Source organism: Neopsephotus bourkii, unplaced genomic scaffold (genome assembly GCF_033783945.1).
Source record: "Neopsephotus bourkii isolate Nb327-2 ecotype Australia unplaced genomic scaffold, CSIRO-AGI_Nbou_v1 NB_741, whole genome shotgun sequence".
Classification (NCBI taxonomy): domain Eukaryota; kingdom Metazoa; phylum Chordata; class Aves; order Psittaciformes; family Psittacidae; genus Neopsephotus; species Neopsephotus bourkii.
The window spans coordinates 2,147,071-2,202,572 of record NW_026901239.1 but is presented as its reverse complement, the minus strand read 5'-3'; the positions used below and the strand labels follow the sequence as shown (position 1 = coordinate 2,202,572).

Sequence of the window (55,502 nt, the reverse complement as noted above, 5' to 3'; positions counted from 1 at the left end):
CGAGTGGCACCCCTCAACACATTTCATAGAATGAGGATTGAAGAATGACTCCATGAGGGGTTACTAGTACAAGTTTATCAAGTTGTGGATGAGTCTGAAAGATGTTTGCAGCTGCTGTGTAGATACTGCTGACAGCAGCCTTTCTGAAAGGCACTGCGCTGCCAGGGTGACACGAGTAAGGCTGGGTCAGGCCTGAGAACAGGCTCTGGCTTGGTGCAGGAACATACAAGGCATTTGGGAAGACCCAAGATGATACTCATATTAACCTTCAGTTTATCTCACCTGTTAGTTTATCATCTTACTTGTTCAACTATTTCCCTAGAAAATTTTCTTAAACACAGTCAAGAACAAAATTTTACTCAAGGGAAAAAATACCACACTAGAGAATCTTTAAAATGCTTAGAAACTGGTGTTGGGTGGGAAAGGAAGGTAGGGAAAACAAATTTTACTGACAGTGACAAGAAATACATAGATAGAAACAAATGTAAAAGAACCAAGACAGATAATGCACAATTCCCTGAAACAACCTAGCATCATAGAGGAAAGAGCAGGACTTCCCTAATAAGCAGACCTCAAATTTTACTTGCCTCAGCAGGTTCCTTTCCAAATCCAGCTTGTGAGCCATATGCCAGCAGCCTCCTCTAGAAGCTAAACAGAAGTGAGAGGTGGTGGCTGGATGACCAGCTTCACTTGGCCACAGTCCCTTTTGTGGTTCGGACAGAAGTATCTGGTCAGTTTTTAGCTTCTTAGAGGGGTTAGGCAGAGGGGAGGGCAATCTTTTTCTTTCTTGTGTCCTCTGCCATAATTCTGCTGCCCCTTACCTTGACTATTGCGTGCTTGTGTCATCACTGCAGTTTGTATTTTGGCAAGTAACCGTTACACAAAAACTAGACCACAAGTTGAAACGAATACACCCGTAACTGAAAGGGAATCAGATTCCTTTTGTGCTTCAAGGAACAAACACACAAATAATGTTGCTCAAAAACTTACCTGCCATTTCGAGCTGGGTTTCACTTCCCAGCTAGAGCCTCTATTGAAGGGGTGATGGGATGAACAACTCGCACAAAACCTTCCAGGTGGGCTGTCTTGATTTCAGATGTGCATTATGCAAATGGGAAAAAAGGTGGTTGGTACTTACCTCCCTCTCTATCACACAGACGGTTGACTGATGACAGTCTCACTGCAACAGACATTTGGAGTTTCCAGACAATGTGTCCATGTTGCTTTGAAAAATCTTGGAAGTCTTTAAGCAGAATTACAGATTGCAGTTCATACAGGTACAGGTACCAAACTGAGAAAGCACTAGGAAAGAAGTGTGTACAACTGCAGGACAAATTAACTTTCTCTGTGGAAAGCAGAAATTGAGGTTGCATCCATTTTGCAGGCTCTACTGGAACAGCAGGTTTTCAGGAGGTGGCACCAACTCTAACCTCCACATGATGAACAACCTGGGTTTGTCCTCTAAAATGTTAATGGTGAAGATCCACTGTGACAGATGCATGAATTAGTCCAACAGAACAGCTTTTGTGAAGCACTGGGTAATCATTATCCACCAACTGAATTAGAAGTCCCAAACCAGAATTACACTCTTCACGTTTAAAAGGAAAGAACAAGAAACTACATTACTTCAAAATCAGCACCTATAAAATATTTATAATATATGCTGAAAGAGAAAACAGAGTTCAGCTCTCATTTTAGAATATTATTTATGAAGCTTCTCAACTAAGGAGGTGATCCTGCCCCTTTATTCTGCTCTCGTGAGACCTCACCTGGAGCACTGTGTGCAGTTCTGGTGTCCTCAACATAAAAAAGACATGGAACTGTTGGAACAAGTCCAGAGGAGGGCCACAAGGATGATCAGGGGAATGGAGCACCTCCCATATGAAGACAGGCTGAGAAAGTTGGGGCTGTTCAGCCTGGAGAAGAGAAGGCTGCATGGAGACCTCATAGCAGCCTTCCAGTATCCAAAGGGGGGCTATAGGGATGCTGGGGAGGGACTCTTCATTAGGGACTGTAGTGACAGGACAAGGGGTAATGGGTTAAAACTTAAACAGGGGAAGTTTAGATTGGATATAAAGAGGAAATTCTTTCCTGTTAGTGTGGTGAGGCACTGGAATAGGTTGCCCAGGGAGGTTGTGAATGCTCCATCCCTGGCAGTGTTCAAGGCCAGGTTGGACGAGGCCTTGGGTGATATGGTTTAGAGCGAGGTGTCCCTGCCCATGGCAGGGGGTTGGAACTTGATCTTAAGGTCCTTTCCAACCCTAACTATTGTATGATTCTATGATTCTAACTACCAAAGAAAAACATGCGGTGGAGGATTACCACATACTGGCATTTCTAGAATTTAAATACACTGTTTCAGGATGCACAGAAGCTGGATGACTTCACCAGCTTTGTGCTAACTGAAGTAACAGAGCACTCAAGTTCCCAGACAGACACACAGACAAGGAGAGCAGACCAACAGACAAACAAGGAACAACTGTAAAATAGTAATTAGCAAGAAAAGGCACAACTGAAGAAAGATATGGTCTGAACAGCATTTTATTTACAAACTTTTTCAAAGAGGCATAAAACCAAACTGAACCAAAATCTTAACACTGGAAGGTAAGGGAGGCATTTCGGAGCCACATTTAAGTCCTTTAAATGACATTTTGTGGTCTTCCAATCTTTATGCCTACGGATAGAGTATCTTGATCCACCCCCTTACCTAAATAAACTAGGAAATGTTTATTTAAACATTTAGATAAAACATTAAAAATGGTTTAGATTTAGATCTAATAATTTAAACATTAGAACTTAAAATCTAAGTTTTATAAGCCTTGCTATGCATTTGGACACCTCTTTGAAGGAGGGACATTCCACAGGCCTCCCGCCCAAGTTGAGGCACATGTCCTGTCTCACCCTCAGGGCAGAATGGTGGGTGGGCACTTGTTGGAAAGCAAAGGTCACATCTCCAGTGAAGGGTCTCTACTGTCTGTGCTATGCCTTCACTCAGAGCAGCTGCAATGCAGATCTCAGGTTGCAGAAGGTACCTCAAGCTTTCCTGTGGAGCAGAGAGAGGCCGGGAAATGAATTTAAACTGAAAGAGGGCAGATGTAGATTAGATATTATGAAAAAAAATCTTCACTATGAGGGTGATAAGGCCCTGGCACAGGTTGCCCACAGAAGCTGTGGCTGCCCCGTTCCTGGCGGTGTTCAAGGCCAGTTTGAATGGGGCTTGGAGCAACCTGGTCTAGTGGAAGGTGACCCTGCCCGTGGCACAGTTAGAACAAGATAGCTTTTAAGGTCTCTTCCAACCGTAATTGTTCTATGATGACTTCAGTGCTTCAATATGAAGTTTCTCCATCGATCTTCTTACCTCCAACATGGTGTGAAGAAACAATGCAGGTGTTTACATATCTTCCAACCCCTTCAGGGGAGCAGCATTTTTATTCTGTGTTGTTATGAGGCTGACCTGTAACTACAACCAACCAGATAGTTTTGTATGTAAGTTTTTCTTAAGATCAAGGTATCAATATATCTTCAATACAGAAGGTGTCATGAAGGAGAGGGAACAAGTACAGGTAAGTGGGCATTTGGGGAAAGTAGCAGAATTCACAACGCACTCCATAGATGACTACTGCTTTTGTTTTATTTGAGATCCCAAAGAATTCAAGATGATCAAAGATTAGGAAAAGTAGACTTTTCAATACATCTACATAGAATACACAAAGTTTAAACCTGTGCAAACATTAGCCTGTATGTTTCTTACTGAATTATTATTATTAATGATTACTATTACTAATAAGCTAAGATTATATATATAATACTGTTACATATATATAATAATTACTAGGATTACTATTAATAATAAGCTAAGATTTGTAGTCACTGAACTAACCACAATAAAAATTTAATTTCTAGACTCCCTAATAGTCCAGCTCTAGCCTACAATGGATTTAATTTTACAGGTAAGCTGGATACTGTAATGAGAATATGCAATTAAGTCAGAAAGTAGTCCTCAACTGACAGGTTCAGAATACAGAGAGGATCTGCCACTCTGAATCTCAGGAAGTACACACATGACAGTTTAGTCTTATGAGAGCTAAAAGAGAACAAACATCTTCTTTCTTCAGATCCAAAAGAGTGGACATGCTTTTAGCTGTACTCCTGGAGACCTCTTTTCCCAGGCTTTAGTGAGAACAGTGCTGGTATGTCTTTTCTGGGGTGGGTTCAGGGGAAGAGGAAGGAGCTTGGCACAGAAGCTTTTCCGTCATTACAGAGAAGCCTTGCCTGACAGCAGGCAGCAGTAACCTCTGCCAAGCCTGAAGAGGGCAAGGCAGTTCTGAAGACTGGTAGCAAGATCCAGACAACAATTTGGCTGCTAAACATCTTACAAATCTCTTTGTTACCTTTCAGAAGGAGACTGCTAAGGAATAGTTAATTATCAAGGTTTTCAGGAACAGCAAGATCTCTTCCTATATCACCAGCTGACCTTGTCATGACAGAGAACATCTACAGCCAGTAAAAGCAGCTTAAGTTATGACAGCTTGGCAGATACTCGCTGCTGTTAGGGAAAATTTGCCTTTTGTCCTAACTAGACAATTCGGATCTACCAAGTGTATTCTGTCTGCAGCACACATGGGATTTCCTTCCCTTAAAAGGCTGTAATTTGCAAATGAGTTTCCTAAGTCATTGTAAACAAAACAAAACAAACAACAAACCAGGAGGCAGGAAGACCACCTTTACTTAATAGGAGACCAACCTGAGTTACAAGTTTGCTTGGCAAATAAGTGAGCCCAGTGTACAACCCCCTTGTGGGATTTGCTTCAAGTATAGCTTGAATAGCATGGAAAAAGAATGCTGAATGTGGAAAAACCTACCAAATGTCCAGCAGAGGAAATACAGAATTATAGTAGTATTAGGTTTAGATAATTAAAGACCAAAGTTTCTCTCTGAGGAGAGGAACACTTTTCCTTCCAATATCCCTAATGTCTGGAAATACTGACCAGTATTGCTCAAAGCTGGAACAGAGTTGTAAGAGAACTGAAAAAAGAAGGCAGCAACAATTCAGCTCATTAAGTGATCACAGTGGTGCCACAAGGAGGATGTGGGCATATAAACAGCCCTAACAGACATGTCTTGTCTGAAGTTTTCAGAATTACTGAAACATGGACTAGGCATGTTCACTATGGCAGTGAGATACATAGAACATCCCCTTTCTTCTCCTGGCCTAGAAAAGGAACAAGTTTTTTCTATCCGGTCTGCACAATTTTTAGTATTTTTGACATTGCAAGATCTCTTGCAGTTACTGTAGGTAGCTGATGCTGAATGCAGTGAGGTGTACTCCTCCAACAATCTTTGGGGCCACAGCTACTGGAGACTACTAATAGCAATGCAGGTGCACAGACAAGATAATTCTGAAGTTTACATGATGTAGAAGGTACTCAAGGCTGCAATTTGATGAACACTGAACTTGTCAACCTGCAACTATTTCAAACTGTTTCCATGCACTCTTTGTGCAGCCACACAATTAATTAGACCATAGAACTTATCTGGCTGAAAAAAGCAGAAAATTCCCACAAAACAGCTATGCTGCCTCCCAATTTTTATAAAGGCAGTTCTGTAGCCATCAACCCAAGGCATGCTTTGCTTTATATCAGACTCCCAAGAGAGAAGTGTAGGGATCAGTGCAACATTTGCTCTTTAGCACGTGAAACCATCATTTGTGACTGCTGCAGTAAGTAAGCCTTGCTTGACGTAAGCAGGAGCTGGGTTATTTGTCAGAGGTTTTATTCCTCTTTGTTAATTTGTTCCCATTTCTGAAGATGGAAATGATCATACACCTTCATTCACACATTTTGAACCACAAAAGCTTAATTTGCATCAAATTTGTTTCCATAAACAAATTATACTGTCACTTAAGCATCCTGTCAGAAGGTGGCACTTAATTGAATATGCATCAGTTTTGTCATGATGCACCCAAAACACAAGCTTGTTGTTAAAACTGTATTAGTAAGAATGCACATAAATGATCACGTCTGCTTCAGGAATAATACAAAGTGGTCATTTTTGTAATATTCAGTGGGAAGATTTAAATGAACTTAGGTAACATGGTGTTTGTTTGTTAGTTCTGTACCTTTTGAGTTGCTGTAGCTGCCCTCTGTTCTGCCTGGTTTAGACGCCTTTGAAGCCGATTGATGTGTTCTCGATATTCCCTCATTAATTTTTTATCCTGTGGAATTGAAATATCTCATTACAAATGCAAAGTTCTTTTTATGGGATCCATACATACTGCAGTGAAAAAGCTTAGAACAAGAGTAACCTCATAAGTAGAACTGTTCACCACTTACAAGACTTAAGACATACAGCTGACACATTATATAAAGAATTTCTGGCCCAAGTATCATATCCTATGACTTTTCTAAACATAGTGATCTGCAGAGGAAGTTTTACTCACTCCATCATCTTGAAGTAAGATGCATAAAAGCTGACATTTTAATCCAGGTAATTTAGTTTACAGTATCTTAAAATGTGTTTTATTTAGCTATACTTCAACTATACTCAAACGGACAAAGACTACACTAGGTAATATGAACGAGATAATAAACTTGCTACAGATCTGTTCTCTTCAGCAAAGGGTCTGTATAAAGTCTTTCAGAACTATATTTTACTTACAAAAATCTATCCTTGCATCAGCCCCATTTTTCTTCTCTAAATAATCTAGCATTACAAAAAACAACACTGGAGGACTTACCCTGATTAGAACTACATGTTATCCTGGATTTATGAGGCTGACAGGATAGCTGTTTTCTAAAGTGGCCATTATTTATTGAACAATGCAATTCCAAAACAACCTTGCCATTAATCTTTAATGGATACTGCTACATACATATAAGCATATACAGTGTAAATTCTCCTATACACATAGTATGCTGAGAATGTGGTATCTCTTCATATACTACATTATCCACAAAACGGTGCCTTCTCCTTTGTAGAGGTATGTGTGCATAGACAGGCACAAGTGACTTTGGAGATATTTCCTGTACTGTCTAAAATTGCCAGATTATGAACCTTGAAAGATGATCTCTCTTTATCTTTCCTTGTAATTTGAGAGTGAAGGTCATTTGCCCTGCCATTTCAACATGTCAGCAGAAACAGTGGGGTTTTCCTGTTATGACTACTTCTGTCAAAAAATCCTTAGTTTTTAACAAGCCATCAACATACCTCACCTCAATAGGTTTCTGTTATTTATCCTAATGTACATGCACCAGCTTGCAACTGAAAGTAGTTGTCATATCAGTCAATCTTACCTCGGTTGCCTTTTCATTTGCAACTTCCAGTTGAGAAATGAGCTCCTGGTTACAAATTTTTTGTTGACTTAGCTCTCTTCTATTAATCAAAAGTAAAGATGGTGATTAACAAACATTAGTGCATCAGTTATTGGAATATAATTTCATATGTTACTTTCTTGCAGTTTAGGGCTTATGGTGTATTTTTAATTACAACATTCCTCTTAAAACATTGATTTCAAAAGCAGTACACAGTTAGAACTGTTTTATGATGTGATTCAAAACTATAATGCCAGAGGAATAGGATGTACCCAACACGACTTTGTCAAGAGCATTTGACACTTTACTTTTTCTTTACTGAATCTTATTTTGCAAGAACATTACCAAATATATTGTAAATATAAGGTATGTTAACAGAGTGCATCCAATATTTAGAACAACATGTTAATTAATGTCCTATAAGTAGACTTCAGTATGGACATTATTGAAGGTGGCCTGCCTGCCTGCCTCACACTGAACACATAAAAGAAACCAGTTTAACCGTGTCCACGTAAGGAAGTGTGATGGCTACTGAGCCAGTTGATTCATTCTGATTGTTAACCCTCCCCCAGTCATGAGACTTTAAAACTGAGCAGTAACCCCAACTGCTGAATAATCACATCAGGCCCTACTCCATATTGTCTTTATTATGTGAGTAGGAAACAAAAGGTAAGCTTTAGCATTTTGGCAGACAGGTGATAAATCCGCCAGCTGTATCAAGCACGTTCTGCAAAGCTTTCATATAACATATATGACATGTGCCAGCTGTTTTTTCAGTTGAATTATACTATGCTTCAGTTACTCTTAGTAATTACGAATTTTGTATACTGCCAGTACCTGCAGCTGTCTCTCATCCTGTTATTTTTTTGCTTTAAACGAGCATCTTGAAATAAGCAGCTATAGCTGCCAAACATTACAGAAGTATAGCCAAGAATAATGTTTTAGAAATGGAAGAAACTTCATCTCAAGATGCTGTGCAACTCAGTGTACTGTACAGGATGTTGGGACGAGGAGAAGGCAGTGCTGGCCAGCACTTCATGCACAGGCACCAAAAAAGGTCATCCTTCAGAGGCAAATTCTTTTCAATTATGGAAGAGATAAAACTGAGAACTCCAAAACCCACACACGGCTACTGCTGAGTCAGGGACTAAATGTGACACAGAAATGTTTCACAAGCAGAAACTGGAACAAAAACACCCTAAATAGCTGCAAAGATGACTTAAGCTAAGCAAAAGATGCAGTATGGCAAGGATTCCCTTTTTTTAAGTACTGACAATCATAATTTAAGTGAAAATAAAAAGAACCCCAAAGCCGTTCAGTATAGTTGGTTCAAACGTAATGGATTCATGTTACAAGAAATATTTTGAATTTCCCCCCCCAAAAATAGTTGTATCTTATTGCTAGGGAACAGTGGCACATGGATAAAATTGTTACTTTACTGACTGATTCATACCACGTACTAGTACCCAATTTTATTACTTTTTTATTAAAGAGTTAAGATTTCAGAAGCTCCTCAAATGCTTTGTTACATGGAATTAACTTCTACTTAGTCTCTTTCTCATTTAAACCTACATTTATAAATTCTCTTGGGTACTGTTTGTTTTGTAGATTTAGTTTCTATTTCTAAAAAGAGAACAGACTTCTGTATACCTATTACTACTCCTACTCAGGCTAAAATGTACGTTAGTTGAGCAACCACCCACAGGTCTAACAGACCAAAGTAATATTCGTAGCAGTTGACAGAACTGTCAATTTCCTGTAAAGTTTTCAAGTTTCAAGGATCTACCTTTTTCCCATCTGCAGTTTTCCAGATCTACTCCACCCAAGAGCATTTTGTGGATAATTCACTTATCTGATTGAATACAAGACTTGGCTTATCCATGTGAATCTGGTTCTGATCCCTGGTACAACCAGAATTATGTTCAACAAAAAATGCTCTTGGTGTTGGCTACAGGTGAAGAGTTTGGTAAGGGCTTAATGTATAACCAGTGGTTACCTGCAAAATCCTCTCTCAATTGCCCCAGTTCTTACCTTCATTCTCAGGATTAAAACAGAGAGATATACGAAAAATACTAATATGCCAATTCAAAAGGATTAACCATCTATTACCACCCGTATTACAACTTCTTTTCTGTTTAGTTGTTTAACCTGCTTACGTACAGATGAGTCAAAGTGGACTTTACAGAATGAATGATTTGCCCTTATTTTTAAACCTGCATAGAGTCTTTTACATTTTCTTTTAGTAAATGCTGGCTGATGCAATTACCCTGTTTTTTGCTTAAATAGTGTTGTCAGAACTCTCTCACCCCTTCTCAATCTATCCTGTATTCTTTTGCTACTGAAGTTTGTTTCCTTTCAATGTAAAAATTTCCTAAATGCTCCTCTGGTTTTGCTGATTTCAGTTTCTCTCTATGCTCTCATTTACTCAGCTGAAGTCTGAAGAACTATACTGCTTTATACATGATTCTGTAAAGGTAACAAGAACAGTCCTACACAGTCTCTTCCTCCCAGATATAGCCATAGGAATAAATTTTCTAGATTACAGTACGTGAGTGAAAGCAAGAGCCTTTAAAAGTATGTGCATGTATTTCTCAATTATTTAAAAAGTGAATTCTTGCCAATGACAAGAAAATAAGCTGCAAACAGTCAGTACTGATTTTTTTTTAATTTTTTTTACCACGGCTGTCAAAGGCAGATCACCTACATCCTTTGCAGTTTTAGGACATTCAAAATGACAGTGATCTGAGAGCTTACAACTTCACAACTGGAAGCTTTACAACCTGTAAATCAGCACCAAAAATGTGGATGGCATGTATCTCGTCAAATTCACACAAATTTGTGAGGAAGTGACACTGAAGATCAAAATAACTTATTCAACATTAAATCTAATTCTGATTTGGTTATTTAGATAACCTCAATAACGTTCCAGATAGAGGGGGAGAAAAAGAAATGGAAACTCAAGTATGTGTCAGTTACTAATTCATGAACTATATGTAGTAGTTAAAATATTCACCAAGATTTAAAAGCTCTTTTTGTGTTATGAAAAAAAATTACCCTGAGAAATTTACTAAATTTATAGGATTTCTGTACTTCTCTCCTTACTGTTTTCCATTTAAACCCTTAAACGAATGTGAAAGATTATTTTTTGTGTCTCAGAAGCTCACTTCATTCTACTTATTATTCCTAGTCAGAACTGAACTGGTGGTTCAATCTCAGACCCTTGCAGAGATACAGCTATTAAAATATAAGCCTGTTGAAACACAGCAAGTAACCAAACCAATTCAACTAAAATTAAATGTTAATATGCAGTTCTGTCTCCGAATCCACATTTCTGTCCTTTGGTATTGAGGTGAATTGACCCAGATGGCAGGTGAGCCCTCACCCCCTCACTCACTCTCTCCCCCACCAGAGGACAGGGGGACAGAACTGGAATGGTACCTGTGAGAAAATTACTCATGGGCCATGAGAATGACAGTAAGTAAAGGGGAAAAAAAAAGGACGCAAAAGCAATCACTCCTCACCAGCAGAGCAATAGCAAGCCAGTGTGAACACAACAGCTACCTTGGAAGCACTTCCACCCAGTTTTACTGGTGAACATGACATCATATGGTGTGGGATATCACTTTGGTCAGCTGGGGTCAGCTATCTCACTATGTCCCCTCCCAGCATCTTGCCTACCACTACTCTCCTTCCTGGGGGAGCACAGTGAGAAACAGAAAAGGGCTTGACCCTGTATTAGGACTGTTCAGCCGCAGCTAAAACATCACTGTTATTGACACTACTTTGGTCACAGACCTAAACCATGGCATGCACTACAGAGGTTGCTATAAAGAAAATGAACTCCATCCCAGTCAAACCCCACATAGGTCTTTAAGAAGTATTAAATTCACCTTGATTTAAAATACAAAATTCCCCCAAAATTAATCTGACAGTAATAATTTCTATATGTGTTCATAAACACATATAACCAGTTCTAGATTTTTTTACATATATGCACTCTTAGAGAGAGAAACAGCCTAAATTCAGTAGAAAAGCCTTGGGGCAACCCATCTTTAAATAAGAGTGCTACACTACTTTTTTTACAACCTTTAACAGCAATCACTCATTTAAATAACTATTTTATAATTGTAAATATTTGCTATCTCAGTTCACTTCAGTAAATGTTATTAGAACTCAAAGTACATCTAAAATGGATGCAACCAAAAGCAAGAACAGCTTTGTTTCATACTCTACCAGACCAGATATTTTGCAGGAATAAACAATAAACACTAGTCAGGAGGTGTTAGCCTGGCTGCCAAGAGCAACATTTTTCTTTGGAATGAGTATCTATGTTGCAAGAAGCTCTGACCTTCTTAGTTACCTTCAAGGTTGACTTTCAGCACAAGTATGTTGAAGCAAAATTGGTTCCTTGCCCTTTTGCAAGGTGAGAGTGAGGTCTACTACCAATAAATCCTTCTAAAAGTGTACAGCATCTCAAGACGCTTAGAGAGAAGAAACCTCTTCTCATAAATGAAGACTGCAACGTATTTTTTATGAAGAAAATGGTGGAATTTAGTCTACAAGTATTCAATGCATTGCCAAGCCTTATTTTTTGATTTCAAGTTCAGTCTTACAGGCAATGATTGTGATTGATTTGAACTGTGACCTAGAGATCCAAGAAAGCACAGAATAATTTTCAGTGAAGCCTAAAAGGATCATTTTATTTTTCAACATTATCTACAGGTTTTTCTCTGATCTACTACATTCTTGTATTATTAAAAGAAATAAGAAAATCATCACGCTGCAGCTACAGGTTGCAAAATTTGCTTTTCCTTCTTATGTCTTCTTCCTTTTTTAATTTTTAATTGAAAAAAATCACCTAACACTCCCTGATGTTGCTTCAGTACTTAGAATTATTATTTAATGCCTCCTTTATGCATATGGATTACACCTCACAAAGCAACACACTGCAGACTTAAAAGATGACAAAAGAGCAGCACAGAATATGTGAAAGTTAGCTGCTGTTGCTGGGAAGTTCATAAAGAAGCCAAAAGGTTTCAGACACCTTCACCTGGAAAAAGAAAGTAATGAGGATAGAAGTGAAAACCAGGAAGAGATCATGACTTCAAGCCAAAAAAATAGGAAACACCTACAGTAACAAACAGGACACTGACTCAATGCTTATGAGAGCGGCACTTACTGCAAAATTCTGGTGAAACGCAATATAAAATGCTTTTTTTATGTAAACTACCACCCCAGTATACCCATATATGACTTTTTTTGGAAGTTTATGATCTCCTGAAAAACCTTCACTTATAAAGCGCATTACTATGCCAACCACTTCCAGATAAGGAACAAAATTGCACTGACTCTAGCTTTCTGATCCTGGCTTCTGTAGTTTCAGTAATTTTGTTTGCTTCTTCTTTCCATTGATTTGTTGCTTTTTTCTGGGCTAATAACAGACACGTAAGTTCAGCAGTAGACTTCTGATTGCTGTCTTCCATTTCCTTAAGTCGAGCTTCATATCCATGTTTTTTCACATCATGCTCATGTTCCATTGTGCTTATCTAGAAAAAATACAATTCGGGTACAATCAAGTCTCTAACTTTTTTCCTCCCAATACTTAAGTTCAATTTATAAACATTTGTTGAAAGCATGTAACAGAATAATTAAACATGTAATTATATGCTCAAAGGCATATAAGCTCCCAAGGCCAATTTAAGCAAATACTATAACTGACAATGAATGATAATGAGCTGTGTATGCTTATTTGGGAAACAATCTTTAACCTTCTCTCTTGAGTTTTCTTCAAAGAAACGCATTCTTTCTTTTTCATCTAGCTAAAATGTATCAGGAATTTCTTAACTGGATCTAAAATCCTTGTATGTCACAGGAAAATGAAAACAATAAATCTTGTCTATGACTATAATGGAAGCCTGTCTTGATTATAAAAAGAGAAAGACAAAGATCTGGTATATGTTTTATAACTGCCACAAGTTAAAACTATAACTATTACAAGACTGATTCTTTGCTTTTAAACTGCATTTGACTAAAGGGTTCTGGAGCTGTAGCAAGATTTCCTATTTAATTTGTCTGCTTCCTTTATCTTGTGGTGCAAAGTGGAAACCAGACTTGAGATGATCCCCACTCATAACTTGTAAAACTGCTTACCGAAGTCTTCTTAATTGCTGCAGGTTCTTACATCCCTCTGCAATATCTTTACGCTTATGCAGTTAAGAGCAGAGGGGAAAGTACCAGCTTTGTATGACTAGAAAGCACACCAAGGTTTGAAGCTGTTATTTGCTCTAGAAGCTAAAGGTACAATGAGTCTGCTGAGGTTACTATTAATTCATTCTAGCACCATCAGTCTGTTCAGGTACATTTAATGGAACACATTCAAAAAGAAAAATCTTTCAGCTTATTATCTTGTTTGCAACTATTCGTAAAGAAGAATGTTCTCTGTTCAGAAAATACAGGGTCAATGTTTGACAACCACGGTATTAAATTATTTATTAGCTGCACACTGCACTGACAACATGGTGGACATAGAACTAGAGGAACACTCTACACTGAAAGTTATACAGAGATTTGTAACACATTACAGACAGATAAATGAAGATCTGGAATTGATATAAATGAAATCACTTGAAGGGTTATTATTTAATTATTATATTATTTAATCTTATCATCTTAAACAAAGTACATTTGGGATTGTCCTGGGTTTAGCAGTGGCAGTCGTTTTTCTTGGTAGCTGGTGCAGGCTGTGTTTTGACTTCGCTGGGAACAAGCTGAAAAAAATGATGTTTTGTTTGGCCACTGTGAGCCTCATGCTCTGCCAGGGAGGAGGGAAGCCGGAGGAACAGGACAGGACACCTGACCCAAACTGACCAAAGAGTATTCCATACCACAGCACGTCATGCCCAGGAGGAACTGGGAGTACCCGGAAGGCGGGCTGCAGGGTTGAGGAGGTATCGGTCTGCGGGCGGGCAAGTTACTCCCTGGTGATGGGGTGTTGTATCTCTTCCCTTGTTATTTCCTTATCATTACTACTATTGGTGGTAGCAGTAGAAACCAACAAACCACCAACCCAACACCACCCCCCCCCCCCAAAACAAAAAAAACAACCCACCCCACACACAAACACCACCCCCCCCCCCCCACCCCCCCCCCCCCCACCAACCAAACCCAACCCCACCAACAACCAACAACACCCAACCCCACAAAAGCCAAGGCCCGTGGAGAAGCCGAGCCCCGTGGCCAAGCCCAGCCCCATGACGGCCGAGAGCATTCCCCGGAAGCCGCCCGCCAAGCCCCAGGAGGATGCAGGAGACCCCGCAGCATTTCCCAGCAAGGCAGAGGAGGAAGATCTGGACTCAGAAAAGGAGAAGCTGGTGGTGGGAGAGCCGGCAAGCACAGCAGCTACACCAGCCCCAGTGACAAGTACAGCAGCATTGTTTGAGAGTTCTGAAGGTTTTGAATGGCCTTTGGGTATCCTTGGGACCTGCCTGCTGACTGTGATGGGGATCAGCATGTTGGCATACACACAGAGTGTGTTTTACCCACCACCATTTTGTCTGATCTCAAAAGTTAAGCAGAGTCGGGTTTGGGTCTTGTCTGGGGTTAGACGACGATATGGGAGGACCAAGAGGTTTCCCCAAAGGCCGGACAGCCATGAGTGGCTGGGTGTGTGGGACAGTATGGGCAAGTATCTAGTCCACTGGGCCCCTCCAGTGCTTTGGAAGCGCTGGAGATGGAAGGCAGCTGTGTGGAGTCCCCAGCTACAAGCTGCAGAAACTGCTGAAGGGGACAGTGAATTATTTTGAGCCTGGTGGGCCCATGACCCTTAAGGTCATCAGAGCAGAGATGCAACATAGAGATGGACTCATGATCGAGGGGTGGACTTAGCAATGGATAATATTGCCCAGGTTATTCATGTGTGTGAACACTGCACACAGCCTCTCCTGCTCTGAAAGACCGTTACAAGAGATGGAGCCTGACATCATGGACCAGATGGACTCAGCAGCTTTATAGGGACTAGTCCAGGCACTAAGATAGAAGTGCACTGAGATCAGAGTGATGGTATATTGAAAATGTGGGATCTGAGCATGATGTGAATGGTATGGAATAAGGGGTGGATAATGTCCTGGGTTTAGCAGTGGCAGTCGTTTTTCTTGGTAGCTGGTGCAGTGCTGTGTTTTGACTTTTGGGCTGGGAACAGAGCTGGAAAAAATGATGTTTTGGTTTGGCCAAGGACTCTGTGAGCCTCATGCTCTGCCAGGGAGGAGGGAAGCGGGAGGAAGCAGAGACAGGACACCTGACCCAAACTGACCAAAGAGGTATTCCATACCACAGCACGTCATGCCCAGCAGGTAACGGAGAGGGCTAAGTGGACTGCAGGGTTGGAGGAGGTATCGGTTGGTGCTTGGTGCTGGGGGGGGTGAGTTATCGGCCACCTGGTGATGAGGTCTTGTATTCTCTTCCCTTGTTATTTCCTTTATCATTACTATTATTGGTGGCAGCAGTAGTGATTTGTGTTACACCTTAGTTACTAAACTGTTCTTATCTCAACCCCTGGGAGTTGCATTCTTTCTGATTCTCCTCTCCGTCCCTCCAGGAGTAGGGGGAGGGCAAGAAGGTGGGGAGTGGGTGAACAAGCTGTCTGGCTGGGGTTAAACCACGACAGGGATCTTCTTATACATATTAAACCAAAATTTAATTGGCAGAGATTGAGTTACCTAATAGATTCTGAGGAAACAATGCTACAATTAAATTGATTTTAAGCAGAAACCAGGAAGCATTCTTGAAACTTTCTTCCTTAAGGTAAACTTTAAATGATTTTCTCTTAGAACTGCTGCCTTATCAAGTAATTATCAGTCAGGTTAAAGTAAAACTAACATATAAACCATACCTTTATGTTAGCTTTTCGTTGAGCCTCTATGACCTGTTTTCTCAAGTCCTCCATTTCTTTTTGCAACTGTTCATTCTCTTGCTGAAGCTTTAGACTTTGTTCACTGATAGAGACACTCTTTTCTCTTTCTGATTTCAAAGTGCTTTGCAAATTACAGACAACTTCCTGGGAACTGGATTTCTCCTCCTCAAAGCTGAAACAGAAGAAATGTCTTGTTTGAACTCAAGAATTGAGCAACCACCACACAAGAGGAAAAAAAAAATAAAAAAAAAAAATCTGGGACATATCTTAGGTCTGATCCAGTACAGCTGTTCCTGTTTCTTCCTGAAAGTTGGTATCAGCTCAGCATGTTTAACGGTTGACAGCTAGAACTATACACAGGTCAGCAAAGAATTTTATCCTGATGGAATTCATAAAACCAATCTAATGGTGTAACAATCTTAGTAAAATGATGTCAAACAAAAGATTTTAATTTTTACCACATTTCCTGATTCCCAGCTGAGGATTACTCTGGTAAAGGGGCCTACAAGGGTGCTGGAGAGGGACTCTTCAACAGGGACTGTAGTGACAGGACAAGTGGAAATGGGTTCAAACAGCAGAAGCTTAGGTTACACATAAGGAGGAAGGTCTTTACTGTGAGGGTGGTGAGGTACTGAACAGGTTGCCCAAGGAAGTGGTAAATGCTCCATCTCTGGCAGTGTTCAAGGACAGGCTGATTAGAGCCTTGAGCGACATGGTTTAGAGTAAGGCATCCCTGCCCATGGCAGGGGGGCTGGAACTAGATGATCTAAAGGTCCTGTCCAACCTTGACTATTCTATGATTCTATGATTGAGGATGATCAGAGTACAGAAATGACTAAAGCGTCTAGAGAATCATGTATTTTCATGCTGAAAACTACAACCTCTTCTAAAAATGTGTAATGTTAGCTCTGAACACATACCTGAAACTCAGTATGCTATGTAAACAGTGTTCTGCATGTACTAGGAGATACCTCACTGTAGATGAATTTATTATAAGTTATTCCTGAGTATTTCATACTTTTCCTACAAACAGTATTTAAAAACAGTGAGAGTCCAAATAATATACTATTTTCTTTTTTATTTTGGGGGGGGGAGTGTGTGTAAAAAAATTGCTTACAATTCTTATCTCATAAAGATCTTTCATTCTATAGAACATTATCACCTTTAATTCTTTTACAGCGATTCATAATTGCCCTTGCTTCAGAATTGTGGTATCTGGATACTATTCCTGTCACTGGTTAAAAAGATGTAACAAAAACCTAACACATAATAACACTTAAAATACTCAAGACATAATTTCCATTGTTTTCCATGCTGATTTCTGTTACATCTGTTACTTACTTCATTTCCAGCTGTTTCAGTTTATTTTGTGTTGTCTGAAGAGTGAGCTGAAGGTCATCTATTGTAGTCTCTGCACGTAAGTACTTCTGATGCAGCTGCTCTAGTTTTCTGTTGTCAGATTCATATCCTTCGTCTTCCCTGTAAATCTGAAGAATAAGCTTATATGTAACATCATTTTTACCTTGCACTGGTGACTGGCAGTGTAATACTGTGGTACAGCATAGTATTGTAGTGATAGGATAAGAGGTTCAAACTTAAACAGGGGAAGTTCAGGTTGAATAAAAGGAAGAAATTCTTAACTGTGCAGGTGGTGAGGCACTGAAAAGGTTGCCCAAAGAAGTGGCAAATGCTCCTTCCCTGGCAGTGTTTGAGGCCAGGCTGGTCAGAGCCTTGGGCGACATGGTCTAGAGGGGCAGGGGGTTGGACCTAGATGATCTTAAGGTCCTTTCCAACCCTGACTATTCTATGATTCTATGATACTGACAAGAAGGCTATTTATTCCTCATTGCATCTTACTTTCCAGTCACTTAAAACAAAACTGAATTTAAGTTTTGAACAAAATTTATTATTGCTGCTACTTGGGAAAAGAAGTTTCCAAAGGTCTGGCATCCATTAATTTTTCTGTCTATTAAGCTTAATTGGAATATGTGCCAACATTCTTTCAGATTATGTCAAACATCTCTTCTTTCACTTTTTATCCTTTCCAAAAAACCCTCTTTTTCAGTTTAGTATTACAGCTTTAAAATGCTTTCTGGATTACATAAAATCCTGAACTTAAAATGACTGCATGAAAATTTACAATTAAGAAAATCTACTCCAAGAATCAAGTAAGAAAATTAAGGAAAAACAAGCCATGAGAAATGGGAAAAAATTATGTATCTTTTCCTTCTGAAAAGTGATCTTAAATGTGATGTAAAAAAGCATGCAGCTGCCTTACCTTTTCAAGTTCTGCTTCTACTGCTCTCTTTTCTCTAACAGCTCGTTCAATTTGACACTGTTTTTCTCCACATTCCTGTTTTTCAAAAGTCATTTTAAGATAAATCTAATAAAAAAAATCCTCTAAAAATTCAAGAAGTGTCAAAGCTTAAAACCAGCCATTGTAAATGTAATTCTTTCTGCTGATATGAATGCATTAGATTATAATTACCTGCTCATTATTTTCTCTATAGGATCAGCCTCATTCATAATACAGACCAAGACATGTAAAATGAAAGCTTTTTAAAAGAAATTTAACCCATACATTGTGCATATGCACTGAGCTCTTTCTGTCTCCCATACGATTTGTTACAAGTGCTTGGTTCATTCAAGAATGTGATGACTGTAATGCATAGATTTTCTCTTAGCATGTTTATCAGCTTTCATATACTTCATTTCTACATACCCAACTACAGATATGATATGGTAGAGATACTCAGCTTTCCATGCTTTATCCATGAAACAAACAGGAATACCTAAGAAATGCCATCACATGGGAAATATTTTCTAGAGCACAGAAACTCACTGACTTGATGCTTGTGAACTAAACCTACATCAAGAACACAAAGAAATGGGTGGATCTGCAGAACTGCATAATTTTATGCACAGACAGTCAAATTTTCAGGGAAGGTAAGGTACGCATAAGGCATATATGGGTATATGCAGGTATATGCATAAGGCAAATCTGTACATTAAAAATGAAGTTTCAAACCAAATACGCTTTATACCTAAATATGAATCTCTGCACCAACTACTACGAGACTGCACACAACCACTTTTGTCAAGTAATGTGATAGGCACTCTGTATATAATATCTGGAGTTATGAAGGATATACAGTAATAAAACACAGACCTAGACAATTACCCATTATTCATATTTTAGTTGACTGCATTTTAACCAGAATTTAGCATTCTACTTCATCAACAAAAACTAGAAATCACAAACATTTTGCTATCAAAAATACTTTCATCAGACAACACCATACCATCTGAAGAGCTGAAAGTTCTTCTTCTAGTCGAGAAATCTGCACCTTATACTGCTTCTTTGCCATGTCTACCTGTGATCAAAGCCGAAGTAGCACACAAACCCATGAAATATTTTTCCATCTTGTTTTTTTAATATATATATAAATATACATATTTATATATATATTCTATATGTGCTGCATATATATAAAAATATCTTGGATTGCAATAACTGACAAATCTTATACAAATGTTAGAAGAATGTTTATTATAAACCCATACTTGTTAAAAAAAAAAAAAATGGCAGAAAGGAAGACATCACAACAAGGCCTTATAGAAAGAACACTAATTCTATCAAGAAAGCTGCTATTAGGCGCAAGATATTTGCAATTTGTGTAACAAGACATTTTTAGATCACATAAAATAAGTACTTGTTAATACCTGGAGAAACATGACAACTCATGGTTTAAAATTTTACTTTCTGTGCTTTTGATAGATTCACTTTTACTGAGACAATTTCAAAATAAGAAATAGGACATTTCTAAGCTTCTAAATTCTATTCAGTAAAGTACTGTCATAACTAAAGTGGTTATCCTAGTTGCTCTTTAGCTCTTGTACTTCCTCCGAACCACTTATGAAAGTTTTAAGTAAGCCATGCAATTTTTCTGACATTTCAGGTAACCATAAATGGAAAGCACAAACTTTATCGTCATAGGATCTGAAAATTTAGGTAGTATGTTCCTGACACCTCTTGAAATTAAAGGATTGGAAAGAAAAATAATCCTTTCATCCCTATACAGTACACAGGCACATTGCATCATAGAGACAAAAGTGAAAGGAGTCAAAATTAATTACACCACTGAAAACTTAAAAAAATGAAATAATTGCTTTACAGTGCTTTTCACCTGCAACAAAAGACATTGCCAACACATGCTTTTATTTCCTCTGGAGCTTGTCTTAAAATAAAGTAAGTCTCTCTGACATGCAGGTATATTACTGAGAACTTCCAGGTAGATTAGTCAGCATTTTAACTGCAGACAGGATGCAACATAGAGAAAATTAATTTTATGACTAGTCTTTCATCAGAAGAGCTTCAATATTTCAGCTGCTTATAACAACAAAAATCATAAAGAGACTACAACATCTTTTTTAGACATTTCTCTACCAAATTCTAGTTTGTGACATTGAGACTTCTGGTTGTTAGCTTTACTGGGTAGAAGAATCTTACTTGCCTAAATAGGGGAATATTTTTAAGTACTGAGATGCCACAAAACTGGCAGCATAACTTTCAACAGGTCCTATGGCAAGCATCCATCAGCAACTTCTCAAATGAGGCCATGTGTCATTAATTAAGTAACTTGGATAGCAATGCAAGTGTGTTGACGTGCCACTGAACACAGTCTCTGAAATAAAGTGCCATTCTTTACATCTTCACAATGCAGCCTTCTCTACACCACTGTCTGCACAAACATCAACACTTATTTCCTGAGAAATTTCAGAATATCATTTAGTTTGGAAGAATTTATGTCTAGATAACAAACCTGAAAAGTACAGTAGTGTCGGCATGCTGCCTTGCTATCTGTATTACCCAAACACTTATAAGAAAACTGCTCATGATCATGCACCACCTACAGCTTTTCATGGTGAGGAAAACCAAAAAAACTTTCCATTCCTTCTAAACATCATAACTTACTGCCTTTCTAATTCTTGCAGCATTATCTTCTGCGAATCGAGACATTTCATATTTCGTTTTTTTCATTTCCTCTTCCTTTTTTTTCTCCCTAGAGAGTGCCTAGAAAAAAACAAAAAAAATCACAACTTGAAATACTACTGGCATTTCAGTGGTGACAAAGCATCTAGCACTGAGAGAAGAAATCACAAAGTCACTGTTCAAAACACCTTTCTTCCTTTTTGCTTTGGAGTAGCTTGGCACTAAGACCCAACTAGAGAACAAGAACACTGAGCATTTTGCATTAAACGCACCTTCTTGTACATCAGTACCACACAAAAAGCTAGCATCAGTAGATGCCTTTTTCTCTTGAGACTTATTATTGGGACCTCCAGATTTTTGCTGGGTGTAGAATTACACAGAAGAAAGCATAGGAACTCAGAGCTACTTTCCCATGTTCTCATTTAGGGGCAGATCTGTAATAAAAAATACCAATGATGATGCATAGGAGGCTCTCTGTTAGGAAACAAATAAGATAAACAAAGCTATGGGGAAATTATGAGAAGGAAAAGATGACACCAAAGGATTTCCTAAATAACTATAAATACATGAGAAGACTGTAACAAGATGATAACCCCTTTTTGTATAGCAAGAACAATCACAGAAGTTTAACTACAATAAAATTCAGAACCCTAAGCTTTGTAAATACTTTATTCTGGAAGCAGGCTAGAAGGTAGCAGGATTTCCTTCAAGAAGCTAGTTCCCTTTTCTGTCAGGAAAAAAGGAGGCAGGTCTGCCTCCTTTGTCACAGAATAGAAATCAGCAAGGGCAACACTAACTTTAATATTTAAAAAGTTGAAGTAAAAATCTAGTTCAGACACTCAGGAGGCTCCTCAAGTTTTAAAAGCAACTTCAGACTAAAAGGGAGCATTTCTGTCCTTAACTGCTCAACGGTTCAACACGTTAGCTCAAATAAAGTAAATTTTAAGATTCTCCCATTTATTCCCATGGATTTTGACTACACTGGGTTTCACTTACTGATGGCTACAGTCATCAGATAGGTGTTAAAGTTATGTCCTGACAGCAAACACAATTCATTACAGTTCTAAAAGTCTGACTGAAACTGAAGCCTAGCATTAAACAAGAAGCCCATATTAGACAGAAGTTTTCCAAGCCCTGTGATCTGTCCCCAAAAGGGGCGAAGAACAGACTTCTGTAAAATTCAGAACTGGGAAAAAAAGGATTTTTTTTTTTTTTTTTTAATCAACAGACACATCAAGACTTGCTGGATTAGACCCTGTTCTTTAGGAAGTGTTGGTGGATTGTCCTGTCCTGAATTTGACCATTTTCGTATCTACATACTTTTGGCATACCCTTCATGCTATGACAGTTTAATCACAAATTGTACACAAAAAAAAAAAAAAAAAGGTCTAATTTTCTTTGTTGACTTCTACACTTCCTTGTTTCTCCTATGCCTTCCTGAAATGGATTGATCAAAACTGCACATGAAGGTGGCACTATGTTTAAAGACATCTTTATTCACTCTGCATTCACTCTACACATTCTATTCATCATATTGAGCACCACAGAGGATTGTGCAAGTATATTCTTTAGCGACATCCACACTATCTCCTAAACCATTTTTTTCTGGTAAGACTAAATTCAACAACCAGTATGGCATATCTGGATTTCTTCTGGCATTTTATAATACATGACTAAACACCTTGGCAAATTCTTCCTGACTGCACACTTCACCCACTGATTGCTCAGACACATTTTTAGATTTCTTCTGCATCATTAAGATCCGAACACAGAACTCGCTCTCTTGCTCACCTATGCCCATTGTGTAACAAAAAAATTCCTTTTAGTTTTAGCTCTTCTTTCCTAAGTTAGAAATTCGTTAACAACCTTTTTATTCTGGCAGTCCAATTTGTTTATAAGAAACAAGAAACATCTGTTGACAAGAAACTCTGTAAAAAATTTTTGACAATTCAAGTTCAGGTACAGTATTATCACTTAGGTCACCTTTATCCAGACACTCAACATATTCGTTGAAACTTGTACTGTAGAACAAGTCTAACTAATGTATGGTCGTATCACACTATGCACTTGTAGTAATTTTAGTACAACAGACATGCAACTTGGTTGTGTATGCACCTCACAACTGTAAGTAATTAAAGTATTCTAATAACTAAGAAATATCTTCAACATTTGCCTTACCCAACTTTTTTGTAGGTTAGCTTCTTGTAAGAGGTGTACGTAATCTTGGGTTTTTGCAACAGCATCATGCTTCTCCCTTACTAGTTTAGCAATCTTTTTCTGAAGTGCCACGTTTTGTTTCTCCCAGGCTGCTCTTTCTTTTCTCTGCTGTTGAGCATCTTGGACAGTAATGCTTAATCTACAAGACAGTAATAATTTTACTAATTTAACAATAAGATGGTTAATTAATACACCAATACTTGCAAGCTAAACTAATAAGATGCATTCATAAGTTGCCAAAACTGCATTCCTGGTTTTCTGCTTGTTTTTGGACAGAGTCTTCGAGCTTAATATTCATCAAGTCCTAGAAACAAACAGAACTAAAAGAATTAACTCAGTTACCTAATCTCAGAAGATCCTTAGAAGAATGGTGCTATCCTGGGATACATCACTGCAAATGTTCTATATTAAAACAGAATATAACAGCCCCAGAAGGAATACAGTTTACCTCTGTGGAAGAAATGGAATAACTGGATGTGAGCAATGAAGTTGCAGCTATACCATTAGAACAAGAAACCACTGGTAATTTTACAACAGCTTGGAAAATCTTGTTTAATTGTGATTGTCAGTAGTGGTAAGCATGAAAAAGAGCAAGAAAGCCTCAGAGGTATCCTCAAAAAATCTCAAAGTTCCACAAGTACTGCTGGCTCAATGAAGTTCATGGTTCTAAATATCCATTGAGAGCACTTCAAAAAACAGAGACAACCATCAGGTTTTTGTAGAACCAAAGCCCAATTTTTGCAAGACCAAAAACTTACAGAAAACAGTAAAATGAGCTAATTGCTTCAGATATTCTAAAATAAACTTAAGATCCTACAAAATGCTAAGGCCAGCCAAATTCATCAAGTAGAGATGGCCTCACTAGCCTGTGCAACAACTTGAGACAGTACTTGACCACACATTTACAAGGTTGGTTCCCTAGTAATTATTTGGGTTCTAGAGTTATTGAAGAGTCATGCTTGCAAGGCTGGCCAAGAATGGAAGATGAACAGTCACACAATTATTTCAGTAAGAAATTTACATATTCTTAATTATCAGCTCTTTTGACTAATGCTAATAATTCAACAACTGGAATTAACTTCAAGTTTATGATACTTGAATCAAAAATCACTGTGCTCAGCCAAGTGTCTTACCCTTGAAAATGAAGGGGAAAAAAATCCACATAAAAGCACCCAAGTCTTACATCTTCCAGTAGACAGTGCTGGACTTTAAGTTCTAGTCCTTAGCTCAAACTTATTCAATCTGCTTTTGTAATTAGCATTTATTGTTAAGAAGTGAGCTTTAACAATGTCATTATCTTTTTCTGTGTAAATATTGCTGAACTAACACCTCAAAACAAATCCTATCTAACACGGGGGGGGGGGGAGGGAATCACTTCAAAACCTTTTAGTTTACATAAACGTTTTCGAATTTCAGTACCAATGGTTTTCTTTAGAGTTCCACCCAAAGCTAACAAGAGTTGAGTAACTAGAATTTATGTACTAGAATGAAACATATATGCCTCATTTTTTCTCCATTACAGTCAATAAAATCAGGTGGCCTGTTTATCATTTTAAAACCACTGAAATCAGAAGCTGTTCTGAAAGGTGAGAGCAGCCAAGCATAAGACACCTGTATTTTGAGAAAACATTGCTGCTCAGAAACACAAAACCCAGAGGCTGAAAAAACCCACAGTATTTAAACTTACTTGCATGTATTGTGTGATTAAAACCCAAGGAGTGATTGTTACCTTGTTTCTAGTTGTTTTATCCTCTCCTGCATTTGATTCAAGTGTCTGCCAAATGCTGCTTCTCTTTGCTGGTCAAATAGCATGTTTTCTTCCTAGAAAGAATGTATGCATTATCTAGACATCATCTGACCTTCCCTGAACAAAATAAGTATGTACTAACATAAAACAAGTTAGAGAACAATTTGGGATTAATTTTATGTCAGCATTCAGGTAACTGACTAGCCATTCAATTGCAATAGAAAATTATTCCTTTCTCTAAAGTACCTTTCTCTCCAATTGGCTTTGAAGCATTTTTGTTGATTTGGTCATTTCATCAACCTTAACTTTTGCTGCCTGCTCATCTTTTCTGGCTTGCCTGTATAAAGAAAATAGTTTATGAATCACATTTCAATTATTACAGGGAAAAAAAAACCCAACAACAGATCAATTACAACTTTATTGAAATAGCTGTGAAGTGCAGTCAAATTTCGTAACACTGCTCCTACAGGGCAGAAAACTTTCCCCCTTCTCCTTCTTACTGTGTGGCATAGTGAAAGAGGAAAAACAGATTCACTAAACAACTGTTCTGTGAAAATGACTTCTTTAAGACCTCTAACAGAAAGGTGTATGTGTTGATTACATATTTGAGAGGACAAGGCAAACAAGAACTTCAAGTCAAAGTCAGCTTAAATATAACTGGCCACAGATACCTCATAGAAAAATCATTTACAGTATTAGATTTCACTTTTTATAGCAATTTGACTAGAAATTAAAAAAAAAAATCATTAACCACTTCCAAAGAATTTAACTGATGTGCTTTGTAACTTGAATAGGTTTTACATGAGGATTAGTTAATGAATCAGACTTCCTCCTAAGTAGAAAAGCTTATTGAAATGGGCAACCCTCCTTGCTCTAACTTGACAGCAGAAAGACTGAGTCCTTCACCTGGGGTGTACCCCAATTATTCAGGCTGTATATTAGGCTAAATTTAAAGACCAATGATAGCACGTATGATACGGTTAAAAAAAGAGCAAACATATTAGATAAGGTAATGCAAACTGGAGCACCAATAGTAACAAATAAAGCTAGAAAATATTTAAATAATCAATATGAAGCAAAACAATCCTTATAGTGACTTTGATTTAATGACACAAAAAACAAGAACCTATTATACCTACATGAATATCTTAAACAAGCTATACATGATCCCAGCAATTCCACAGCAAATACTTAATTTCAGCTTAATTAATCAGAAAAGCTAATTTTGTTACAGCTTCTTTTAAAAGCAAAAAAAAAAAAAAAAAAGAGTTAAAAACATTATTTCCAGACATATGGTCCTCATTGCAGGTCCAGAAGTTTGATTTTACTCCATCTGAATTATGCACCTTTCTCCTACAAAAAGTACTATTAAATCTATGAGGACATTAAGTTGCTTTCCCCCAGATATTTAAAATGTGCTGTAAACCAAAACAAAACCTTAAAACCCAGCATAAGGAGAAGCAAACAAAAAAAAAGTCATAAAAATCAGAAAAGCTTAAATATAGAAAATGAATTTTAAGGAATTCAGATTCAGATAAAATTCAGAGGTGTGTGTTTAACAGGCAACAAATTAATTCTAAAGATGCAGATTTTATTCTTCACTGTGCAATAAATCTTCAACATAACCTTGGCAAGTTCCCTGTTTAAAAGCATTAAGATTCTGAAATGCAGATACAGACCCCAGCAATGCCAGTTTTCTTATTTATATATTTTACCTACCAATCTTTAAAAATATTTCATTAGCATTTAGATTAAAACATTTTTAATACCCTCAGTAAAACTCAACAGTTCAAGCCACCAGAAAAGACCATTAGGTCACTGCCTGTTAAGCATCCACTCTCCAGAGACAGCTGCTAGTAGTTACTTCAACAGAACAGCAACACAGTGAATAAACGATTAGCTGTATACAACAGAGCTTTGAAACACTAAAGCACAAATAAATGTTTCAGTAAAAATTCTAGCATGAAAGTGAAATCTATTCAAACCTCAATTCTCTACAGAAATACATAAAAAATTACAATGTCTCTAAGAGTGGCAGATTATGGCCCTTCAATAGCTAGCATAATAGTACATAAATAGTACAATGTAGTACATTTTAAATTCAGTTTATGTTAATATTGATGAGAAGCAATTATTTAGGACTTAAGCGCTTCTTAAGGAGTTTTTTTCCAAATTTCAGTTTTTTATTTTGGGTAAGGTCTGATCAAAAGAATAAAAGCTAACATCAAGCTGAAAATAACTTCCAGCGGAATTCTTCATTTTGTCTTCTTTTTCCCAGATTACTTGCCAAATCTTAATCTAACAGTATTCCTTTAGGCACATGTACTGGAAATAGAGCACGACAATATGTCAGGAGCACGTTTAAAGTGGTTCATGGCTACATGTCAGATTGCATACTTTGACATAATTAATTTTAAAGTATCTAAAATTTATCAAAACACATTTATAAATTTAGCAGTATCAGAATCTCCAAAATTACATTCAATCTAGGCCAGAAAGCCTAAATCAAACCTAAATTCTCTTATACACAAGTTTGGTTTTTTGGATCTACTTTTCCTCTCCTGACTTTTTACTCTACCATCATAAATCAATGTTTATCTATTAAAAACAATGTAAAGGATTGGAATTGTATGTAATATATGCTATATAATCCATGCAAACTACATCTATGTAACTTCACGTTAAGAGAAACAAGTTACGAAATACACCAGACTTTTTGAAAAAAATCACTGCAGCACTTTTAGAGCTATACAGAGCTGCTGTCGTTAGCTTTACAAATATAACAGCACCACTTTCAGGGTTACAAGAACTAGCTGCTCTGAGAGGACACAATTGCAGTCAGAGCCCACAATTAAAGGCAAAAATCCTCCAAGATCCTCTTTTCCCAAAACTGAGAATGCTATAAGGGAGTGTAACAATGACAAAGGTTGCTCATGATCACTGCCAGCCAGATTAAATAGTTCCAGAAAGACTTCTAAAACAGCAGCTTGAAAGGAAACATTAAATCTCATGACTGTGGGTGAGAGACCTTAGAGAGAATTTAGACATTTACTGAATATCTAAAATAGGTTCAGTTTATGCTAATTGCTTTCAGCCCCACTTATTACATGAGTCACTGTAAGCATGTCAATGCAAGAGCAAAGATTTACAGATGAATGAGAGATCAAAACAGTAATTCAGTACTAATACCCTCTGCAAAGAAGTTCCAAAAAAAGTAGGGATATGAAAATGTTATTTCCCTTCTAAGAACAGTAGCACAAGCAAATTGTAAGTGATGACTAGTTTAGAAATATTTTGGCAAATACCCCATACCAAGGCAAGTACCATGTTAATCTTTGATTGCTTGTCATAACACTTGTTGTCCAAAACATGATTTATGAAAACAATTTTTCCAAATAAAAATCTTGACTAATAAAAATGAGAGGTCCTAACAAGTCCCTCTCAAAAACACATTTTCAGTAATTGAGCTAACCTGGCATTTGTAAGCAGGTTCTGGTCCTACATTTATTGTACAAAAGGAAATGTAAAATTAAATATTGTTTAAAACAAAATTATTCTAGTAAGTAAACAACACTGTACCAATCGGGGTGAAAGCTTAATAGTGGAGGCAGCTAATTTTTATTGCTCTAACAGCAAGAAAGCTTGGATGCATCCAATCTTAAAAAAACAAACAAACCCAACTTTTAAATTGGTTAATAAATATTCAACCATGACCAATATTCAACACTAATGAAACTATTCATTCACCCTCAACCTGTACCTTTAAATGTGGGTTTTGTGACACAGTAACGTTAATATCTATGAATAGTACAACTAGACTCATTAAACAGATGCTGAAATTCATGGAATACCCAGTCTTTACAGTGACAACCACTCAGCACTACAACAGATAGCAGCAGCTTTTCATGTAATTTTTTGGATGGGTTCAGAAGAGAGGCGAGAGAAGGACTGATGCAGTCAACCTAGGTTTCTCAATACCAGAACTGCTTGCAAAAACTGCATACAAAATTGAGTGAATGCACACAGAGAGCCATCTTTAACTGTTTACATAAAAATAGGAGTGATTTTTACCATTTTGGGGGTGATGTTCTTTAAAAATAAAAATAGAAAACCACCTAACAAAATCACAGCAGTCCAACTATATTAAATACTTTAATCACAGTACTGAAGGAAATTACAGTGTCTAAAAATCAAAGGAAAATTTAACTCCAAATTTAGGCACATTATAAATTTTATGCTTAGAAATATGTTTATTTTGAAGAGCTTATTTAAAGTTTTAGGGTAATGCTACAAAAGAAAAAAAATCATCACTGGTTGATAACGAGTCCATTTCCTTTTTATTGTCATTCGACAAATCCACTGGTTACTGAAATTTTAGTTTTACCTCAACCATCACTAATTAGAAGGTTTAACAGACACAGTAAACTGGCACTGAACAGACTCTGGCTGTAAACACAAATAATCATGAAATTGCGTCACGGCTATTTTCCTCATTTTCCTTGATATACTTCAGGAATATAGTTAGTACTCCTCTTACCTGTAATTTACACAGAGCCCACATTTTATCGCTCTTTATTGAGAAACAGTAAACGGAAATTTTATTAACACCATTCAAATTTAAAACTACTTTGAACATTCAAATTTCAGGATGTTAATGAGTAATTATGTTACTGGATTTTGAGCAAATTGTCTTCTACTGAAAACTTATCTCCAGAGTAAATTTCACTGTGATATTGACACTTTGCTCTTTTTAAACCAACAGTCAAATGTTGAATATTTCAGGAAACAGCTGAGACAACGCTAATTGGAAATATGCTACCCTAACACTAACGATGCACACAGTTCTAACAAACTTAAGAGGCTTTAACTGGAACCATTGTAACTATCATTATCAAGGCAGTTTACAGTATAAACAAGGCCCATGATATAGCAGCAGGTTAGAAAAAGCTATAGAACAGATAATTTTTTAATAGCCTGGTTTATACCTCAGTTGTTTTTGTTGGTTCTGTAGTTCCACATTTTGTTCTGCTACAAGTTGCAGAAGCTGTTGATTAGTCTGCAAAATAAGAAGATACATGTAACATGCTCCTTATGGTATTGAAAATAGATGTTTAGAATTGTGACAGGGCACTTCTACAGAATATAATACCATTAAAATAGCCAGCAAGGTCTATTTAACACTGTGGCTCATCTCCAAGTTTTAGATAAGAGTATTTTAGAAGGGCAAACACAGAAGTGATTTTACTTAATCCTCCCCATATTTTGGTAGCATAGAAACTTGCTGAGATGAGAACTGTAATACCTCAGACCAACTGTTTGCATTTGCATCTAGTTTAGGTGCCTGGAATACCTTATGACAATGAACAGAATAGTAGAACACATGGAAAGTAGAGACAACAAACAATGAGCAATTGCTACTCCTTCATTTTTTCTATGCCACCAAGAGCTGCCATTCTCCTTCAACTGCCTTATCATTTAAGAATCATTTCCTATTTTTGTTACACTACTAGCCTTTTCTGGATCTTACATATACCTTACATTGAGATATTAGAGATAACCACAGCTGCAGGCAGCATTCAAGATGCATTTCGGACTTAAACACAATATATTCCTTACCCCATCTCCTAATAATTGCTAACATTCTTTTTGCTTTTTTCACTGTTGCTAAGAATTGTTTTCAGACACTTCCTACATCTAAAATACCTGTTCTGAGTGGTAACAGTTGATTTCAAGACCATCACAGAGTAGGCAAAATGAAAGCTCCCTCTTGCCCACATGCATTATTTTGTTTTTAATATCAATGCCAGATAAAATTCACTCAGATACTCAAGATCATGAGATCTTTCTGCAAATTTCTGTTTACTTTAGTTTTCACTACCCTAAGAAGCTTGACATCAGCAGTTAACACTTGCCTCAATACTGAATCTCATATCATTTATAAATATGCTGAACATCTCTAATCTGAGCACATCTAGGAAATACAGCTGTTCAACCACAATAAAAAAAGAATCTGACTTTATTTCCTATTTTTCAGTTTGTTAGTTCAAGAAAGGGCATGCTTCTTTATTTCTGGATAAGAGTATAGATTACCACACACCTATCCTTTGGAACGGACAAATGTATTACCTTTATGTTAACATCATCTGTTTCATCTCTTTCCATGAGTTCATGTATTTTACTCTCTCTCCTCTCCATATCATCTCTTTCCAATTTTATGATTTTAAGCATTCAGTGATTGTTTTTTTAGGTACCTACTACTGACGTCGTAGTAGCAGATTAAACAGCCTGTAACCGCAAAATCCTCAGCAAAACTGCTTCAAAAGCTCATAATTGTATTTGCCTGAGATTTTTTTTTTAGACAGCTACCTCCCAATAACTCTGAAGAACCTATCTTTACAGAATAGTGAATTTCGAAATGACATAATACACAAGTTCCTCTCAGACTGTTATTTTGCTTTTATTAACAGGACAACTACTTGCAAGATACAGTTCTGTAGTAATCTGAAATATACTACACAACATTGGTAAGGGCTCAATTGGAATATTGTACTGTTTCCAGCACCACAGTTCAAGAACGATGACACAATTGGAAAAAATTTAATGGTGAGCTATAAGAATGATTAGATATGTTAAAAAGAAGTGTCAAAGAACATTTAGAGACTTCACTGGCTTTGGACAGAATACAAAAGTGGGAAAAGGGAACAGATGGGAATAGAGAAGTTTCAATAACCGAGGCACCATGACAAAGAATGTAATAATCTTTCGTTCATACCTAGACTATTTCACACCAAAGAAATCTGGCTGATATTTTAACAAGAATATTTTAACAGGAGGTCACATCTGAGGAAAAAGGGTTCCAATGATAAAGACAGTAGACTACCTACAGTAGGTCAGGATTTCACCTTGATTTTTTTACAGTATTAAAAGTTTTTGTTAATCCTAATAAGTCCTAGGCTAAATCTTAGAGACCAAGGTGTCTCATAATCCCAAGTATATGGATGAAGCACTGGCCAATAATTATTGCTCAGAAAAACCTTTGAAAAGTTTGACAACAGACACTGAAGCCATCAGTGCCAAACAATCAGTAAGTATGTGGCAGAGAATAGCCTGTATAAAGGTGATAATTAAATTTTTCCTTTGTGGAGATGGCTTTGGATGTGTGTAATTGAAGTGTACTCATCACATACTCAAATTATGAGTGTAACCTGAGTTCTTGAATATTAAGAGCTAACCTCTCAACCAGGCTGACCAGGTGTTTGAAATTAAGGAAAAAAAGAGCTATTACTACTTGATTTTTGACTCATCCCCAGAGAAGTCTGCAATTCTGAACGGCACAATTTCTTTTTCAACAAATGAAGGGCTTTTTGCTTTTCTTTTATACTTTGAGGCTCTAGTAGAACCCCTCCCCCATAATTTACTAGGTCATTTTTCAGAAGTTTTACTTACCAACTCTTTCTTTGTATTGGCTATGCGCAGTTGCTGAGTCAACTGCTGAAAACCAGTCAGCTGATCCTAAAAAGAGAATTCAGAGCTTGCTATAATTATTATCATCATAAAAAGTGTATAATTATAGTTTCATAGTCAACTGAAAACATTTCCCAAAAACGTATACACACTGCAGGAAATTCAATATACCTTTGTAGATTTTAATTAGATTGTTTTTATCTGTTGACGTAGTAACCCGGATAATTAGATGTGCTACTGAAATATGTATCCAGGTTTCACTCAGTTATAAATTGCCTCCTTCCAATACTCATACATACTTATTTCCAAAATATGAAAACATAAGCAGTGCCTTTAAAGCGCCACATAGACTATGATGCCATTATAAGTATTTTTGCTAAGCACAATAGCAGACCCACCCCTCAATTAAAAACAGCAAAAAAAAAATCATGATTTCCAACCCTGCAATTCAAACACATTTATATGCACATGACTATCTTGTGTGCATATACATATATACACAGTAAGACTCCATGTCCTCTGCAAGTTCCTGCCCATATATTTGAAATAAAGAATTTTTCAGTTATAACAGTGCATTTAGCTGATGAATCAGTGACCACATCTAACCATGCACCTTTAGGTAGCTATTATGGAAAAATGCAAAATAACTAACAGTACTGGTAGACACCTCCCTCCTTCAGTTTGACTACACCCCCGCCCCCCATCATCTCTACAGTATAGAAAGATTCCAAAATTAAAAAAACAAATTAAAGTTACTTTATGCTTTTGCATTTCAACCATGTGAATCTCTGTTTCAGTCAGGTACTCCTGGTACTTCTGCTGGAGTTGATCACGCTCCTGTACTACAGTCTGCCAAAGCTCTACTGCTTTCTCCTTTGCCTGTTACAGAACAATAGTTTGTATGAAATATTTCATTATAGCACATTTACCTTCATCTATCATTCTCTAAAGAGAGCTCTTAACCTCTATTTTTACTCTACTACAAAAATTTGAATTGAACAAAGCATTTCATTAATTTCCTGGTCAGGCTGACTTCCAGATGAAGTCAACTATGAAAAACCACAGACACAAATTAATTCTAAAAACCCTTATATTAATCTAGGAAAGAAGTTCCTTCAGGTCTTTCAGCTGAAAGTACAAACACTTATGTAGATAGAGAACGTCAGAACGCCTCAAAAGAGTGTCAAGGAACTCTGAAAACTTAACTCTGAACCAATAAATAAATCAGCTTCCTCTAATCTGCCAAGGCACAACAAGAGTAGTAAAACATTTGTACTGTTTTATCTCACACACTTGAGTTTCCAGTTTTAGTTGCTCTTGAAGGTTTTTCACTGTATAATCATCTGCAAGAATATCAGTTCCCAGAGACACGAAAGGAAAGGTGTCCAGTTGCTTCTCAATAGCCTCTTTCAACTCTGCGTGCAGCCTGAAATTCAAATAACTAAGTTCAGCAAAGTATTTCTTTAACAAAGATTTTTTTAACAACTGAAGTACACTGTACCTTTTCAATCTGTACATACTGTTGGCTTCTCAGTCATATTTAAATCTATTTTTATGTTCTACAAACACAATGGACGGTTTGAAATAGTTTACCATCTAGTTCTTTTAGATACATAGTTAAATCTCCTAAACATGGTTCTGCAATCTATAGTAAGCACTTAACGGCACTAACATTGAGCCACTGAGCCTGTATGAAATCAGCTGTTAAGTAGGTTCAAAAGACTTCAAGGTCCTAGAGAAAAAGCTTTTCAAGGTTTAGAAATCAAGAAAAGCAGAAGTGCAGTTATTTACCTTTCATTTTCTCGAGTGACTTGTTCAAGATTTTGTCTCATCTCTCTCATTTGTACCTAACATAAAAACATGCAAGAGTAAACACTCATTCAGGTGACACAAGCTTTGTTAACTCTTTAAGGAAAGTCACAGGATGCTACTTAAATTTAAGAGCTGCTAAGTCCTGTATATTCCAGGTCTTGTTATATCTAAAGCATTCACAAGCTATTATGAGCATTAAACTTACCTTTAGGAGTTCTTATGGCTCTTACAGACTGATTCTTTATTAACTCAAGCTCTTTTAGAGATACAGTAGATAACTCATCTTTCAAGCAGTAAGTATTTGAGGAAACAGTTTAAAAATTAACTGAGGACAAACTTCAGTTACACGAGTCGAATGGACTGTTTTGTTAACTAGTGTAACAATACCATAGGGCTTCTATTGCCTTCTGAAATCAGCCAAGCTTCAAGACTGTGTTTGCATAATCCTTATGATAAACAAATTTAACAAATTAAGTGCATTAAATCAAAACCGGAGGATCCCTTTTGCATGTAGATCACAAGTAAAAACTGCTTTCTGGTTGCCACAGGTTTTAAATATTAAACATATAATTACTTTGCTTTTCAGTGATCATATGAAGCATTAAAAAGTTTATTTTTTCTGTGGCTGAAAGGTGGACAGTCCCCCTCCACCACATTCTCCATGATAATCAACATTTAAAGAACTATTAGAATCTAAAGAATTATTAAGAATGAAGAGGGCTGGGTGCATCTACATTTGCAGGACTGAGCGGGACTGCACGGCCAAAATCAGACCTGTAAGATAAGAGAGAAACAGCTGCTGCACCTGAATTTCACCTGAGAAAATACCCTCAACCACATCAGAACATCTAAAGATATAAATCATGTATGTTTTATTTTACAAAACTTCTCCAAACAGTAATCTGTGCAATTTGGACAATCTCCCAACCTTTTAACTGAAAGCTCTCCATTCATCCACTTTAGACAGACTGTAGTCCAGCAAGTTTGTGAAGTGTGGCGAAGGCAGTGACAAAAACTAATAGCCTAGACATCAATACTATAAAATACTAAGAATTTACAGTCTGAAATGTTAGGAACATCCATACCCAATAAAGCTGCTGCTGTTTTCTCATTTCTTCCACTTGTTCATAATACTCCTTCATTAGAGCTGACAAGCTAGAAAGTTGAAAAACATGCTAAGTTTTGTAAATGCTAAAACATTGCTCTGATAATAAATGAGTTTTAAAGAATTCTTAATCTAAAAACCAGTCACTTTTCTTTATATCTAAGCTTGACATTCACCAGAATCAAATGAGCAAATATAATTTGTTCAAATGAACAAATATAATTACTATTTTTAAAGTATAATCGTCAACAGTGTATTTCCTCTATAACAGAACTTAGAACATGTGACATTATAAATCAGCAGTAAGAGAGCATCAGTATTTCATACACAGAATCCCAAATGATGGAAAAGTAGACTGCTACTCTTTCACATACAACAGTAAAGCACTAGTAAGACAATGTAAACTAAGGTAGTTTCACTAGTATCTTTTTTTTCCTTCTTAACTTTTTTTTTTTTTTAATTGAGAGTAATTACCTGAAAATTCTGTATTAGTTTAAATGGATAATACCTTAAAAACTAACAAGAAACAATAGGTTATTTTTATAACAGGGATGACAATAATTATTAAACAATTTACTAATAGGCAACTCTTAGTTGAAGACTGTCAAATAAGCACTTTTAAAAACAGCCACCTGACCTCAACAGACAGCAGTTACCTGTGTTACCTAGATCAGTACAATCCTAGCTGCACTTCTATTTATCATCTTAAAATTTCGACTACAGAATTCCTCCATTCATATCTCATCCTTTATTTTACAGATTGCAGAAGAAAAGTCACATATTTAGTTCACTGAATGAACAGAACAGTATCTAAAAACAGCTACTACAGGAACACTTTTACAGATCTACAGACAAGTTCAGAGCTGTGAATATATTCACATAGGACCAGGTTCACCTGGTTAAATTTTTAAAAGCACATGATGATTTCTTTAAGTACTTCACAGTATTCCCACTTATCACTTGCAGTTACCTTTCATCCATCATCCTGGATCCTGACATGACACCACAACCAGGGGCAGCTTTCTGTAACAGTATACTTTACATGTTAGTAAGTGCACATGACTGCATGTAGTTTTAAATTTTTATGTGCAACCCAAAGCTGTTGTTTTGTCTGCACCATAATAATATGCAATATCCCACATGACAGCTTTCAGGTTTATGCTCAAAAACACTCAGGTGGCCCAATTTGAAAAAAATCAACTTTTTCTTTTTTTCCTGGAGATGCTCTGATATAAAGCATAACTGGATCTGAGGGGGAATCATCTCACTCTTCAAAGAGCAATCAGAGATTTGTGTAAGTGCTAAGCTCATTTCCATACACCTCAGCATCAGCAAAGGCTGATATGCCAGCTTCTGTTCAGACCTTCAGACAGGTCGACTGTACCCAGCACAGAAAGTTCTCTTAACAAGAGACCAGTCTCTCAGAAAAAAAAATTAAGTCTGTGAGTGTCTACTAATGGAGAAATCATGTGTCCTCCTGCATGTGACAAATTTTTGAAAATGCACTAAATACACCAGAATTTCACTGTTATGATAGTTTTATTCTATTGTTTATGCTTGGAAAAACAAGCAGCGCTAGATTTGTAGGATGGACCCAGTGCAAGGCCAGGCCACTCTTAAGCAGCCTGTGGTCTATGTATAGAAAGATGTTTGTTGCAAAACTTTATTATGTAAAAAAATATCTTACTACTTCCTTCCCCAAGTTCACATACCTGGTCAGAAGTAGTTCTCAAAATCTCATTTATTTCATGTAGCATACTTAGCTTTTAATCTGAAAAATACCAAGTTTGAGAATAAGAGCTATAACATGGGACATTATCTACATAAACTTGTCAGCCAAAAATGTTTAACAACGTAGCGCTGTGAAGGCACACAATGTGTCCCGACACGCCAAGTGTCAGGAGCGGGAGGACAGCCCGAGATGCTGACCGCTGGCAGAGATCTCACCTGACTCCCTCCACTGTTGAGCTCAGTAGCCATGTTTCTCGTGGGAAACTTCATCGCCGCTTAGTTAGCTCGAAGCAAGCCTGCTTGAAAAAACCCGGAGAAACACCAGTTATTTCGGCCATTCAGCTCACCGGCGAATAAAGAAGACGAGAACCATTAAGACAGAATCAGTAAGTTCCAGGCAACGAAGACGCACTTCCCTCACCCACCAGTTCCCACTTCTCTCGTTAAATAAAGCCACAGCTGTAGCTAGGAGAGCCTCCACACACCTTCCCCTCAGCCCGGAGCAGCAACCGTACCAGTACCACCGCCGCCGCCTGAAAGAAAATGGACTCTGGGCACCAACCGGCATTAACGGCCCACGAGCACCTCAGCAGCCGCTGAACCCCGCCTCGCACCGCACTCACTGACCGCCTAAACGCCGAACCCTTTCGCGCTCCGCTCCCGGCAGCGGCTGGGGCGGGGAGCTGGGAGTGGTGGGAGTGGCTGTGTGCGCGCGCGCACCCACGCATGCGCGTTGGAGCGGCACCTGAGGGAGGGCGTAGTGGCGGAGGTGCGTATGTGGGTTTGTGGGTGTAAGTGGGTGTAAGAAGTGTCTTGCTGAACACGTCTGGAGGACTTGGTGTCGAAGAAGGGCGCTCCGAGACCGGAGGCACCTTGAAGCCCTCTGGGAGCTCCTGCCTGTGTCTAAAAGCGAAATCTTAAATACGCTAAAAGCTACTGTCTCTCCTCGGTTTCCGACTTTCCTCCCATTCTCTTGGAGCAATTAAGAAAAACACTAGGGTAACTACTTCCTGCTTGTCCTTTTCCTTCTTACCGGCCTGGGTGGGGTCTGGAATGGACGACGTAAATCCGTTCGGTAGGGAGAGATACGAAGTGGTGGCAGCGGCGAGCAGCAGCAGATTTCTCCTTGCTGCTGGGGTCTGAGCGTACCAGCTAGGTGTTCTCGGCACTGTGTGTCTTGAGGCCATGCAATATGACTACAAAGTGACTGAGAAAGTACTTGCTGTAAAACTGTTGAGCGTTTGCATGTCTTTACAGCGTATTAGCAGCTGGTAGAGGTGTAATGTTAAAAGGTAACGGAGGGTTACCTCTTGTTTTGCTTTTACACTATTTCTATGTGTTGTTGGTTTTATTATAATTAAAAAGCATGCTAGTAACCAGCTTAGCTAAATCCGTGCAATGTAATAAACTTAAAAGTTGCACCAAAGGCTGTTAATATGGAAATTTTTGTATCTTCTGTCCTGTAAATTGAGCAACAGATGCTAATGAATGTTTTGCAGTTTCCCATTATATCTGTTTGATTTTTGATTGTTTTAAATTCAGTGCTTTTCAATTCAAGAGTAATGGTGGTTTCCAGTAGCAGGCTAAATCTTCAGTATGTTTATTTAGGTATACTGTGAATTGTCCCTGCAGGAGTTAGAAGGTTTTTTTTAACCAAAAAAAGACATCTGTCGTATAGGTACAAATAGGGATGTGCATGTGTGATGCGTCTTGTGTCTTGTCTTTGTTTTAGGCACTGCAGTTACAGTAGTGTCTAAAATAGGTTAGCAAGTTATTCCATTGCCTTTTTCTTTTTTTTTTTTTTTCTATTAAACTTGCTATGTCGTGACTTTTCCAGAGACAATTTAGAATCTTATGCCCAAAGGCAAGCTTCACATTGCTTACTTCAGGAAGGAATTGCAATAGCTAGTCATGTAATTCTTGTGGTTTAAACCCAGCCAATAACTCAGAACCACATAGCCACTTGCACACCCCCTTCACCTTTCCTCCCTCCGGCTCTTGGAGCGATGGGGAGGAGAACGGAAAGAACTTAACTCCCACAGGTAGAGATAAGAACAATCCAGTAACTAAGGTATAACACAAACCACTACTGCTGCCACCACTAATAATAATAAGGGAAATAACGGGAAGAGAACACGACTGCTCACCACCAGCCGACTGATACCCAGCCCGACCCAAGCAGTGATCTAACCCTTCTGGGTAACTGCCCCCAGTTTAAATAGTGGGCATGAAGTGGTGTGGTATGGAATACCTCTTTGGCTAGTTTGGCTCAGGTGTTCTGTCTCTGCTTCCTCCCGGCTTCCCCTCCTCCCTGGCAGAACATGAGACTGAGAAAGTCCTTGGTCAGAGTAAACATTACTGAGCAACAACTAAAAACATCGGTGTTATCAGCGTTGTTCCCAGGCTGAAAATCAAAACCACAGCACTGCACCAGCTACTAAGAAGGAGAAAAATGACTGCTACTGCAGAACCCAGGACACTCTGTATTTTAAGATCTTTCCAGCCTACTTTTATTAGAAAGCTACTAAAATCTGGTAGTTCTTTCAGATAGGTGTTTCAGGCATTTGCCTTGACCAGTGAAAGCAAATAGTTAAATATATTAGCACAAATTGAAACCGAATGATAGAAGGGAATGTTCACTTCTTAAGTGCATGTTAATTTAATAATGTAGTATAAAATGTGTTCATAACACTTCATTAATTTGTTTACATGCACCCATCTTGTCTTTATTCTTTCCAGTAAGTAATCCTCCTTATGAAATTCTGTTTTGTTCCTTTTCATGGTAAGTGCACAAGGCACATGTATTCAATTTACAGGAATTCGGTTCATTCTGAAAAAAACTAGGAAGGGCCTTACCATATGTGGAGAGTTCATGCTTATGCTGCCCAGTGTAGCTTAAAAACAGTAAAAACATAGCTCTTGCCTCCATTTTCTGTGGACTAGTATTTTCTAAATCATTTTAAGGCTAAGTAGCCCATCGAGTATGTTTCAGCAGCTGTTTATGTTGTGAAAGGGACTTGTTTTTTAGCATATTGCTCTTCTATTTGGTGGTATACATTGTAATTATTGGAGAAGAGCTGTCACTTTACTTGCTGGGAATACCTAACTATCTCTTTTTTGTTTTAAACTGCTGTGATTTAGCTTTGCCTGTTTGAGTTAGTATTAATACTGGACTGTGAGCCCTTTTCTGCTGGCCTAAGAATGCTGTTAGGATGCTGTAAGGTGTCTTCCCGTGCTTTTTACAATGACTTTTCTCTCAGCTTGTGCAGTCTAGCTTCCAGAAACTCACCTGCCACTTGAGTTGGAGCAAACATTAATGATGGTAAAGTCTTTCATAGTTTCTAGGTCTATTCCAGGTCTCTTGTATAAAGCATATCTGATGCTTGTCCGGCTTATGAAGTTAAAATGCTGATATAAGAATTTAATTAGTTTTCAGTTTATTTAAATGCAGCCTTGACAAAGTGGTATTCCAATATTTGACTTTCCTTTTTTACTAGGCTTCCTAAGGTATCTAATGATTAAATCTATTGTTTCAATTTTTCTCTAATCTGTCACACTTCTTTGGTCTCATCATTATCTCCTTGATTGTGAGTGTATCTACTTATGTCTTTGGGCTTAGGTCAGTATAATAGCTAGAGAGATCTGGTGCTTTTCAGGATGACCCATCAGTGAAAAGAAGCTGGCGGGTATGTTTGTAGCAGAGTATGAAACAGTTAATGTGCAGTCATAAGAGCAAGGCTATGGCATATAGAGAAGTGTGATACATGTAGTTACTTTGTCTCGTGTGCTACACATGTTGATAATACTTGCAGAATGTGGTAAGCTACACTGAACTTTTCTGTGAGTCCGAAGGAAGTAGGTAGTGAGGCAGAGATTAAATGATCAAATTTAGCGTTTCCCACTGTGGTTACAATTTAAGTACTGAGCTAGCATATTTCTGGTCACAGAACTTTTATAATTCTCTGCTGGGCTATGTACTGCCAGTTCACTTCTTGTTTGTCTAGATGTGTAAGGGAAAAAAACAAGGATCGCTTTTTTGGATAAAAAGTAACCATCAATATGGAATGAACTCATAATACTAAGCAGAGGAGGAGTAAGGCTTCAGGGGCTTTAAAATTGTTTGTGTCGTGGTTTAACCCCAACCAAACAGCTTGTCCACTCACTCCCCCCCCCTTCTTGCCCTCCCCTATTCTCGGAGGGACGGAGAGGAGAATCAAAAAGAATGCAACTCCCACAGGTTGAGGTAAGAACAGTTTAGTAACTAAGGTGTAACACAAATCACTACTGCTGCCACCAATAATAATAATGATAAAGGAAATAACAAGGGAAGAGAATAAAACACCCCATCACCAGGCGACTGACAACTCGCTCCCCCCAGCCCGACCAAGCACCAACCGATACCTCCTCCAACCCTGCAGTCCCCCTCACCCTTCTGGGTAACTCCCAGTTACATCCTGGGCATGACGTGCTGTGGTATGGAATACCTCTTTGGTCAGTTTGGGTCAGGTGTCCTGTCTCTGCTTCCTCCCGGCTTCCCCTCCTCCCTGGCAGAGCATGAGGCTCACAAAGTCCTTGGCCAAACCAAAACATTTTTATCAGCTCTGTTCCCAGCCCGAAAGTCAAAACTCAGCACTGCACCAGCTACCAAGAAAGAGAAAAATGACTGCTACTACTAAACCCAGGACATTTGGAAACTGGGCTCTACTGGTTCTTTTGCTTATTAAATAGACTAAGGCTATTCCTAAGGTTTGTATATTTCAAAGTGGCAACAGCTGTTGGAGTGCAGTATTCTCTGTTCTCACGCCTCTGCAAACATTCAATGTGTTTAATATGAGCTTGCAGTTTTGCTTGAAATCCTTTAGTTTGGCTGGTTTGCAGTGACTGTGAAGGAAAGCTTTAGCTGTTTCATTTTCTTATAGCTCATTCATGAAAGGCCTTTCTCAGTCTGTTTTTCTCATGATACCAAATCATCTGAGGTCCTGTAGTGGAGTCTGTGTTTTCTTGATAGATATTTTTTATGGCTTTGGAAGGTGTTTATTTAGGTACATACTTGAAATACCTTCATCACCTTTGGTAAGAGTCGGGGTGATTTGTTACCATGCAAGTATAAAAACCTATGAAAAGGATTCATGTAACTGCTTATTTAGTTGCTTTGTAAAGTTAAACTATTTCAGTTCTTTTAATATGTAAAAACATGATTTGGTGAGTGACTTTGTACGAAAGTGTGCTTCTTTTCCTGGCCAAGCAAACAGTGCAGTTGGTGCTGAAATGGATATGAAGATGATCATTGACAGAACCTTCCTTTCTTATTTATGTAGTGTATGAACATGGAATTTACAGTTAAACACACATGGGATGGTTTACCTGTGAGCCATGAGCTGGCAACAATTTGGCTGAAGTCAAACAACGTGGGACTGCTAATGGAAGTTAGTGCTCCCTTCTTTAATGACCCTCCAGGGCCACTTGGAGAGCCGGGGAAACCTTTCAGTAGACTGTGGGACTATGAGGGTAAGTATACCTGTTCTGCAGTTGTATCTAATTTATGTAGACAGTGATATTCCTCTGTAATTAATATGGATGGTCTTTATTTAAGATTCTGTGATGGGTTTTTTTTTTTTTTAAACTGATCTAATGGTTGTGAGTGTATGACATCTAGTTCAGTTTCCTTGGTCACAGTACTGCTTGTACTGAAATATAAAGTAAAAACTTACTATGCTGTTGTATCCAGAGCAGTCAAGGAAAAATTTTATTTGCAATCACTGCCTTACCCTTAAGCAGCTCCTTAAATAACTACAAGCCTCATGCTATATTCAGCTGAAAACTACCCCAAACTGTATAAATAGCAGTGCTCTTTTTTTTAGGCAGTGAAATGATTTTCATCACTAGCACTGCTGACCATATGGTTAGTGATTGGTTTATAGTAATGCAACAGTACAAATGACTGGGAAAAGAAGCAAATATGTCACTCAGTGGCTGGGAAGAAATGGAGTCCAATGAGGTGGATTGATTTCAAGAATGATGAGGCTGACTCTCCCTAGTCAAGAAAGAGTGCTTAGTCAAGTGCCTAGTGTAGGCAATCAAAGTTAGTTTCTGAGTTACTGATATAATCTGTGGAATAACAGGGGCTTAACATATTTGAATATCAAAATAATTTTGTGGAGTATATGTGTATATAAATGCCTTTGCAATTGGTAAGTAGAAGTGAAATCCTAAAGATGGGTTCTGCTTTTGCTTTAAGAAGTAGAGAATCTGTGTCTATTTTAATTGGTTTTCCATAGTCTTTTGTGGACTGGGAGAGTGTGAAACAAATAGATTTCAGCTTCTAAAATATGATTCAAGACTGTTCCCAAATGGAATGGGGAATATTCTTATACTAATGCTGTTTTCCTTGTTGCTTCCTGTCAATGCTGTCACTTTCACCTGCTTTGAATAATGCAAAAATTTGTTTCTAGCTGTTCTCTACTTCCTAATTATTGAAATATTCTGATTAAAGACCTACTAAAAGAGTATTAGTACCTCTCTGATATGATTATACTAAGTAGGCTTATGTAAAAACAAAATAACCATAATTCTAACTGAAGCTTTCTAATAATGTCATTGCTGTTGAGAAACACCTTTATAATTCCACTTTGTGTTCCTGAAAGGTGGTTAAACATGGCTTTCAGGTACGCCTGGAACAGTAATCACTTGTCCCAGTGCTTTCTTAACTATTTCTGAGATTTAGCAGTCTTATTTATGAGGTGTGTGGTCTGCTGTGAATATACCTTTCTTTTTTTTATATATAATTTATTTTTTATTTAATCCTCAGGCTACCAGCAAATACAAGACTTCTGCACTTAAGTACTCTTCCTGGAGTGCCTGCCATATGATTGATTAGGATCAGTTTATCTTGGTCAGCTTTGTTTACAGCAAGCATACTGGATGAAATAGCTGTGTGGTGGTGCTTTTCTTATTTTATGGAGAGCTAGCATTAGTTAGTAGGCCATATTTTTCTGCAACATCGAGATGAGTGTTTTGAAAGTTGAAAGTGGTAAAGTAAATAGATTACTACAGTGCTTTTTAAAGCACTTTATGATGATAAGCATTAGAAATAAAAGCTCTTGAAGTTAAAGTTACGGCTCAGCATTTCAAATAGGAAGCTGTCGGTAGCATGTACACAGCTAGTCAAGGTCTGGCATGGCATAGGCCAAAAATCATGAAACTAGAATTGTTTTAGGGGGATAATGAAAGTCTCAGGGTATTACAAAATAGTTAATATAAAATACTGACAGTGTGTTTTGGTGTTTTTTCTTTCATTTTTTTCTTATTTAGTTGTAGAAGCATTTTTCCTGAATGACAGAACTGAACAATATTTAGAAGTTGAAGTTTGTCCGTAAGTACAGCACTCTGAAAGTTACATATGTTATTTGCATTTTCAGTTCTAATGCTTGTAAGGTATGTGTATGAGGAAATTACTTATTGTATGAGCAAATTGTTCCAATACGGGAAGTGGATGTATTTGTGACAGAACAGTGCACTAATAATTGTGCAACTGGCATAAGTCGAAGAAAATGGTGCTCTGATTTTTTTGACAGCCATGGACAGCACTTGTTGCTGCTGCTTTCTGGCAGAAGAGAAGTATGGAAAGTAAGTGGTCAAGTACATTCATAATGTACAGAAAACCTAGTTATGTTTAGGTACCTGTTGCCCAATTAGAAGATGGCATTACCTCTGTTTATTTTTCTTGTCTTTAACAGGAAGAACTTTCTTTAGAGTTTGAGGTGACCAGAATGAAAACCAAATGGGAGGGTAAAGTTCATCTTCCTTGGAATTATTTTCCACCATGCATTAACAAGTTCAATGCATTTGCAATTCATGGCTCAGGAGAAGAAAGAAAATACGAAGCGCTTTATTCAGTACCTCAACATGAACTACAGGAAGGACAGAAACCAGATTTGTAAGCATAAAATTAGCTTTTCTGTAATATATTTTCTGGAATACTTAAAGAAAGCTAATCTGGCTTTCTTTGAGTGCTGCTATTATTTTAATTACACTGCTTAGCCATGGATCCATTGGCACTGTGCTTTTTATAAAGCACTGTGGCAGATAGCTATAATTAGTACTTGATTTCTGTATTATTATCCCTTAGATGCATAGAAGATGATGCGTTCAACACTGTGGGCATCTGTTTTATCACCTTTATCAGTTAAATCATAGAGAGCTTGTTCTGCTTTTTCCTTTCCTCCACACCTCCTGAAATGTGATCTAATGTTCATTTTACCAGATACACTTCCAGGAGACCTCTTTTGCTTCTCCCCTACTGTTCTAAACAACCTTACCTCTGCAGATGGCTCCATATTGGGAAAAAATTGAAAAGGCAGACTAAACTGAAAAGTATAATAAAAGGGTATCCAGTATCACTAGAAAAACTAGGATATCTTGATTTTTAAATTGTGCGTTGGGCTTATTTATTTTCTTCGACTGTAAGACTGAGATGATTTGATAAAAACTGGTACTTCTGGGCATTTTGTATAAATGAACTAGTTTTAGTGGGTACGTTATAGTTCTTATGCAAATTTGTTACTCAGCATACATTGGCAGCCAGGTAAGGTAAATTTTAGATAAGTTGCCCTTTTTGTCTTTATTTAAGATAAACTTTGCTTCTGCAACTGTTTATTTTAAAAAATTTAAGCTGTTGCTAATAAATTCCCTTTCTTAGTGTTTGTAAGAAATAAATACTATTTAGTTTTCTGTGGTAAACTGGCTGTAATATTTTCCTATTCTTTCTATAGCACCCCTTTCAAAGAAACCCTTGACTTTTCAGACACTGATAGAAGATGCAATTATGTGAAGAGGTTGCTCCTTGCTACTTTCATTGCTCTTAGTTTGTCTTTACTTTCAGAAATCTCTTTCGAATAAGAGAATTCTATTTACCTTTTAAAATGATGAGTTTAGTGTCAGATGCTCCATCTACTGTTTGTCAGTTGATTATTAGTTAGCAATTGGCTTCAGTGTCTTCATTCTATTGTTTCTGTGTGGTAGCTTAAAGGGAGAAATTCTTAGCAAGAACTGATTCATAATGCTTAAAAGAAAATAAAACTTTTAGAGGAAAAAATGTTCTCTAGCTTCATTATCCAGTCTTCCCCTTTTTCTGTAAGGGAAGAATATGCCTGTGATACAACTTTTCAAATAGTTAGGAGCTGCAGATTTTTATTCTGTTGGAGTGCAGGTAAGTCATAAAGCAGATATCATTCTGCACTTGCTCTGACTGCAGTTCTAGGCAACATGAGCTGAGGGAGTTAAAAAGGTGAGCGCTTTAACTTCACTTCACAATAAGCGGTGTATTGCTTATTTGTAGCTGAGAATTTTGCCCTGTGTTTTTCCAGTACAAGATTTTCAGAAACATGGTAGTGTGTTTTATTTATAAACTTAAGTTTGGGAAAATCAACATATATAATGCTGGTTATGTTTCTGTTCAGGAAAACCTGAAAATAGGGATGAGTTAAACCTATTGAGGGTATTGTATCTTATTAAGACACATACTACAAGAATTACAACTTTTTTATTTTGCTTTTCTTTGCAGTCATCGCCTGGAATTTTTTGAAGATTTGAACTTGAAAGGACTAATGGGAAAAGATTGGAAGCAGCCTGAATCAGATATTTGGAAATCTCTCAATAATTAAATGGATCAAGGCATAAATTTTCATAGCATTAAGGTTGGATGAAGCTGTATGGAAGCAGCTTCATTCTGGGCAGAGTCTGTAAATATCAGATTCCCAAGGCATTTCTTGACATCAAAATCATTGATCAGTCTTAAAATCAACTGCAAAGTATCTGAATGTACATACTATGCAATAGCTGTGCTTCAGTTCATCTAGGTATGGAGTTTTTCATACGTGGTGAATCTGCTCCTACCAATGAAGGGGAGAAGTGCTAAAATGAAGTGCTAAAATTACAGCTGTGGTTTTGTGAGAGCTCTAGCCTGAGAAGGCCAATATCTGGCTTGGAGTCCTTCAGTTTCTTCGAGTTAGTCCATTTCTGCTGCATTTTCTTGTTTGTCATTCTGTTGAATGAATCTTACGTGCCTAAATTTTTTTTTTTTTTTTTTATTGCAATTGGGAGAAAGAATACCTCTTCTGGGAACAGAAAAGAATATTGCTATCATGGCATTTGTGGCCCAGTACTTGCATTGTAAAGTGCTGTGGAGGTATTGCACTACCCTCTCTTAAACCTTCCTATGCAAGTTTTTCCTTGCATGGTATTGAAGGGGAACTTAATCTGTGTTAGTTTACTATCAGACTTCTCTCCTTCAAATTCAATGTGGAATTTCTAGTGATATTTAGGTATGGACAGTAGATCTACAAAAGATTTTATGTATTCCAGGAAAAATTTCTGGGACAAATAATGTTTAGTATAACCTCTCGATGTACCTACAAAAGCTCATATGTTCCAAGACCTTGTCACGTCACCTTAAGGATTCAGCTCAGACATAGGAGAATTTTGTATGCATACTAACTGATGTTAGAAATACTCTAATTTTAAATACTTACATTTTCTATGTGCAGGCATGAATATTTTTAACAGTCGTGAATACTGTTAGATGGCAACATCTAATTGTAAGTTGTCACAATTTACAAGTGATATGTCATTTTTTTGTCTAGCATAGTACATGATCCTTGACTGTGGCTGCTAACTTGATCCTATATAAATTAAGTAAGGAACTGGGAAGCTTGCCCACTAGCTAGATCTTACTTCTGAAAAATCTAACTTCTTTGGTTTATTTCAGAATGAGGATTCAGACCAAGACATGGTCCTCAGTCCCCTACTAGAAAGAGGGCTTCCTACATCTTGTTGAAATGTCATCAGGCTGAGAAAGTTGGGGCTGTTCAGCCTGGAGAAGAGAAGGCTGCGTGGAGACCTCATAGCAGCCTTCCAGTATCTGAAAGGGGCATATAGGGATGCTGGGGATGGACTCTTCATTAGGGACTGTAGTGATAGGACAAGGGGTAATGGGTTAAAACTTAAACAGGGGAAGTTTAGATTGGATATAAGGAGGAAATTCTTTCCTGTTAGGGTGGCGAGGCACTGGAATAGGTTGCCCAAGGAGGTTGTGAATGCTCCATCCCTGGCAGTGTTCAAGGCCAGGTTGGACGAGGCCTTGGGCGATATGGTTTAGAGCGAGGTGTCCCTGCCTATGGCAAGGGGGTTGGAACTTGATGATCTTGAGGTCCTTTCCAACCCTAACTATTCTATGATTCTATGATCAGGGGCTAAAAGGTCATTCTCTAGTTTTTTGATAACATTTGTTTTGTGACTCTGGGAGAATACAGCTCAGTTACAACTGAGGGAGTATTTTTTGGAAATTACACCCTGAGGATGTGGTGTTGGGTCGCATCCTTTTGTGTTGCAATTTCTTCTGAACAGTTTAAAATCCTACATCTTTCTAGAAGGGTCTGATGTTCTTGTAGTCTGACATCCCACTCAAAGCAGGGCTATTGTTGAAGCTAGATGAGATCACTCGGGGCCTTGTTGAGTTTTGAATAACTCCAAAAAAATGGAGCTTCACATGATCTGTGTAGCCTGTTTCAGGACTTACTCTGTTATGAAAACTTGCCTAATAACCATTTCCCATGCTGCAACGTCTGCCCATTGCTGTTGGTCCTTTCTGTATGTCAAAGAAGATTTTTACGTTGACTCATAAGAGGCTCTAAAAATCTGTGTAGCTTTAGATATCAAAACACCTGTGAAATTCTGCACAAGACTGCACTCTCCAAGTAATATTACTAAAAGGATTCTCTGTCCTATTATGAGCTTGTATACAGTAATTGCTATAGTCATGTTCCTGTGTCATCTCTAAATTTAACTTTACCTGTAAATTTTTTCTGAGAAGATGGGAATATACTTGCCTTCGTGAAAAACATCTCTGTGTGATTAATATCTGAGAGAGAATGTTCCTTCAGAGTTTTTGTTTGGCTTTAGAGTCCTTATTTGTACTTTCAGTTTTATAGAGGTATACCTTCAAATTTAAGGATATTGGGCTTTTTCGGATGCAGACTTTGACATGTCAGTGCACTCATACATCCAATTGTTTTTGCTGTCTCTTAATTAGACACTGTAGATTTCTTGATATAAAGTGCCATCTATTGAGAATTATAAGTACTGTACATTCAGTTATTTGGGTTCTTTTCTAACTTCCATCCACATACAATCTTCTAAAGGCTGCCATCAGTCTGAAATACTGAATTATCCAAAAATATTGATTAAAACCACCTTCTAGACACCAACATCTCAAAGCTGCTTTTGAAATTTTGGTTAAAAGGAAAAAAAAACAAAGCAAAAAAACCCATGAAAAAACTTGTCAAACTTTTAGTCTTTGTTTTCAATAGTTTTTTTAAAAAAGTGTATGCAAAGGGTCAAAATGAATTTACTCCTTTTTTTTTCACAAAGGTGTTTTTCACATGATGAATAATATTTTGTACATAAAGGACAGTAAATCAAATTATTTATTCAGAACCTTGATCTCATATTCATTCCCACTTCAAACTACTTCAGATTTGACTTTGGCTGCAAATTATGAACTTTGAGGGAAGTAGATTACTTTTCCTAAATACGTATTTTAAAGCAAAATAATTGTCTCTGTAGTACAAAATTTAATGTTGGATGCTTCTGAAAATGGGAATTATCATATAGACTTTATTCAAGGCACATGGTACTCCACTTGTTGGAGTCACTTGTATGGTTCTAAGCCTTAACAATCTGAACTGTAAGTGCTGGCTTTCATCTGGTTTCCATATGTGTTCATGGAGTGCAGAGCTGGAATTTGTACCATGACTTGTTTCTGAAGTTTTAAGTTAAATGAATCCCTTGATAGAAAGTTACTTCAGGAGACAGTCTCTACATGTGGCACATGTTAGATGGAAGTGCGGTGTTCCAGCACATAGTAGTGAATTCATGGCTTATCAATGAATAACACAATGCTTGCCAGCATAACTTAAAGCTCCCAGGACTTTGCATGGATGGGTATCAGTATTCATTGAGATGAATAGCTAGTTGGTGGTTTTCTTGCACTGATCTGCTTTAAACTGGGCTTTGTTTTACACTGTGGAGTCTAGTTGTAGTCTGCTTTTCCTGAATTTCTTCTTTTTGACAAGAGGAAAAGACAGAACAGACTGTTCTGCATGAGTTCCATCTAAGTATGTATTCGTTAATTATTAATCTCGGTATAGAAGGAATGTCATTAAATCCAGTCTAGCTAATGTATGTGTGTATATACATGTGTATATATGTAGGCATTCAGTATTGTGGTGGTTTCGTACGTTAACATGTATCAAGAATAATACAGATAAATTTGCTAAATTGTCCCACTAGATACCCTTTATGTGGGATACAAATTTGATAAAATGCAGGGCTGCATGATAGAAAGCAGACACTCTATCCACAAATCCATTTCATTTTGTAATGGATTGAAACATTTAAACTCTGTAGGCACTTCTTATCCATTGCTCTCTTAAAAAAATAATAAAATATTTCCTGTGGATAATATTTGGTCTTACACTGGTTGTATCATGTGATGTATTAAGTCTAAGATGCAGGAGGAATTTTATTACTTAGGAAATGGGAGAGTACGTACTGGGAGTGCACAGTGTTTTTTCTCCAGACTGTAGATAATGTTAAGTATGACATTTTCTGATGCGAAAAATCAATGTTGTGTCAATTTTTAATTATTTTACTGTATTTAACCAGAATTCCTAAGGAAGTGAGGGTGTTGGCTTACCACTACCTTCCTGCCTTTGTGGCAATCTTGTCATCACCTTTCTCCCACTGCCTCAATTTTTATGTCCATTAGCCAATTTCAGCCACAGCTTCAAAAGCTACTGGTTTCTTGCAAAATCTGTGAATGTGAACAGCTGGAGGCATACAAGGTACTGTCACAGCTTAGATTTCATAGACCTATGTCTTCATGTAAGAAACTTATGAGACAGTGTACGGATGCAATTTTTTTTTTTTTATTTTTAATTTTTGTGAAACTTGAGGAAATAATTCCCCTGTTCTTGTCCTTTTTCAGGCGAAGATTCCACATAAAGGATTATGGATGGAGTTTCCCCAGGTTTAATGCCAGAGTTAGTTTAAAACAAGAACATAATGTCAACTTGTCATTTCCTCTGAAAATACACTTTTGGTTTAATACATTTTCTATTTCTGTTCTGTTGTGACTAAGGAGAAGCAGAGTACAAGCTTGAAAATACTGCTGTTACTTAAAATTCCTGTTGAGATAATTAATTTATTGCTGTTACATAGTGCTCAAAAGTGGTTTGCAGAAACTTTTAATTAATTTTTATGTTCTGCTACAACCATCCCCCTGTCCACAGGGCAATAGAATTACCTTAGTTCACACTATTGTTGTATTTGATTTACTAAATTTAATGAAATACTGAGAAGCTTTGATGTAATTTTCCCCCATCTCTCCCTCCCTGCCATTCTTCTTAGTTGAGGCAGAATGCAGCTTTGGATAGTTGCAACCTTTTACCTACAAGATGATCAGGCTGAATAACCGGAGTGTGTGTGTGTGTGTGTAATCAAATAAAAAACCCCCAAACCTGAGCTTCATGAAAGGAAAGTATGCTTATGTAGAGAACTTAGAATTGTTGAAACAATTTTATCTCGTGCTTCTTTTTTAAGCTCCTTACGCTAGTATGTTTATTGCTTGTGAAATTAAACGTGAACACCAAAATTCTACAGAAACACAATTCTATTCTATTCTCAGTCCTTACAGTGTCAGCGACTCTTACAGAGTTGGTGTTTGAAAACACCTTGTGACTGTACTTCCAAAGACCTTGTTTTTTAAGCTTCTTGCCACTAGGTGGAAGAAGAAGGTTATCAAAACTATGCCTTGGTGCTACCAGCCTAGTTATCCTTCACCAGATCCATTCCTTCATACTATATCCTTGATTTTAGAAAAAGGTGCTTCAGTCAAGCTGATGATGGCTTATTTTGATATTTTTGTGACATCATTATTAAAAGAAACACTATGCCAAGCTGTATAGTTATATTCTAAATTTTCTTTTCCTACAGTAGTATTTCTGTAATTTTGAGACAAAATTAGCAGAAGGTAAATTCCATGAGGTGACAGTCTAATATAAAAGTCTTATGATATTCAAACTTTCAAAAAAGGCTGTATTTAATTCTGAAGGATATTTGGGGCCCCCCCCCCCCAAATTTAAATTTAGTCTTGTTTGTGAGAGATGGTGCACCCCTTCGGGAGTGAGGCTCAACTGATGTGAACACTTTGGAATGAAGATTAGAGAAGAATGTGAAATGGTGTGAAAAATGTAGCTTAAGAGGGACAGAAAATTGCTGTTCTTCAATACAAAAATACAACTGAAAAGTTTTCTTTAAAGATAATTTGAGTGGTGTTGTGTCTTCCTGGCACAAGTGATTTGTGTCTTAAATGCACAATGGAGCAACTTAGGCTGTCAGGTTTATCATGGTAGGTGGTATCTAAGTGCATGAAGTGATGCTGCAGAGTGGGTTTTTTAATGCAAAAACTGTGAAAGGGAGTAAAATTTGGTGGTATCTTTGTATACTTTTAAATATTTTAATATTTTTCTCCAATATGCCATATTAGATGTTAGAGCCAGTAAGATCTAACTTTATGCTGGATTATGTGTTTTGTTAGCTATGACTGGCGTAGCTACTGTATTATCTGTTCTAGATAACTTGTTAGAAATGCAAGTCAGTTAATATTTGTACTGCCCAGCAATATGATACAATAGTGGTGAATAAGTACTATGTTGCTTGCTATTTCATTTTCCTAGGCTGAGGTATTTTGTGCCTCTGAAAATCACAGAACAGAATGTTTTATTTTAGATTCTGACCATGTAACATACAAGTATGAACAGCACAGTGCATAGTTGGCTGCACATAAAATGTAACAGTATTCTTTCACACTGCTAGAGTCAGCTCTGGACTTCATTACATTTAGTTTTGGCACATTTATAGTAATGCTATTCAAGTTTGATAGTTAACCTGCATTTATTTTATTGGTGATTGCTTCCTTTTGCTTTCAGTGAGTGCTTTTGCTTACTACAGTGTCTCTGAACAGCAAAAGTACTGGCAAGTGGTTTAAACCTGATTATAGAACCCTTATTTATACTGGCTGTATAAACAGCTATATAAAGGCTCATAGAAATGGTCCCAGTGAGATCACTGCAGCAGTTAACATAAAGTGTATCATAATTATGTCTTTTTCCATCTACTTGTCTATTTGTTGAAATTAGTATCAGTATTATCAGGAGAATTCAGTTTTAGAAGCTAGATCTATCCAAGCATACTGCTTGGCACTGCTGGTTTTCTTTAATCTGGTTTAAACCAAGCAAAAGCCTTAGCTACAGGGTCTTTGTGCGGGTTTAAAGTGATGGTTCAGGAGGCACTGTTTGTATTTGTGTTAGCTATGAAAGTACCGAAATATGTTCATGATTCATTTTCAGAAATAGTAGACTACCATAGAGTATGCGTAAATACCCTCAGATAGTTACATAGTTAGTGTGCAAATACAAAAGTATTGTTACATGTGTGGTAAACCAGAACTAACTAAATTGTGTTAAGCTATGCACCAAAATAAAATCTAGATTGCCGTGGCTTCAGTGCTGTGTTCAAGCCAACCTAGCTAGACTAGTTCAGTGGCTTTCTTGAAATATGCAACAGATTGCTGGGCGGTGGAGGGGAGGGCAGGGGAGAAAGCAATTTTCAGATGTCATCTTCTTAAAATACTGAACTTCCCTCCATATATATATATATTTTTTTTTTTGCTAATTTAATCTTGTCTTTCATTTCATGAGTTCATTCTGTTGAAGTAAGTCACTGCAGACACTGAAGTTTATAGCTTGTTGCCAGTAGTAGCTGTCACAAAATTATTCATCTCCAATTCTAAGCAGTGTAATTGGTTCTGTTCTTCTTACTGCTGAGTTTGCTTCCATCAGCAAATTAAATATTTTGGAAACTGGCACTTTTTCTCAGTGCTTTATATCTTATACAAGTCATGGTGTTTAATTGTGCCTGGCACTTTAAATAATTTTCTTGTTTTAAAGTTGCATATTACTTTTGTAAATGTTAATAGGGTGGTCTGTAACCTTTTATGCTATTATCTACTTCCAACCTTTTTTTAATTTCAGCAAAGTACTTAGCTGTTTCAGAGAAAGGTAGTTAATAATTTCAGAAGACAAAAATGTGAGCTTGTACCTCCTTAAATTCTCATGACTTCTAGAATGAAATCTTGAGACTTGGTGAGATGTCCATATTGTTGTCACGAGGAGTCTTTTGTAATCCCTCTGAGACAACTTTCAGGAACTTCAAAAGAACTTTTTCAGCTTGGCAGGTAAACATTGTCTGAACATTCTGCTGGGAGTGGGAATACACTGTTGGCAGACAGAATTGCAAGGCTTTAACTCATTCAAAGTTGAGTGGTCCTTATGACTCCTAGTGACAAGTTACGTGATGGGGAATGCTCCTCTGTGAGCATCTACTTGCTAGGCTAGGGCTGTCTTCGGCCTGGAAGAGGAAGTTTGAAGATGTGGTAGAGGGCTACAAATCGCTGTATAAAGTTTGGATGGATAAAGCTGTAAAAAGAAGCTGGATAGGGGTTGTCTTGGATGGACTATCATTCAAAGCTAGTATGAGCCATGGTCAGAGTAAAGAAAGGTACTTTTAATAACATTATATTGCCACTGTGTTTGAGAATTTTCTGTGGACTCAGTGGGAGTCTGGAAAAGATACGAGGAAGAAGGATAAAGTGGAGGTTTTTAAGTATATAAAATCAAGTTAAAGAAACCCCTTCAGCTGAAGGTAATGGGAGGTTGGGAGTGTACTAGAATAAGCGTAAACTTTCTATATTTCCTGTTCTTACTCTAGGGATAACTACTATAGCTTAAAGTGTTGGCAAGTGTAAGGCACTTAGTTCCTTTGTAGGAAAGGGAATTTTTTTATAAACTAGAAGTTCCTTCAGGCATGGGTCAGTTTCCAAATATTGCTTCTCTGAGGTGTCAAGATTTGAGATTCAGTGTTCAGGATTGAAAAAGTATCTGAGCTAATGAGAAATGGACTTTTTTTTTTTTTCCTTTCTTTCTTATTATTTCTGCACCAGCTTAGTTAGTTTTAATAGAGAAATAAATTGACTGCTTTCCATTTTAGTTAATCTGTGGATTTGATGTTCAGGTGAGGCTCTCCAGATTAATCAGCAG

At 37.4% G+C, this 55,502-nt stretch overlaps 2 protein-coding genes across 6 annotated transcripts; one reads left to right on the top strand and one right to left on the bottom strand.

The window, feature by feature from the left end:
• Positions 1–2,666: 2,666 nt before the first annotated feature.
• Positions 2,667–37,809, bottom strand: SCLT1 (sodium channel and clathrin linker 1). Of its 4 annotated transcripts, none has more exons than XM_061354669.1 (21): positions 37,269–37,809; positions 36,527–36,579; positions 35,537–35,606; positions 34,431–34,486; positions 33,933–34,065; positions 33,396–33,518; positions 32,622–32,687; positions 30,161–30,231; positions 25,422–25,512; positions 25,158–25,249; positions 23,390–23,567; positions 21,194–21,292; positions 19,521–19,592; positions 18,497–18,571; positions 17,560–17,705; positions 16,198–16,390; positions 12,660–12,856; positions 7,293–7,371; positions 6,119–6,214; positions 3,359–3,454; positions 2,667–3,079 (listed from the first exon to the last, which is right to left on the bottom strand). In XM_061354669.1, exons 1-20 carry the CDS (start codon positions 37,311–37,313, stop codon positions 3,392–3,394), a joined length of 1,998 nt encoding a protein of 665 aa, XP_061210653.1. In that variant the 5' UTR covers positions 37,314–37,809; the 3' UTR covers positions 2,667–3,079; positions 3,359–3,391. The 4 variants fall into 4 exon arrangements, with proteins under 4 accessions (XP_061210653.1, XP_061210654.1, XP_061210652.1 ...); XM_061354668.1 differs by lacking the exon at positions 2,667–3,079 and having other exon boundaries at positions 3,245–3,454; positions 37,269–37,327; positions 37,504–37,809; XM_061354667.1 differs by lacking the exon at positions 2,667–3,079 and having other exon boundaries at positions 3,245–3,454.
• Positions 37,810–38,090: 281 nt separating this feature from the next.
• Positions 38,091–48,023, top strand: CUNH4orf33 (chromosome unknown C4orf33 homolog). Of its 2 annotated transcripts, none has more exons than XM_061354647.1 (6): positions 38,091–38,579; positions 42,606–42,795; positions 44,599–44,659; positions 44,862–44,913; positions 45,024–45,223; positions 46,850–48,023. In XM_061354647.1, the coding sequence occupies exons 2-6, from the start codon at positions 42,609–42,611 to the stop codon at positions 46,947–46,949; spliced, it is 600 nt and encodes a 199-aa protein (XP_061210631.1). In that variant the 5' UTR covers positions 38,091–38,579; positions 42,606–42,608; the 3' UTR covers positions 46,950–48,023. The 2 variants fall into 2 exon arrangements, with proteins under 2 accessions (XP_061210631.1, XP_061210630.1); XM_061354646.1 differs by having other exon boundaries at positions 44,862–44,920; positions 45,028–45,223.
• The last annotated feature ends 7,479 nt before the right edge of the window (positions 48,024–55,502 follow it).

What these genes read in the sequence shown, in the direction of transcription:
- SCLT1 (XM_061354669.1), bottom strand. Translation starts at nt 37,313, where the DNA reads ATGCTACATGAAATAAATGAGATTTTGAGAACTACTTCTGACCAG. An exon ending in TAGAAGCAGAACTTGAAAAG is followed by an intron (nt 17,706 to 18,496) that starts GTAAGGCAGCTG and finishes CTTATTCTTCAG; the next exon opens with ATTTACAGGGAAGACGAAGG. An exon ending in CTGAAACAGCTGGAAATGAA is followed by an intron (nt 16,391 to 17,559) that starts GTAAGTAACAGA and finishes CTTCTGTTTCAG; the next exon opens with CTTTGAGGAGGAGAAATCCA.
- CUNH4orf33 (XM_061354646.1), top strand. Translation starts at nt 42,609, where the DNA reads ATGAACATGGAATTTACAGTTAAACACACATGGGATGGTTTACCTGTG. An exon ending in TAGACTGTGGGACTATGAGG is followed by an intron (nt 42,796 to 44,598) that starts GTAAGTATACCT and finishes TTTCTTATTTAG; the next exon opens with TTGTAGAAGCATTTTTCCTG. An exon ending in AGAAGTATGGAAAGTAAGTG is followed by an intron (nt 44,921 to 45,027) that starts GTCAAGTACATT and finishes TTTAACAGGAAG; the next exon opens with AACTTTCTTTAGAGTTTGAG.